This window comes from Terrapene carolina, unplaced genomic scaffold (genome assembly GCF_002925995.2).
Source record: "Terrapene carolina triunguis isolate 2854851 unplaced genomic scaffold, T_m_triunguis-2.0 Scaffold62, whole genome shotgun sequence".
NCBI classification, from domain to species: Eukaryota; Metazoa; Chordata; order Testudines; family Emydidae; genus Terrapene; species Terrapene triunguis.
Window position 1 is genome coordinate 3547587 of NW_020664413.1, and position 72089 is coordinate 3619675.

The 72089-nt window shown below is 42.2% G+C and overlaps 1 protein-coding gene across 1 annotated transcript; it reads left to right on the plus strand.

The window, feature by feature from the left end:
- The first annotated feature begins 5971 nt into the window (after positions 1–5971).
- Positions 5972–56551, plus strand: ERCC3 (ERCC excision repair 3, TFIIH core complex helicase subunit). The gene is made up of 15 exons (XM_026647380.1): positions 5972–6025; positions 9630–9835; positions 18297–18533; positions 20250–20299; positions 21932–22067; positions 22261–22419; positions 24517–24721; positions 27180–27494; positions 30000–30184; positions 35197–35399; positions 39073–39169; positions 39364–39481; positions 45244–45362; positions 54586–54738; positions 55969–56551. Exons 1-15 carry the CDS (start codon positions 6007–6009, stop codon positions 56101–56103), a joined length of 2337 nt encoding a protein of 778 aa, XP_026503165.1. The 5' UTR covers positions 5972–6006; the 3' UTR covers positions 56104–56551.
- The last annotated feature ends 15538 nt before the right edge of the window (positions 56552–72089 follow it).

Consider the following 72089-nt stretch of genomic DNA (forward strand, 5'->3'; position numbering starts at 1 on the left):
AGCAAGGATGTTAGTGTTATCCCCATTTTACAGATTGGAAAACTGAGACACAGGCTAGATAACTTGCCCAAGGTTATAGGCTTAGACATGCCACTTGCTATACGTGGTACTGTACTATAATAAATGAAGTTTGGCTAAGAAAAGTGTACAGTAGTATTGGCTCGGTCTTAACAAATTAGCAGATAGTTCAAATGCGCTACCTTTGTTTCCAATAATATTGTGTTCTCTTCTTTTAAATAATCCTAATCCTGCCATTGTCTTGAATGAAAGCTTTCCTGCTAGAAGCAGAAGGTACAGTGCAGTGTAGTAAGCCATTCCTTCAGACAACATTGAGCAATGTCAAACTGCAGCTTCAGAGACTTGAGCAAATTGGTCAGATTTACAGTTGTTTAGGACTAAATTTATTTGTTAGCTTTTTAATCCTCTAGCTCTTTAAACTTGATCATGAATATAAAAAAGCATATTTTGTGTGCTTGAATGCAAGTCCATATGGTGGTTTTTGATTAGCAAAGGTATTACTGCCCATACCATTTCTTATTGCTGGGAACTTCCTATCTTGTATTCATGACAAGTATGCAGTGTCAAATCACTTAAAAAAACCAAAGCTTTTCTATCCCCTCTACAAGAGCCAAAAGTGATGTTTTGTAGATTAGTACTGTTACTCAGCCTTCTCTTCCAGTAAGCTATTGCTAAATAGAATAGAACAGGCACTAGTAAAAGTTATGTCCAGCACTGCCCATTTTTAAGGATAGGTTTGGATTTTCATTGTTGCTGTTTTGAGATCAAAATTCATTCCAGCATTAAAATGAAAAGTTTGAACAAAACTCTACACAATCTTATTGACATCACTAACATAATGCACAAACTTGGTGATTAAATTCCTTTCCTATGACATTCTTTATAGCCAAGTTTGAGCTTGGGGGCATTTAAGGAAAGCCATGAAGAAAAGTAGATATATGATCTGAACTGCTCATAGTGCCATAGCAAACAAGAACACTTCAGAGGTGGTTGAGGGAAGCAGTCCTTTTAATTTAAGAGCCAAATCTCACCCCTAGATACACGGGACTTCCACTGCCCTTAAGGGGAGAGCCATGAATGCACACTGGAGGGAGCAGAATTTCCCCCAAGATAGGATTTCTAAGTCATTAAACTCCAGATCGGATACAAAGAGTGCTTTTGCATTTAACCTCTGTTTAGTTTGTTTTAAATTTGCTTTGACATTACTTCAGTACCTTTTTTGGATCATATTTAAGTTCTGCCATTAGCAAAACCTTGGGGAAAATCTGTAGCAAGAACACTGTAGTTCAGTTGACCTCTCATGTATTGAAAGGACTGAATTTAGTAAGCTCATTTTGACTAGCTCTTGTTTTTTTTCCATTAGTTTTTTTAAAAGGGGTGAAAAACTGGATAAAAATTAGTGAAAATTTGGACCTGATCATTCAATTGTTATGCTGGTGGAACTCCTGCTGGTAAGGATTGCAGGACCAGGCTCCTTATGGGGAGGAGAGAAGAAAGATAATATGGGTTTACACTGAACGTAAGGTGGGGAATATTTCAGAAAGTTTTGCATCTTTTCCCCCGATAATAGATCTTCTCTCTCCCCCTCCCCCAAGAATATATAAATATGGATATAAAGACAAGCATTGCATTTTTTGTCAGTTTCACAGTGTTTATCTTTCCCTAATACTGGTTTAAATCTTGATGTCATTCATTCTAAAATGTAAATGGTTTATTAAAACTTGTCTGCCATCTCAGACGTGTCACAGTTCATTTAATGGAATATCATTGTAAATAAATGTTGGAGACTTGGATAAGTTTGAAAGTAGGCTTTTTAATTTTCACAATGCTATGAATAAATGTGTAAATTTGCCCTTTTAATCTAATGTACATTTTTATGTAGCTGTTAAATTCTCTATATTTAATCTATCAGTTTCTCTCTGTAAATGTTTTTACTCTCAGTTGAATGCTGGGCACAGTTTGTAATGTATGTACACAAAGGTGTTTTTTTCTATCAATGTTGACTTTTTTGCACATTTTTGAAAATGTTTCATTTGTACACTGATTTAATACTCTGACCAATTGTTGATGGGCGTATGAGAATCACGTATGTGTGCAATGTACTACTGTTTGGATGTATGTTTTTTATTACTTTTGAGATGTTGCTATCAGTAACTGCACTGCTGTTGCTGCTTTAAATGGAATATCTTGTGTAAAAGTGTATTAGCCTATGGTTATATCTTGGTTGAGGAACTCAGGAGTTGAGCATTGCTTACTAGTTCCATAATGTGTCTAACAACTTTCCCAACTTTAAAGTATACTTGTAATTCTGTGTATGAACTGAGTGTGTGTGTGTGTGTACACGTGTGTGTACACACACACACACACAGAGCTATATATATAACCCAGTAGTCTTATTCCACAGTTTCATTTCTACATTTTTATGAACTTGTTTTTTAAGGGTACTATGTTTAGTTAGAATAATTAAATATATAAAAGCTTTGAGAGATAATTTACTAGATAAATATATTTTCAGCTGGCTGATGTTCAGAAAATATTTTTTTAATTTTGTTTTTAATCATTCAAAATGTATTTGTATTTCCAAAATTGGACATGAATTGTACTTAGAAGTATATTAAAACACTCTGGAGGGACAACAGTGTTATTTCTCTTCTAAGAATTTTGTAAAAAACCAAAATGCTAAAGTGTCAGTGATGCAGAGAAAATACACTGTTGTGAAAAGGGGAAAGCAATCTTTGAATTCTCAGAGCTACTTGAAAAAATGTTGGGGGGGAAAAAGTCAATCTTAGAAAAGTCAGATTTTTCCATCCCCTGTTCTTTGTGTTACATTTAATGTTAATGCTTCTCTTTCTTTATCCTTTCTAGTTTTCTGGTATTAGAAAAGATAAAAGCATGTTACTATATTGCTGATTGATTGGCGCATGAGATAAGAACATGCTTTAAAAATGTGGCTTACTCCTTTCAAGAATACCAGTCAAACTTTTGACTTCCAATTTGATTAACATTTTTGTAGCTTAAAAAAATAAAAATCCTGTATAATGTTTAAAGTGATACCAAGTAAAAATTCTCATGCTAGGTATACAGTGCACTGTTGAATGTCTCTAAATCCATAGTTTAGGAAAAGAGCCAGTATACTCTGTCAAACAAAGGACCTACTAATTTCCAGGTACGGTGTGGTTTCTTCCACTTTTCGCGCACATTTTGACTTTGTTACATTCTCAAAATTGTGCTTGTAAAAATGTATAAAAAACTTTTTTGATTTTTTTACTTTTTTATGTATTTACCTGTTTTATTTTCTTGCTGGTAAATGGCTTTTATTTTGTTTGGGTTGGGTTTTTTGTATCTGATGTAAAGGAAGCCATGTTTATATTTTGTGTTTGACCAATGACTTTGTTTATATGAAATTTGTATATTGTTGGTACACATCTTTGTTTAGGTTGATCATGCATGAGGACCTGCAAGAATTAGCACAATGAAAGATTGCTTTTTCTTCCAAATTTTTATTCATTTTTGAAAGGTTATGGTGCAGAGGTTTACTGGATGTAACCTTATGAACTATGGAACGACTATAGATAATGGCACTTTGAGTGTTAATAAAACAAAATATTTATTTCCAATTTGTATTTCCCTTCATTTATTTTATGTTTTCAAAACAGCAGATTTACACACTTCACATACTACATTTGCCTGCAACACTAGACAATTTCGTTCTAAGTAAAGCAAAATATAAGATGTTAGTAATGGTACAGAAGGCATCTCTCAACATCTATTAGCTAGAATGTTTAAATCTACAACAGTCCTCTTATAAATGCAAAAAATCATTGAAATAAAAAATGATCACCCTCTCATACTGTAAAACAAATGCCTCTGATTTTTGTTATACCGTAAAAATTGGCCTGCGTAGCTGAGATGGGAACCAGGAGCACAGTATTCAACTCCTGCTCATGCCTAACAAAGGTTATTTGGCACGTGTAAACTCCAGCAGATAGATGTATATGTGAAATACCATCTGCAAGGACACACTCCTGTTGTAGAATGGGGGGAAAGCCATCTTTACCATGTGTGTTTTTATTTGACTTCTGGGTATTTATTTATACAAACAAGGGAATATTCAGGCTATATTCAGAATTGGGGAGGAGAGTTACTTTGTTAGGAGAGAAATTGCAAATGTTCCGCAGCTTCTTGATGTAGTGCAACCTCGTGATTGTCCCAGAGCTTGACAATAAGTCTAAAAGTATTTTTTAAAATGTAGTGAGTTTATATGACTTTGACTTAGTTTTAACTGATATTCTCTAAGGCACGGATTCTGCAGTTTTCAATGCACAGGCAGACGACTGCACTTGTATGAAGCCCCATTGAAATCAACAGGGCTCTGTGGGGCTGCAGCAGCCTTTCTGTGCATTGTAAATTGCAGGATTGGGACCTGTCACCTACATTTAACTTTTTTTGCCTGGAACCATTATTTCTGCAAAAATGCTGAGGGATTTTTAATGACCCTGCCAGGCAAGGGGAGGTAACATCTGTTTAAAGTTGAAGGAAGTAATAAGGGAGCTGGCTCAAAGTATGCTGTCATTCAGAACTAGAACTTTAATGTGGAAAAGGGGCAACTTTCAAAAATAACAGAGCAAAACTAGAGCTCTTAAATAATCTTCACTAATATAATGCTTCACATCCTCACAGTTCAGTAGAAACACTAGCTAGCTGCTGAGTGAGGTCCCTGAATCTAGGCATCTATTTTATAAATGGGCCCTTTAATCTAGCAGACAAAAGTATACAAGATCCAATAGGGGCGGGAGAGCTCAGTGGTTTGAGCATTGGCCTGCTAAACCCAGAGTTGTGAGTTCAATCCTTGAGGGGGCCGTTTAGGGATCTGGGACAAAATCAGTACTTGGTCATGCTAGTGAAGGCTGGACTCAATGACCTTTCAAGGTCCCTTCCTGGTCTAGGAGATAGGATATTTATTTTATTTTAATGGTTTAAAGCTGAAGTTAGACAAATTCAGACCAGAAAGAAGGTGTGAACTTTTAACATTGAGGGTAATTAACCACTAGAACAATTTACCAACGGTGGGGGTGGATTCTCCATCGCAGGCCATTTTAAAATCAAGATGTTATGTTTTTCTAAAAAGCTCTGCTGTAAGTCAGACAAGAGCTGTTTCTGGGAAGTGCCCTCTGGTGCTAGGTGCTGTACAAAGATGAAAGGCCACATGGGCTGTGCCTGGAAGAGCTTTCAGTGGAATGCAATGCACGGAGCATGACTGAGATAGTTGCTGGAGCTGGGGGTGCTGCTGCACCCGCTGGCGTGAAATGGTTTCCATCGTATACAGCGTATACTGTTTGGTTCAATAGCTCTCAGCAGCCCCCCCCCCCCCCCCCCACAAATTGTTCCAGCGCCCTGGTGCCTGACAAAATGCGCTGGGGCTGAGGATAATGGAAATAATCATTAGGGCTGGGGGTGAACAATTTGCACAATGGATGGTCCCTATACATTTCAAAGGCTTTTTAAAATAGATGTCGTCTGTCCCCTGTTGAGGGGCTGCAGGGGGGGCGTGGGGGGTGCTGGGGTTTGTACGGGGGGGCCCCGGGGAGGGGGGGGTGCCGGGGTTTGCAGAGGGGGGGCCTGGGGAGTGGGGGCTGCTGGGGTTTGTACGGGGGGGGCCCGGGGAGTGGGGGGTGATGGGGTTTGCAGAGGGGGGGGCCGGGGAGTGGGGGGGTGCTGGGGTTTGCAGAGGGGGGGCGGGATCAAAGGGGGGGACATGAGGACTGAGGTGGGGGTGGGATGGGGGGAGGCCCGGGGTTGGGGGGTATTTGACGGGTCAGGCTGTGAGTGAGGGACTGGTGACGGGAGGGGTGTCCCACTGGTGGGGGGAAGGGGAGGGGCTATATGGGGCGGGGGTTGCTAGGTGACGGGGCATTGGCGCTCCCGTCCCGGAAGTGACGTGGGGGCTCGCGGGGATGGCGGCGGCCGGGCGGTGAGGGGGCTGTGACGATGGGCCGGCGGGAGCGAGGTGAGACCCCCCCCCCCCCCCCCGGGCCCCCCCCCCCCCCCCCCCCCCCCCCCCCCCCCCCCCCCCCGGGTCCGTGCGCAGCCCGCGGCTCCCGCTCGGCCTGGGGGGACCCGCCCGGCTCCGGGCCGAGCGATGGGAGCTGCCCCCGCCCGGCCTCGCCCCGGGCTCCGGCCGCCACCAGCAGGAAGGGCCGCGCCTGGAAACCGGGCCCCGGCGCTGTAACTCTTAGACTGGGCGTGGGGCAGGTGTGTGTGTGCGTGTGTGTGTGTGTGCGTGGGGCAGGTGTGTGTGTGTGTGTGTGTGTGCGGGGGGCAGGTGTGTGCATGCATGTCTCTGTGTGTCAAGCAGATGTGTGCGCGTGTGTGCATGTGGCAGGTCTATGTGTGCGTGTCTGTGGGCGTGTGGCAGGTGTGGGCGTGTCTGTGTGTGTGTGCTCATGGTGGATGAGTGTGAGCGTGTGGCAGGTGCACGTGTGTCTGTGCATGTATGCTCATGGTGGATGAGTGTGAGCGTGTGGCAGGTGCACATGTGTCTGTGTGTGTGGCAGGTAAGTGTGTGCGGGTGCATGGCATGTGTCTGTACATGCCTTGCATGTGCGCATCCACGCACCGCTTAGCACAAGGGAGCCCCATTATTGGTGTGCGAGTTTGGTCATTACTGTAGTACACTCATCAAATAACCTTGTTGTGCTTGGTGCCCTTGTAACTATCAGTGTGACTGAAATACAGGGAGCGAAGAGCAGTTGGGGAAGTTGAGGGATCTGTACTTGTGAAAGCTAAGACCTGGTGTACACCTAATACTTAGGTCCACCTAGTTATGTTGCTCAGGCATGTGAAAAGAGATGTTGTTAAACTGACCTAAGCCCCAGTGTAGACACTACTAGGTCAATAGAAAAATTCTCCCCTCAACCTAGCTAACACCTCTGGAGTGGGTGAATTTACTACAGCAATGGAAACCCCCCTTTTGTGGCTTTAGTGTTTATACTACAGTGGCATGACTGCAGCTGTGCTGCTGTAGCGCTTGTAGTGTAGGCATACCCTATGTTTACAAAATAATCCGAATAGAATTTTCCTTTCCCCCACTTCTAAATTCCTATCTCAGGTCTTCCTGCCAAAGAGGCCTACATGCAAGTCCCTCTTCATCTGCCAACCAGGAGCTAAGCTATAAGAATGGCCATATTGGGTCAGACCAGTGTTCCATCTAGACCAGTATCCTGTCTTCTGACAGTGGCCGGTGCCATATGGTTCAGAAAAAATGAACAGAACAGGGCAATTTCGAGTGATTTAACCTCTGTTGTCCAGTCTCAGCTTCTGGCAGCTGGAAGTTTAGGGACACAACCCAGTTATATGGGGTTGCCTCTCTGACCATCTTGGCTAATAACCATTGATGGACCTATTCTCTGTGAACTTATCCATTTCTTGTTTGAACACTGTTATGCTTTTGACCTTTAAAACATCCCCTGGCAACGAGTTCCACAAGTGGATTGTGCATTGTGGGAAGAAGTACTTCCTTAAGTTTGTTTTAAATTTGATGCCTATTAATTTTGGCAGGGGACCACTAATTCTTGTGTTATGTGAAGGGATGAATAACACTTCCCTATTTACTTTCTTCACACCATGGATGATTTTAAAGACTTGTATCATATCCCCCCATAGTCATCTCTTTTCTAAACTGAACAGCCCCGGTCTTTTTAGTCTCTCTTTGTTTGGAAGCTGTTCCGTACCCCCAATCAGTTTTGTTGCCCTTCTCTTTTCTCTGTACTTTTCCCAATTCAAATATATCTTCTTTTTTAAGATGGGGCAGCCAGAACTGTACGCAGTATTCAAAGTGTGGGTGTACCACGTATTTGTATAGTGGCATTATGTTTTCTGTTTTTTTAATCTATCCCTTTCCTAATGGTTCTTAACATTCGGTTAGTTTTTTTTTTGACTGCTGCTGCACATTGAGTGGATGTTTTCAGGGAACTATCCATAATGACTCCAAAATTTATTTCTTGAGTTATAATAGCTCATTTAGACTCCATCATTTTGTTTGTGTAGTTGGGTTATGTTTTCCAGTGTGCATTACTTTGTGTTCATCAACATTGAATTTCATCTGCCATCTTGTCACCCACTTATCCAGTTTAGTGAGATCCTGTTGTAACTCTTGCTGTCTTGAGTAATTTTGTATTGTCTGCAAACTTTGCCACCTTAGTGTTCACCCCTTTTTCCACACCATTTATGAACGTGTTGAATAGCACAGGTTCCAGTACAGATCCTTTGGGACCCTTTTATTTACCTCTCTATTGTGAAAACTGATGATTTATTCCTAGCCTTTGTTTCCTATCTTTTAACCAGTTACTCATCCATGAGAGGACCTTCCCTTTTATCCTATGACTTGTTACTTTGTTTGAGAGCCTTTTGTGAGGGACCTTGTCAAAGACTTTCTGAAAGTCCAAGCACACTATATCCACTGGATCATTCTTGTCCATATGTCTGTTTAACCCCCTCAAAGAACTGTAGTAGATTAGGAGGCATGATTTCCCTTTACAAAAGCTGTGTTGACTTTTCCCCAATAAATTATGTTTGTCTATGTGTCTGATAATTATGTAATTTACTATAGTTTCAACCAATTTGCCTGGTACAGAGTTAGGTTTACTGGCCTGTAATTGACAGGATTGCCTCTGGAGCCTCTTTTAAAAGTAGGTATTACATTAGCTACCCTTCAGTCATCTGATACAGAGTCTGATTTAAATGATAGGTTACATACCACAGTTAGTAATTCTGCAGTTTCATATTTGAGTTCCTTCAGAACTCTTGGGTGAATGCAATCTGGTCCTGGTGACTTTTTTCTGTTTAATTTGTCAGCTTGTTCCAAAGCCTCCTCTACTGACACCTCAGTCTGAGACTGTTCTTCAGATTTGTCATCTAAAAAGAATGGCTCAGATGTGGGAATCTCCCCCTCATCCTCTGCTATGAAGACGGATGCAAATAATTCATTTAGCTTCTCCACAACAGCCTTGTCTTCCTTGAGTGCTCCTTTAGCACCTCGATTTTCCAGTGACCCCACTGATTGTTTGCTAGGCTGCCTGCTTCGGATGTACTTAAAAAGTATTTTTGGTGTTAGTTTTTGTGTCTCCTGCTAGTTGCTCTTCAGATTCTTTCTGCGTTTTCTGCCTTTGTAGGCTCTAATCTCCCTGAACTTTTCACAATCACCATCCTGGTCACGTGGTCAGTAGTATATACCTACTGCTATAGTCTTATTATTCAAGCATGGGATTTCTATCCATAGACATTCTGTGATACAGTTTGATTCATTTAAGATTTTTACTTTATTTGACTCGGCTTTCTTTCACATGTAGTGCCACTCCCTCACCAGCACGACCTGTCGTTCCATATATTTTGTATTACTGTGTCTCCTTGATTATCCTCATTCCACCAAGTTTCCATGATGTCTATCATATCAATAAGCTCTTAACGTAGGGTTTTTTTTCAACAAATGTCTGCCTCGCTTGGCTACAGATCTGGACAGTGCCTTGTGCTGTCTGTGTGTTTCTTCTTGATGGACCTTAACTGATCAAGGTGTAGATAAATTTATATTTTAATTTTTGTGACTCTGTTTTCAGATAAGAAGAAATCTAAGAAACGTCATTACGATGATGACGATGATGATGAAGACGAAACTCCTGGTAGAGAGTCTCAGGAAGCCGTTCCATCTGCAGCAGGGAAGCAAGTGGAAGAATCTGGGATCAAAGTGGATGAGTATGGAGCAAAAGACTACAGACTCCAGATGCTTCTAAAGGGTGATCATTCCTCACGTCCACTCTGGGTGGTAAGTCCCATCAAACAGCTTTGTAAAAGACTTCTTTTGTTTGTGGCAAATAACAAAGGAGAATGAAGTATAGTAATGTGCAGTGGCTTAGGTGTGAGTTTGAATTAGATAGACTTAGAAAGGGACACTGTGAGGAGAAAAATTTTGCTTAAGACCCAGCAATACGGACAGATGCTGTGGAAAACATAGGCAGTGAGACAGTCTCTGCCCTAGATTGCTAACAGACATAGGACAAGATGCACTGGAGATCTAGAGGAGGGATTCATGTTATCTAGACAAATGCCTTTCTCTGTAATATGGTACGAATGAGGTTTGAGGTAAAAAGTTAAAACTGGAAGGCCCCTTCAATATTTTTTCCCCAGAGAAAAGCTGGGAATACAGGAGGATTCATAGCCATTTCAAAATATGCTTTGCTTCCTGCAATCTAGTAGAGAGGCATAGTGGGGGGAGAAACAAAACATATTGTGTGTCTGCGGGTAGATAGAAACCTTGGTGTGAGTTTGCCCATATAAAACCTTCTGAGCAAACTTTAAAGTTTGATACAGTCCTAGTTTAGAATGGCATGAGAGGATGTGTGTGTAGGGGGATGTCATTTCAGGGATCTGCAGAGTTAATCCTATAGAAAACTCCTGAAGTAGGTAGAATTAAGGGGTTGATAATGTCACTTTAAGAGAAGGTGTGGGTGAAGCAGGGCAGCATTCTGGAAGAATCTGTGCATTTCAGTGTAAACAACAGAAGAAACAAATCAAGTTAGGATAATAGAAGCAAATAGAATGTGATTTTTTTTTTAAGTGACACAGTAATCTGATTCCCTATATTGGAATAAAGCAGAATTAGTATAGTATAGTTGATACCCTGCCTCTGGCAGTAGCTTGTTTCCTCTGTGTAAAGGGGAACACAAAGAAATATGACCAATTTTGGTTAGTTGTGCAAGGGTATTTGGTGGGAGAACCTTTCAACCAACTCTTGCATCTGTTTATACCCTGAAACATAAAGTTTGCTTTCCTCAGTAAGAATGTAATAATGACCAGACTGGCTCAGATAAATGGTCCATCTAGCCCAGTATCCTGTCTTCCAACAGTGGCCGGTGCCAGGTGCTTCAGAGGGAATGAACAGAACAGGGCAATTTATCGAGTGAGCCATCCCCTGTCATGCAGTCCAAGCTTCTGGCAGTCAGGGGTTTCAGGACACCCAGAGCATGGGGTTGCCTCCATGACCATCTTCGCTAATAGCCATTGATGGACCTGTCCTCCATTAACTTATTTAATTCTCTTTTGAGCCCAGTTATGATTTTGGGCTTCACAGTGTCTTCTGGCACAGGTTGACTGTGTGTTGTGTGAAGAAGTACTTCCTTGCGTTTGTTTTAAACCTGCTGCCTATTAATTTCATTGTGTGACACCTGGTTCTTGTATAATGTGAAGGTGTAAATAACACTTCCTTATTTACTTTATCCACACCATTCATGATTTTGTAGACCTGTTTCATATACCCCATCAGTCGTCTCTTTTCCAAGCTGAACGATCCCTGTCTTTTAAAATCTCTCCTCATATGCAAGGTGTTCCATACCCCTAATCATTTTTTTTGGTCTTTTCCAATTCTAATATATCTTTTGTGAGATGAGGCAACCAGAACTGCACCTAGTATTCAAGGTGTGAGCGCACTATAGATTTATATAGTGGTTCCTAATATTCTGTTAGCTTCTTTGACTGCCACTGAATGTTGAGCAGATGTTTTCAGAGAAATATCCAAGATCTCTTGAGTGGTAACAACTAATTTGGACCCAGTCATTTTGTATGTATAGTTGCGATTATGTTTTTTAATGTGTTACTTTGCATTTATCAGCATTGAATTTCATCTGCCATTTTGTCGCCCAGTCATCTAGTTTAGTGAGATCCCTTTGTAACCCTTTGCAGTCTGCTTTGGATTTAACTATATTGTGTAATTTTGTATCATCTGCAAACGTTGCCACCTCACTGTTTACCCCTTTTTCTAGATTGAATAAGTTGGACAGCACTGGTCCCAATATAGATTCTTTGGGAACCGCTCGCTGTTTACTTCTCTACACTGTGAAAACTGATGATTTAGTCCTACCCTTAGTTTCCTATCTTTCAACCAGTTACTGACCCATGAGAGGGCCATCCTTATTATCCCATGAGTCAGTGTGTATTGCTGTTATGATTCAGAACTTTGATTAGCATAATGACTCCTCCCGAAGAGTTAGTATGTGGTCTTATCAGAAAATTAATATGTCAGACTGAAAAAACCTCATCAGTTCTAGTGGTGTTTACGCTTGAATGCATTAAAAAGACACTGACAAATTAATATCTGGTCACTTGCAGAAAATGAGTTAAAAGTAGCTTCTGGTACTATACCTAGCTCTGAGTCCCCCGTCAGTTTTTGTGGTTTTACAGCCCAGGGTGAATTGATGTAAGTCAACACGATTTAAATCAGCAAGCAGGAAACCTTGATTTAAATCATCGATTTTGATCATGTTTTGCATTTGTACGTTTTAGTTATTTTCCTAAAGAAAAGTTTATTTTTATTGGTTGATAACCGTATTGATTTGCAACTAATATAGCCTTTCCACTACACTTCGTGCTTCTTGTTGCTAACCAGGAAACACTGTATCTATACACATTTATTTAAGCAGTTATACAGTTTAACTTGCATGTATTCGCATTCTCAGTTTTAATTTTTGTATTATGTTAAAAAATGGTGAATGATATATTTCTTATTTAGTAGACAATTAACTTTTTACTTACGATTTGTGTCAAGCTCTATTTGGATGGAAATTTAAATTCAATTAAAAAAGGACCAAAGCAACATTTTATTTTGTTTTATTAAATTAAACTACTTTAAATGTGCTGGATACATAGGAAAAAAGTTTATCAAAACAGATTTTATTTTTAAAACTGATTTATTAAGCAAAGGAACTATGATCTGTAGTTAGTGAATTGAACTGATTGTTTCTGGTCACTATATCCTTTAAGCCTGTAGAATTAGTAGATCTCATCCCAGGTTTTATTCATAGACTGGAAGAGGATAACAAGCATTCTTGCTTTTTCAGCTCCCATTGGTTTCTTAATTTTGAAAGAACTAGTCATTGAACTGAACTAGTTGAATAAACTGAAATGAAGAAAATATTCACTCTGCTACTGCTGTCCAAAACTGGTTTAACACTTCAGCAAACTGTGGTTCCAGATGCTTAGCCAATGACTTCCACCAGTTCAGCGGTTGGATTTTCTTAAAAAGTTGGCAGCAAACATGTTGTTTATTGTATTTCGTTAAATGATTTTAACAGATTATGATAGGTTTAGGCCTTAACCTAAATTTCCAATTTTAAATTTAATTTTAAATAGGTTTATTATTTTAACAATAAACCTGTTTTTAATTTTAAAAGATCTGACTTTTTAAATCATCAATTTTATTCACCCTTTTACAGCCTCATGTTTCTATTTTTAAACAGCTTTTTTCTCTCACTTGGTGCTCTATGATGGGGAAATTGGTAATAGTGAAACTGATTAGATGAACCTCAAGGTGACCTTGAGTTTGTTTGCGTCTTGAATTTAAGATTAGTTTTCTTCCATATGTGGCTCTCACACTGAGACAGCAGCACTTTTTTGATGCCCCATGATGTACTGTCAGTTAAATAACAATGGTCTCTTTGCATAGTGTGTCCTTAATCCTAGTAGTAGAGAGGGCTTTCTACCTTTCTCAGGCCTGGTCTACACTAGGCTTTTATGTCGACTTTAGCGCCGTTATATCGAATTAACCCTGCACCCGTCCACACCAGGAAGCCATTTAGTTCGACATAAAGCTCTCTTTAAATCGATTTCTGTAATCCTCCCCAACGAGAGGATTAGCGCTAAATTCGACATGGCCATATCGAATTAGGCTAGGTGTGGATGGAAATCGACGGTAATAGCTCCGGGAGCTATCCCACAGTGCACCACTCTGTTGACGCTCTGGACAGCAGTCCGAGCTCGGATGCTCTGACCAGCCACACCCCCGGGAAAATTTGAATTCATTTTCATTTTCCTGTCTGGGCAGTTTGAATCTCAGTTCCTCTTTGGACATCGAGGGGAGCTCAGCAGCAGTGGCAACTATGCAGAGCTCTCCAGCAGAGATGGCCGTGCAATGTAATAGAAAGAGGGCCCCAGCATGGACTGATCGGGAAGTCTTGGATCTCATCGCAGTGTGGGGCGATGAGTCCGTGCTTTCAGAGCTGCGCTCCAAAAGAAGGAATGCTAAGATCTACGAGAAGATCTCCAAAGCCATGGCAGAGAGAGGCTACAGCCGGGATGCAACGCAGTGCCGCGTGAAAATCAAGGAGCTGAGACAAGGCTACCAAAAAACAAAAGAGGCTAACGGACGCTCCGGATCCCAGCCCCACACATCCCGTTTCTACGAGGCACTGCATTCCATCCTGGGAGCGGCCGCCACCACTACCCCACCCCTGACCGTGGACTCCGAGGATGGGATCATGTCCGCGGCCGGTTCCTCGTCGGACATGACAGCGGACGGGGAAGATGAAGAAGGAGATGAGGAGGACGAGGCAGTCGACAGCGCTGGCACCGCTGATTTCCCCGACAGCCAGGAGCTCTTCATCACCCTTACCGAGATCCCGTACCAACCGTCCCCATCCCTTACCCCGGACACAGAATCAGGGGAAGGATCAAGCAGTAAGTGCTGTAAACATGTAAACATTTATTTAAAACAGAACGGTAATATTTATACTATTAACAATGTACATTTATAAAAGTTCTGTAAACTAGTAAAAAAATAATCAGGTACAAAACAGGAATATTTACAAAGGTAACAAATGGGTTTTCATGATTTCTCTGTCTTGGGCTCTTCTCAATTTAGTCCCAAGTGTTTTAAAAAATTTTCACAATGTCCGTTACTCCATGATTCCCAGGCCCAAGACGCTCCACTCCATAGTCCCAGTGCACCTACGCGAAAATCCGGTCAATGTGGCCGGGGATCGACGAGAAATCCTCGTAGGAGAACTCCTCGTAGGTCTCGTGGAGGTAGAGCTCAAGCCTGTTGATCAGGTTCCGGGGTAGGGCGATCTTAGTGGGCCCTCCGTGGTAGCAGACATGCCCCCTCCACGCCACAATCAAGTACTCCGGGATCATGGCCCGACATAGCATGGCGGCATACGGCCCCGGTTTCTGCATGCTTTCCCGCAGCATGCGTTCTCTCTGGGTGTCCGGGATCCTCAGGAGGGTGATGTCGCTCATGACGCCCTGCTTTGAATTAGGGAGGGGAATGTTAGTATTGGGACTGCTTTACAGCCACGCGGTGGAGGGAGAGGGGCAGCATACAGGGATCTTTCCCTGGGACAGCCGCGAGGGGGTGGGACAGGGGCAGAGTTGATGCTGTCCTGATTGCTGGCAGCAGAGACTGGCATTGCTTTCAATGTGAAAGGAGGCCAGTGCTACTGCTGGAGTTTTAAGCAGCCACAAGTCTGCGGCTTACCATTATTGCCCGCTCCAGAAGTTCAGGTCTCCAGCCACAGTTCTCTGAACAGTCCAAGACCTCCGCAAGTCCACAGGCACTGAAGGCGACGGCCGAAAATTCGACCTTGTCCTGAGTGCGCATGTGAGAGGTGCAGTGCATGGTCTTGTTCACAGAGAAAGACTAGGTTCTTTGTATACAATTTCATTTATCTGTCTCAGGAATTCACTCCCTTTTCACAATTCACACAGACACATCTGCGACTGTCTCCCAACCCAGCCTCTCAGCACACTCCCAGAGGCTAGCGCAGATTAGGCGGAGGAAGAAGAAGACGCGTGAAGACATGTTCTCAGAACTAATGGACTGCTCCCGAGCCCAGGCAGCCCAGCAGACACAGTGGAGGGAGAACTTGTCACAAATGCACCGAGCAGTCATGGAACGGGAGGAGAGGTGGCGTCAGGAGGACCAACAGGCTACTGAAAAGCTGCTTGGACTAATGAGGGAGCAAACGGACACGCTCCGGCGCCTTGTGGATGTTCTGCAAGACCGGAGGCAGGAGGACAGAGCCCCGCTGCAGTCTATCTGTAACCGCCCTCACCCGCCACCAAGTCCCACACCACCCTCACCCAAACTCCAAAGAAGGAGGGGCGGCAAGGGCCGTTAAAACTTTCAGTCAACCCCTGCAGACTGCTCTAGCACTAGAAGGCTGACATTCCCCAAAATTTCATAAGTCCTTTCCCACCCACCTCACAGAAGCCCCCGTCCAAGTTTCACACCCCACGTTTCATGTCTGGTTCGCAATAAAATGTTTGTTTCTCTCCATTACTGTTTCAGTCAGGTTCTTTTGAGGGAGAGTCTGTCTGGAGGGGGGGAAGGGGCTTGGTAATTGGGCAGGACAGTGACCTTTAGCAGGGTACAGAGGCGGTGTCAGGTCCAGCATCAGGACACATACACAGTGCAGTCACTGGTTACCCTGGTCAGTCTGGGAGGTGTTTTTCATGTTCTCCATTGAAATAACCAGTCCACCAGTGCGGAGCCTGTCATTCCGGGAGTTTAGAAGCATCATTTGCATCAGAACACTGAACCCGCCCCCCGCCACAGTCTGCGTCCCCGGTTTAAAATATTCCCACGAAAACAGCAATACAGACAACGCTGTTTATTAACAAAATCGAAATGATTTTATTTTTTGGGAAGGGGAAGGGGGTGAAGGGGGTATGTAACTGGAGAGGATAGTCAAAATGAACTGGGCAAAGAAACGGGGGCAGGTTCAGCTTCTCTGTCCACAAACTGAAAAGTCACTGGTTGCCCTGCTCACTCAGGAACCTAGCTTTCAAAGCCTCCCGGATGCACAGGGCGTCCCGCTGGGATCTTCTAATGGCCCGGCTGTCTGGCTGGACGTAATCAGCAGCCAGGCTATTTGCCTCTAGCTCCCACCCCGCCATAAAGGTCTCCCCCTTGCTCTCACATAGATTGTGGAGCACACAGCAAGCTGCAATAACGATGGGGATATTGGTTTCACTGAGATCACAGCGAGTGAGTAAGCTTCTCCATCTCCCTTTGAGACGGCCAAAAGCACACTCCACCACCATTCTGCACTTGCTGAGACGGTAGTTGAACAGTTCTTTTTCTGTGTCCAGGGCGCCAGTATAGGGCTTCATGAGCCAGGGCATTAGCGGGTAGGCTGGGTCCCCGAGGATGACTGTAGGCATCTCCACATCCCCAAGAGTTATTTTGTGGTCTGGGAAGTAAATACCTTCCTGCAGCCGTCTAAACAGACCAGAGTTCCTGAACACACGAGCGTCATGAACCTTGCCCGGCCATCCGACGTAGATGTTTGTAAACCGTCCCCGATGGTCCACCAGTGCTTGCAGCACCATTGAAAAGTAGCCCTTTCTATTGATGTACTGGCTGGCCTGGTGGTCCGGTCCCAGGATAGGGATGTGAGTCCCATCGATAGCCCCACCGCAGTTTGGGAATCCCATCGCGGCAAAGCCATCTATGATGACCTGCGCGTTTCCCAGGGTCACTACCTTTGGGAGCAGTACCTTCACGATTGCCTTGGCTACTTGCATGACAACAACCCCCACGGTAGATTTGCCCACACCAAAGTGGTTCGCGACTGACCGGTAGCTGTCCGGCGTTGCAAGCTTCCAGAGGGCTATGGCCACTCGCTTCTGGACAGTGAGGGCTGCTCGCATGCGGGTGTCCTTGCGCTTCAGGGCAGGGGACAGCAACTCACAAAGTTCGAGGAAAGTCCCCTTCCGCATGCGAAAGTTTCGCAGCCACTGGGATTCATCCCAGACCTGAAGCACTATACGGTCCCACCAGTCCGTGCTTGTTTCCCGGGCCCAGAATCGCCGTTCAACAAAATCCACATGCCCCATTGCCACCGTGATGTCCTGGGCGCTGGGGCTCGTGGTTTCTGACAGCTCTGTGCCACTCTCCGACTTCAGGCTCTCACGGCGGTGCCGTAGCCTCCTCGCCCGATTTCTCTGCATCTGCCTCAGGGAAAGGTGTATGATAAGCTGCGAGGTGTTGAGAACGGCCACAAGTGCAGCGATGGTCGCAGCGTGATCCATGATCGCAGTGCTGTGGCGTCCGCGCTGTCACTGACCAGAAAAGTGCGCGAACTGATTTCCCGCCGGCGCTTTCATGGAGGGAGGGAGGGCGTTAGTGACGGACGGATGACGACAAATTTTTTTTACCCAGAAGGCATTGGCGGCTCGACCCAGAATTCCGATGGGCAGCGGGGACTGCGGGAACTGTGGGATAGCTGCCCACAGTGCACCGCTTCCAATATCGACGCTCGCCCCGTTAGTGTGGACTCACAAAGTCGAATTACTGTCCTTAGTGTGTCCTTAGTGTGGACACACACGTTCGACTTTGCAATATCGATTCCACATATTCGATTTAAGTAAAATAGAATTACCCTCGTAGTGTAGACATACCCTCACACACCCTCATTATTTCTTTAACATATTTTTCCTTTGCTGTCTTATAGGCTCCTGATGGCCATGTTTTCCTGGAAGCCTTTTCTCCTGTTTATAAATATGCTCAGGATTTTCTGGTTGCTATTGCTGAGCCTGTGTGCAGGCCAACCCACATACACGAATACAAACTCACTGCTTACTCGCTTTATGCTGCTGTCAGTGTTGGTTTACAAACAAGTGACATCACTGAATATTTGCAAAAGCTGAGCAAGACTGGTGTCCCAGATGGAATAATTCAGTTTATCAAGGTAAGACCATTTCAGTGGAGAGTCATTCTCCATTGTCTTTTCATGTCTCTAATCCTGTTCTCTTCTATTGCTCTGTTTCAGAATTCAAGGAAGCATGCTCTTCATCCTATCTTCTTCCTTTACCCTTAGGATAGCGTGAGAAACATAGCTTTCAGGCTGTGACAGATTGGAACTGGACAACAAAATTGCATTTTTCTGATTGGTTTCTCCATGCAACATGTATGCATGTCCTAAATACTGAAAATACCTTATAAATAGGTTTGACCCACAAACAGAAAATTTCATGTAAAGATCTGATCTTGTAACCATTGTTCATGTAAATAATTTAATTGGAGTCAGTAAGTGCTGCAGCATCTGACCCCAAATCTGGAATCACCCCTGCTATATGCATTAAAACTTCACATTGTCAAAAGGTACAAACCTGCACTATTGAACAGTGTCTGAGTTGCTTACGTTTTTTTTTGCATTTAATAGTAAGTTAATGCATAGGTGAGGTTGCTCTATTAAAATCAAAGTCAGAAATGCCATAGTCAAGGTTCCAACAGATGTATTAACACACCTGTGTTGTACATCCTGTATGTTTTTTGGAATGTGTTTTTTATATTAACAGAAATATAGTAATCTACACATTTAACCAAAAAGTAGTGTAGAAAATACACTCTTAATCAGGAATTAGGAACTAAGTCTTATTATTTTTGATAAAGTATTGCATAGCTTGTATATTCTATGGAGTGTGGCAGAGTTAACATTGCTATAAGAATCTTACTTTAACTGAGCAATCATAGCTTTGCATTAATGAAACATATTGTAGTTATTTATTGCATAATAATGGCAATTAATATACGTTGGTTGGCGGGAGGCAGTTCTCTGAAAATGATAAAAATGTAATTTCTTTTAAGCCAAGAAAAGCATATGCCTCCTTAGTGAGGACTGTGCCTTTCAACCTTAGCAAGTAGCAGGGACTGTCTTTTTGTTCTGTTTTTGGATAATCTCTAGAGCAGCAGGGTCCTTGTCCTTGAATTGTACTCCTAGGTGCTATGATAATACAAATAAACACTACTGTGGGCATTGCCAGGCACCTGCTGTAACCAGTCTTGTTATCAGCAGATAGCCATAACCTGTCTGGGTCTCCAGGTCTCTCTGGATATGGATTGTGAGAGTGTAGAAGCGTGTGAAAGATATCATGGCGTAGCCTTAAATATTTATGAACAAGCTGCTATTTGGACAGATATTACCAAAGATTCCAGACTTGACAATGGGACTGTTGTCCTGGAGTCTGACACTATATTGTGGGATAGATGAGTTCCCATCTCTTCTGTATCCAGGGGAGGAATTGCTCAGATTTTTCAAAGCATCCAGTTCTTAATGGTAACTAAGATGGGTGGGTTTGTTTGTTTGTTTTTTCGTAATCCGTAATAGGCTGTGAAATCTTTTGAAGACCTCTCATCTTTGATACCCATCAATTTTGCAGCAGCTCTCAGCAATCCTGTGCGTGTAGAGTTTGACTGATTTCAGTTCTCCCTTATACTTCCCATTTGTTCTGACTCTTATTGATCCTGTACTAGTCTTGGTGAACCATTCTGGTTACACAGCCAGGGGTGTGTGTATGTATTTCTGTATACACACAAAAACATGTGCTGTCACTAAATCAGCCACTGCTTTATTATGCTGAATCTGAATTGCTTGTTCCTAATGGATGTTCTTGTCTGTTTGTAGCTGTGTACTGTCAGCTATGGAAAGGTAAAGCTAGTGCTGAAACACAACAGGTAAGCAGCTTTTCTCTTTTATTTTGGGGGGTGGGGTGGGAGGCATATCCATTTTTTTTTTTTTATTCACCCTGCTTGCAGTGCTTTAGTATAGTAGTTATTTGCTTTAAGTTTGACTGTTCTGTGTTCACTCGAGTGGTGGTCATTGTGTTAGCATGGGTATGCTTTGTTTTTTTTAGAAAGACTCTTCAGACCCAAAGCGCTGATTTACATTAATTGATTGGTCAATCTATGGTCTCAGACTGCTGAGCTGACAATGTTTGTTTTACTGCGTTAGATTGCTTTACTGTGGGAAGTGGCGCGGGCCGCAGGGACATGCTGGCTGCCGCTTCCTGCAGCTCCCATGGGCCTGGAATGGCGAACCGCAGCCACTGGGAGCTGTGGGCAGCTGTGCAAATGTAAACAAACTGTCTGGCGGCCCACCAGCGGATTACACTGATGAGCCAGGCCGCAGGTTGCCCACCACTGGGCTAGATGATCTAAATGGTCCCTTTTAGCCTTAAAATCTGTTCTCTATTCTGCATATGAGGAAACCAAGGGTCAGAGGGGAAGTGACATGCCTGAGATGCCACAGCATGTCAGTGGCTGAGCCAGGAATAGAACCCAGGGCTCCTGACTCCCAGTGCCCTGTCCCTGTTGCCTCCCTTTTAACCTGCCTCTTTGGGTAAAACAGAGATCCACCAACCTGTGGAACTCTTTGCAAGAGGATGTTGTAAAGGCCAAGACTATAACAGGGTTCAAAAAAGAACTAGATAAATTCATGGTGGATAGGTCCATCAATGGCTATTAGCCAGGATGGGCAGGGATGATGTCCCTAGCCTCTGTGTGCCAGAAGCTGGGAATGGGCGACGGGGATGGATCACTCGATGATTGCCTGTTCTGTTCAGGCAATGGGGCACCTGGCATTGGCCGCTGTCGGAAGACAGGATACGTGGCTAGATGGACCTTTGGTCTGACCCAGTGTGGCTGTTCTTATGTTCAATACTAGCAAACTCTTTATAGCAGTTTTAGGAGGCCTCCCTGAACCACCTTCTGCTTCTCGAGTTCAAACATTTTTCAGCTTCTGTAGGCTCAAATTTTAACAAGACTCTCCAACGAGCATCTTTATTGGCAAGCTTCAAGGGGAAGAAACGCTTCTAGGGCTCGCAGCATAAGGTTTTCATAGCTTCTGCCTTAATACTAAGGGCTCAGGCAGCTCACTGCGCGTACTCAGATTCCTTTCCTGGCCCCACCCCAATTAGGCTTCAAAAGAATTGACTCCTTTTAGAGATGGACTGTAAATTGGGGAGATTTTCAGGGTTATCTAAATGGTGTTTTTGGAGTCTTTCTAGTTTTATCTAATTTTTGAAATGGATTATTCAAGCAAGGGAATCTTTAGCAGCTAAATATTTGCTGTGAGGGTGTCTGAAAAGTTCTCTGTAGTAGCAACAATTGTTTTAACCTTCACACACACAAGCGATGGCAAAGATGCTAGAACTTGAGTGACTCCATCTGGAATCACTGTCAGGTAGATTGAAACATCAATGCCAGTGTTCTGGTAGGTGCTCAGACAGATTCTCTGTTGATTGGTATAACGTGCTTTAAACTTGTTGGGAGCTGCTTGTATAGTTCTTGTTTGTTCTTTCCATCTAGGTATTTTGTAGAAAGCACCCACCCTGAAGTCATCCAGCAGCTTCTTCAGGACCACGTCATCAAAGAGTGTCGGCTGAGAAACGCTGAGGGAGAAGAAACAGAGCTCATCACGGAGACCTTCACGAGTAAATCAGCAGTACGTTGGGATCGAGGGTCACCATCTAAAATGCTGGATTCCTCGTTGTGAGGCTGTACACGCTCTTGAATATCTGCAGTGGTGGTCATTGCATGCTTCCTTCTGTTGTAAACGTTGCAAGTGCTCTGTGCTTATTAATGAACCATTGCTCAGTGAGAATCTCTAATAGCTTCTGTTAAATGCCCGTTTTCAGATTTCCAAATCCAGTGATGGAGGTCCTTCAACATCACAAGGGACAGATGCTCAGAATAAATCGGATGTCCCGGCTGACTTATTTGAGTTTTACGAGCAGATGGACAAAGATGAGGAGGAGGAGGAAGAAACGCAGACTGTATCTTTTGAAGTCAAGCAGGTAAATATCTGTTAACCCCTTCGCATCCATGTTCCTGGTGAGTCCCACTGCAAGCAATTGGATATGGGGTAGCTAAATACCATATTCTAAGGCTTTTCTATTGGGGGGGCCCTCTGAGCCACAAAGATTTCTTCCCCCACCTCCGAAAGTCCCACATCACAGATTCTTCCTCTCCAGCCTGGTGGGAGGGAAAACTAGACACTGCCCCTTCCCTGGCTGACGCGTGAGTGATGTTGACAGGCTACAGGGCAGTTGCTAGGGCATATGGGGAGTTCCCTTTCTGCAGGATTGAATGTGCTAACTCTGCGTTAGGTGGACTGTTATGCTGACCAAACCTGAGAGAGTTAATTACTTGAAAATATTAATATAGTGTGAAGGCAGGCTCTAAATCCACCTGGATGCTTTGTGTGACTTCACATCTCCTTCCAGCCCCAGCAGCTTCTGGCAACTGTGAGACTGTCCTTAAATTTACCTTGTCTGCTTGATCTTGTTGGCAGTTAATTTTTGCTGAATAGTGTAGTTAATGTGGCTTGCATACATACCCCGTATGTTTGAGGAGCTTAGGAAGATCTTGTGGACTTTTCTTTGGTGCTCATTGTTGTCATTTCTGAGCCTGTCACAAATACTAGTGAATTTGGCTGCGATTTTCAGAGGAGCCTATGGAAGTTAAAAGGGAGTTGCGTGCTTAACTCCTTGGGGACATTTGAAAATCCCAACCTCAGTCCTCAAAAAACCCAATCTTGTGTGAAGTAGAGATAGTTGTGTATTCCCTCGTGCAGATGGGGAGCTGAGGTCCCAGGAGCTTAAGTGACTTGCCCAAAGACAAGTTCCACTCTAGTGCCTTAGCTACAATAGCATTCTTACTCCTTATGCAAACCTGGCCTATGTAAAGAGATTCACTGTTCCTGTTTGCGGGTGCGGAACCTTTAATGTTACTGCTTGTTTGTCAAGTGCCTTCCCCATCCCAGGAGCGTGTAAGTAGTGAGGTGTGAGATTATGCAGGGGTTTGAATCAGATTTTGCTGGGTTTCTTGCAGTGTTTTGTCTAAATCCTTGGACAAAGATGCTTTTTATATTTCTGTCATGTACAGAATGGAGCATACCAATGCTTCACAGGTAGCAGGTGCTGTATATGAATAGACTGTATTCGATCACAAAAAAGCCTCATAAGTGAGGCTACGTCTTCACTACCCGCCGATCCGGCGGGTAGCAATCGGTTTATCGGGGATCGACTTACCGCGTCTCGTGAGGACGCGGTAAAATCGATCCCTGATCGCTCTGCCGTCGACTCCGGAAATCCACCTCGACAAGAGGCGGCAGCGGAGTCGGCGGCAGCGCGGCAGCGGTCGGCTTTCCCCCGTCCTCACCACCAGGTAAGCCGACCTAAAATACGCAACTTCAGCTACGGTATTCACGTAGCTGAAGTTGCGTATCTTAGGTCGGAACACCGCTGTAGTGTAGACCTAGCCTATGTCTGAAGTTTCTGTAGTTTTATCCTAGACGTGGCAAGTCTTTTGTTGCCTTATTGGAAACATAAAGAAAATCAGCAGGTTATTCGGGTCATTTTTTCAGTGTCTCAGATAGCAATTAAAAGCAACATGCTGTTGTGGTAGAGTAACTGTTACTGGGGAGTGAAGATTTCTCAGTTACCAGATGTGTAGCTTTTGTGGATCTTCAGTTACAAAACAGTGACCAGATATGCTGTATTTTGAATTTTTTGTGTTTGAAGAAGGGATTTGCTACTTCAAAATGTTGATTTGTCAATTGTCCTGTAAAGGACATTATCAAGGGCTTTCCCTACAGAATAACACTCTTTCAGAGATTTGAATATCTCACTTTTTTCCATTTGTCAACAATTTCCTCCCTTTGTTTCTAATATACAGTAATACTTAAATTGTTCTGTTTTCTGCTTTGATCACCAGCAAAATTCTGGGAATAGGTTTTAACTCCTGCTATTACAGAGCAAGCAAAGGGTGTAAAAGAACAATTAACTTGCCTTTATACAGCTCGTGTATATATAAACTAGCTATTTTAAAAAAATCCTCAGCAGGTTTTAGAAATTTAGAATGTGCTGTTAGAAGCTTTGTTTCCTTTCCAGGAAATGATTGAAGAGCTTCAGAAGCGTTGCATCCACTTGGAGTACCCCTTGCTGGCAGAGTATGACTTCAGAAATGATTCAGTGAATCCTGACATTAATATAGACCTGAAGCCCACAGCTGTTCTCAGACCTTACCAGGAGAAAAGTCTAAGGAAGATGTTTGGGAATGGGCGTGCTAGATCTGGTGTTATTGTCCTGCCATGTGGTAAGTAGTTGGATTTTGCCTGAGCTGAAGCAAGGCCTTACGCGCAACTAGATGGCATTTCTCTGTTTGTAACACAATCTTTGACTGCCAAAGCTGATTGATTCCAGAGAGTTTCAAGGAATGTTCTGGACATAACCCTGTTGATTTTTGTGTGTGTGTGTGGGGGGGAACGACACAGAGCCCCTGGCATCTGGTTAGCAGCTAGGTTTGCAAATGTCTGTAGATCAAAGAGCCAACCACTGGCAGCCATTAACACCTTCCAGCATAACAATACCTCCCCCAATTCAGTTCTACTGATTGTCCCCATAGGGTTTTAAAATGTTGACACCCTGAATGATTTATCTTCCAAATAGAAAGAAAAGAAATAAGGATGGCAAAGCAAGAAACGTAAGAACAGCCAGACTGGGTCAGACCAATGGTCCTTCTAGCTCAGTATCCTGTCTTCTGACCGTGGCCAATGCCAGGTGCTTCCCAGGGAAGGAAGAGAACAGAGAACAATCATTAAGTGATTCATTCCCTGTGTCCACTCCCATCTTCTGGCAGTCAGAGGCTAGGAACACCCAGAGCATGGAGTTGTATCCCTGACCATCTTAACTAATAGCCATTGATAGACCTGTCCTCCATGAACTTATCTCATTGATTTTTGAACACTGCTATAGTTTTGACCTTCACAATTTCCCTTGGCAATGAATTCCACAGGTTGACTGTGTAGTATGAAGAACTATTTCATTTTGTTTGTTTTAAGCCTGCTGTCTATTAATTTCATCACATGGCTCTTGTGTTCTTTGTTCTTGTGTTATGTGAAAGTGTTATTTTTTCCTTCTTATTCATTTTTTCCACACCAGTCAAGATTTTATAGACTTCAATTAGATCCCCTCTTAGTTGTCTCTTTTCCAAGCTGAAAAGTCCCTGTCTTTTTCATCTCTCCTTGTATGGAAGCTGTTTCATCCCCTTAATCATTTCCATTGCCCATCTCTGTACCTTTTCCATTTCTAATATTTTTTTTTGAGATGGGGTGACCAGAACTGCACACATTATTCCAGGTGTGTGCGTACCATGGATTTATATAGCAGCATTATGATATTTTCTGTCTTCTTATCGATCCCTTTCCTAATGGTTCCTAACATTCTGTTAGCTTTTTTTGGCTACCGCTGCTGCACATTGAGCAGATATTTTCAGAGAACTATCCACAATGACTCTATGATCTTTCTTGAGTAGTAACAGCTAAGTTAGACCCCATCATTTTGTATTTATAGTTGGGCATATGTTTTCCAATGTGCATATTTTTTGCATTTATCAACATTGAATTTCATCTGCCATTTTGTTGCCCAGTCACCCAGTTTAATGAGATACTTTTGTAACCCTTTGCTTTGGACTTAACTATCTTGAGTAATTTTGTATCCTCTGCAAATTTTGCCACCTCACTTTTTCCAGATCATTTATGAATATGTTGAATAGGAGTGGGCCCAGTAGAAACCCCAGGGGGACACCACTATTTATCTCTCTCAAGTCTGAAAACCAACCATTTATTCCTTGTTTTCCTGTCTTTTAACCAGTTAGTGATCCATGAGAGTCTGGGAGTACACAGAGCCCTGGCATGACAGTGGGGGTGGGTGGGAAACTGCCAGAGACTCTCTGAAATAGAAGGGGATGGGAATGGGCAACAGGGGATGGATCACTTGATGATTACCTGTTCCATTCATTCCCTCTGGGGCACCTGGCATTGGCCACTGTTGGAAGACAGGATACTGGGCTAGATGGACCTTTGGTCTGACCCAGTCTGGCCGTTCTTATGCTCTTATGAGGGTGGCACAAAGGGTGCTTGTAGGGGTGGGGAATAAAGGAACACAAGGAGCCCCTGGAGTGTGCAATGGCTCAGCCTGTAGAAGCAACAAAGACCCTGTACTGTACAGTTGTAGTGCTTCAGTGAAGATGGTTCTACACCGACGGGAGAGCTTCTCCCGTCGGTGTAGTTAATCCATCTCCATGAGAGGCAGTAGTTCTGTCGACAGGAGACGCTGTCTCATCAACATAGCACTGTCTACCCAGGGGTTAGGTCGCTGTAACTAGGGGAGTGGATTTTTCACACCCCTGGTCTACCAATGGAAGCTTGTAGTGTAGACCTGGCCTAAGCTTTGGAACAAAGAAACTATTCGAAGCAGTTCATTTTGCTGCAAAGAGAACATTAACTGCAGTGATTTTGCTGAGATTCTTCATAAGCATATGACAAGCAGCAAACACAGATGTGTGGTTTCATATGCTAATATGTAAAGGCTGCTGTTTCTGTTATAGTCTTAAAGCTGTGGCTACTGAGAAATTTCCCCTCCTCTAGGATTCCTGGCCAACCATTCCACAGTGGTTTTCCTCCCCTCCCCCTTTTTATCCAAGGAATGATGGGGTCTGTCTGTCGGGTTGATTACTGATGACAGTTGCTCTTGTTTTTCCTCCCCTCATGCAGGTGCCGGCAAGTCTTTAGTTGGAGTTACAGCTGCGTGTACAGTCCGTAAGCGCTGCCTGGTACTTGGCAACTCTTCTGTCTCTGTGGAGCAGTGGAAAGCCCAGTTCAAAATGTGGTCCACCATAGATGACAGCCAAATCTGTCGATTCACGTCCGACGCCAAGGACAAGCCTATCGGCTGCTCTGTTGCCATTAGCACCTACTCTATGTTGGGACACACAACTAAGAGGTCTTGGGAGGCAGAGAGAGTAATGGAATGGCTTAAAAGTCAAGAGTGGGGACTTATGATACTTGATGAGGTGCACACCATACCTGGTAAGGAGTGTACAAATTCTTAAATAGTCCCTTGCCCCCAGACCCATTGTTAATGCTGCGCTACTGTTGCCATGCAGTTTCTTTCTGGCTTTCTCATCATGTTGTTCTGAAGTTCTAGAATAAATTCATAGCTTAGTATTTGAGGCTTAATACATGTAGACGATCATAGGCTCTGATACAAGTTTTTTCAGTACTGCAGTATTTATATGAAGACTGCTTTCCAGAGACCTCTCAACTCATTAGGGTACATGTGTTACCATTCTTAATACCAGTGGGAAAGCATTATAGTAATGTTAGTACTTTTTTTTCCTAATTACAGTAGTAAGAAGTGTCATCTCTAGCGCTTTGGTCCAGAGAATGGATGGTCACATGATGCAGGCTTTCTTCTGAAGCTGCTTAAACTTCACCAAAAGATTCCTGAAGTACACTTAATAGCCATTTACTTTTCATGTAACAGTTGCTAAAGTTGCCATGTGGCTGTTACATCACCACAAGTGGGAGAGGAGTTGGTCTGCATTCTCTTAAGTGGGAAGGGAGGTGTCCTGATACAATCTCTTGAAGTGTGTGGTCCCTATGAATAAGTTAGGGATCCCTTTGTCTATGTATGTATTTTACTGGGAGGAAATATATCCATGCTAATTTGTTTCTGAAATAATTGTTGATAGTTGAGATAGGTGTGTTGACTTCCAGATAGGGATATATGGTGTTGGAAGGAAAGAATGGGAGCATTTCAGTTTACAGAAAATAATGCTGGTTAGAAATGCCCCACCAATCCAGTCCAAGTCTCCGCATGTAATTTTTGAGTATTAACAGAAGTGGGAGAAATGGTAAAATATGGAAATAGCCATTGCTCATTGGCAGCCACTTTAACGAAGATCTATGCTGTTGCCTCAGTTTTCTTACCATCATCGCTTCTTAGACTTGGTCATAAAAAATAAGGCAGAAGGCCTACTTTATGCTACTAGAAAGATGATGGGAGTGCCAGTAATGCCTGAGAGAGATGATGCCATCGTGCTCCAATGGACTGAACCTAGGAATGGTAGAACCCCTGTATTCTAAACCTGGCTCTGAAATGCTATGTGGCCTAGGTCAAGTCACTTAACACCTCTATATCTCTTTTTTTCCATCGGGTAAACGGGGATTGTGATGCTGGCAGTCCAGGTGCCCGCTCATGGCAAGATCCTCACTGATCACTGACAAGTGCATAGCTGGAAACCAGTCTGGCTCACCTGTGTGTTAGTATTGTTAAAATAGGTATTAGATTTATAGAGTTGTGTTTAGTGTTTGGACATTATAAAATGCTTGTGAGTTGCTGCCTGCATTAATATCACTTCTTATCTCCATATCCCATGTTATAAGGTAATATTGGAGTGTTTGCTTTGTAACTATAAAAGTGTTTCTTATGAAACTGGAAACCCCCACAACCAGGAGAGAAACATGACCAAGCGTAAAATACTAGTTTTGCCACAAGAGGTGTTAGGCTCCAGACGAACTACTGTGGAACATCAATGAACAAAAGACTTTGCTGATTGCTCCTCCCACACCCATGAAGAGGGGATATGCACAAATCTGCATCCCATCGCCGTTTGAACTCTGGGGGAAAGGAATAAAAATCCCTGACCAGGAGGATCTATATCACTCTGCTGCTTGGAATTTGGCCAGGGCAGTATTTCAAAGCATAAGCAAGGGGATCCCCAAGATGCTTAGTTTGGGTTAGAGCCTGCATATTACAGTATTACTTTTTGAAACCTAAGACTGTAACGCATATAGATATATTGATATAGATATATATAGATATATATGTGTGTGTGTGTTTACCTGCTTTAATATTACAAATAACTCTAATTGTTTTCCTAGTTAACAAACCTTTAGTTAGCTTAATATAGGATTGGCTATTAGCATTGTCTTTGGTGAGAGATCTAAGGTATAATTGACCTGTGGTTTGGGACTGGAAGTAACCTGTACATTGTTGTGATTTTTTTGGTGTACCGGTCCTTCTGTCACAAAGGCGGGCTTGCCTGGGTGGGGAAATAGACCGGGGTGCCCAAGGGGACTCTCTGTGACTCCATGTTAAGGCTGTTATATTGCTTGAGGAGTTCACATTTGATACTGGGTTGGTGAAATCTGATTATAGAACACAGCCAGTTTGGTGTTAGCACCCTGGTTTGTAACAGTCTACCCTGAGGTTGGCACCCGCGTTTGTGAGCCACTCCGGACAGTTGACATGGATAATACTGCGGTCTGAGGACTACTTAAAGTTTGTACAGTGCTTTGAAGATGTACAGTGCAGTAAAAGTGCTTAAGTATAAGTCAGAAGCTGCAACAAATCTAGTGCTTGGTTTTAATGTAGGAGTAATATTAGATTAGAATCCTGTATTTGCTTAACCATTTATACTGTGCTCGTCTCTGGCGTACAGCTAATGCAACAAAATTTACCCACTTGCAATGTGTGTCTTTTTAACCCATTTATGAAATCAAAAGGAAATCTCACCTTGTGTTTCTTAGCCAAAATGTTCAGACGTGTGCTCACCATTGTGCAAGCTCACTGCAAACTGGGACTGACTGCTACTCTCGTCAGAGAAGACGACAAAATTGTCGACTTGAATTTCCTGATTGGACCAAAACTCTATGAAGCCAACTGGATGGAGCTGCAGAACAATGGCTACATTGCTAAAGTCCAGTGTGCTGAGGTGATGCTCTGCTTTTTACTACCACAAGTGCTAGAGTCTATATTTTCTTGCAGCCAGAACTATCTAATCCCATGTATGTTTAATTAGGGCAAACAATCTTCTTTATAGATCTGCAACAATATTGAGATACTGTGCGTTTCAGGCAAGACTGTCGGTAATCAACATAAATCCATGGTAAATCCCATATTGGGACTCAGTCATTGCATGCTCATATAATGGTATCTGGACATGCATCTGTTGAGACACTAATGCTGACTGCTGATACTGTGGTACTTGGTTAGCTGTCTGTAGACCCATCCTCAGACATGCACACACTGGCTTCAATACTAGTGTAGTGCTTTGATCATAGATTTTAAGGTCAGAAGGGACTATTATGACCATCTCCTTTGTTCTCTTGCATAACAAACCATGGAATGCCACCTAGTATCCAGCCCAGTAACTTGTGGTGGAATGACCGCCTTTATTTTAGAAAGGCACCCACTCTTGATTTAAAGACTTTAGGTGATGGAGAACCTCCAACAGCCCTTGGGAAAGCTCTTCCAATGGTTAATTATTCTGACTGCTACGAATGTGTGCTTTATTTCACGTTCAGATTTCTTTGGCTGTAAATTCCAGCCACTGGTTCTTGTGATACCTTTGAAATGTGCCCATGTGTGATCTGCTCCTCTAGTCAGTCAATTGGAGGGAAAGGATTAGTGTAAACTATGGTGCCTGAGAAGGGAAAATCTGTCTCTCACATTTTAAGCCCTCAGGCTTTTGAGGATATAATTGAAATAAAGTAAAGCAATTCCCCAGACAGGAATAGAGTTCAGTGTAAGTGATGTCTGTGAGATGGAAGTCTTCTAGGGTTCTCCTTCTGCCCATAAGTGTCGACTCCGTGGGTGCTCCAGCCCCTGAGCATCCACATGAAAAAAAAACAAACGGGTGCTCAGCACCCAGCCACCCACCGATCAGCTGTTTGGTGCTGGTTGGGAAGTGCTGGGGGGCGGGGGGGGGGGCGGGGTTGGGAAGGGGGGGGGCGGGGGGGTGGGGGGGGGGGGGGAGGGGGGGGGGCCTTGGGGTGGAGGGGGGTGGAGAGAGGGTGGCACCTTGGGAAAAGGGGCGGAGTGAGGGGGGTCTTGGGGCGGAGCACCCACCTGGAAAAATGAGTCGGTGCCTGTGCTTCTGCCGTTCCATTCAGGGTGTCCATACAGGGAGTGGCTGGCAGGTGAGGGGTTGTCTCAGAATGAATGACAGCCAAAGGTGCAAACTTAGAGGCTTTTCTCCTGCTTTAGTGTTGCTTTGTGTTATCAACCATGGTGTTGTCTTAAATAAAAACGTGTAAGGTGGGAGGACTAATGATCATAGCTTTTCAGTTGATAGCAGCCACTCCACTGCCTTAGAGAGTGAGCTCAGTCTCCTTAGGGACAAATTGGTTTTCCTTAAAACAAAACAAAATAAATAAATCCCCAAACAGATTGAACTTCCAACCTCTCAGCTATAATAGTGCGCCTGCCCTTGGTCCTATGGAGCTTCCACTAATCTTGTCCCTCCAATGGAGCTATTGGGAGAACTGCTGTCATGGTAAATGTGTGTGTATGTACACTAGCACTGAAACTGCAGTATTATAGGGACAACAATTTGAAAATTTCATCTTATCTTTGTACCCATTTAATTACAAGTAACACCCAAGCTTACCAAAACCTTGTTTTGTTTTAGTTTTACTTACATTTGTCAGCATTTTCCAGCCGCCTTTCCCCGAAGAATGAGTAATATTTTGACTTGCTAAAAAGAACCTTATAAATCTCAAGTCTCATCCAAATTACGTTTTTTGTTTGTTTTTGTTTTGAGGCCGTACTGTGTGGATGGTGCTCTGTCAGGAGTTGGAATGTCTGGAAATTGATCAAGCTAAAACACAAAACCAGAAAATCCATGCTGACGAAACCATGATTAGCCACTTTAGGCAATTCCATTTCAGGAGTATGGTTTCCCTATTGCACACACTGTTGATAGCTCATAGACCGGGGTGGGCAAACTATGGCCTGCAGGCCACATCTGGCCTGCCAGCTGATTTTTATCTGGCCCTCGAGATCCCACTGGGGAGCGGGATCTGGCGCTTGCCCCACTCCTACGCTCCAGCCACGGATCGGGCTTGGGGAGCGCTCCGTGTGGCTCCCAGAAGCAGTGGCATGTCCCCTCTCCGGCTCCTACGCATAGGGGAAGCCAGGGGGCTCCGCACGCTGCCCCCGCAGCTCCCATTGGCTGGGAACTGCAGGGGCGGCGCCTGCAGACGGGGCAGCACACAGAGCCGCCTGGTCGTGCCTCCGCGTAGGAGCTAGAGGGGGAACATGCTGCTGCTTCCACGAGCCTCTTGAGGTAAGCGCTGCCTGGAGCCTGCACCCCGACCCCCTCCCGGCCTCCAACCTCAGCCCCAGCCCTGATCTCTCCCCCCCTCCCACCCTCTGAACCCCTCGATCCCAGCCTGGAGCACCCTCCTGCACCCCAAACCCCTCATCCCCAGCTCCACCCCAGAGCCTGCACCTCCAGCCGGAGCCCTCACCCCCCCGCACCCCTGCCCCAGCCCGGAGCCCCCTCCTGCATCCTGAACTTCTTATTTCTGGCCCCACCCCGGAGCCCACACTCCCAGCCAGAGCCCTCACCCCCTCCTGCACCCCAACCCCAATTCCGTGAACATACATGGCCCACCATACAATTTCCAGACCCAGATGTGGCCCTCGGACCAAAAAGTTTGCTCACCCCTGTCATAGACTCAGAGACTTTAAGGTCAGAAGGGACCATCATGATCATCTAAGCTGACCTCCTGTGCATTAAATATGGCATACAACTCACAAAGAATGTTCCCTGTTGTGAACTTTTCTTAGGCCTTGGCTACACTTGGGGATTCACAGCGCTGCCGCAGCAGCGCTGTGAAGCGCGAGTGTAGTCGCACCGCCAGCGCTGCGAGAGAGAGCTCTCGCAGCGCGGTAAGTACTCCACCTCTCCGAGGGGAGTAGCTTGCAGCGCTGTGAGGGAGCATGCAGCGCTGCAGGCACTGATTACACTGGCACCTTACAGCGCTGCACTCACTGCGCTCGGGGGGGGGGGCGTTTTCACACCCCTGAGCGCAGCAAGTTGCAGCGCTGTACACCGCCAGTGTAGCCAAGGCCTTAGGTACTTGCAGCTTTGTGCGAGTTCATGTTCTTCAAGAGAGTGTTAGATTTTTTTGACATTTAATTTAGAATCTACGTTATTTCAACAACCAACCAACCAAGTATTGGTGGTTTCTGGGAAGTAACGAACGTCTGTGATCGGTATGAACTTTATTCACATTCATGTAGTGTGTCATTTCGTAGCTTGCCTTATCTATTCTGGCCTGAGAAAGCAACCTGGTTGCTTCTGAATCCAGCTCTTCCAAGTGGCAGTAGAGGGCAGTGCTACCCAGTGATACAGCAGATCGTATTCACTGCATATATCACTTGCTCATTCACTGCTTCAGTATGTGAGTTACAGAATGTAAAATTATATTGGTAGTAGCTGCAGCATGTTAAAGGTAAATGCTGCTCCTATCTAATATTATTTTTAATATTTCCACTAGCTGTGTTTCCAGAGGTTTCTGATTTGCAGTAAACTTGTCCCCAGATTCTGTACCAGGTTTATACCTTGGAGTGCATGCCATGCAAAATTTTAAAATTAAAAGATCAGTGGGGATGGAAGTGCATTTTTACTAGTTTTACCCTTGAACGAGTGCATGAGTCACTTAGTGGGAAAGATCCTGTGTACTCTGTGGCAGTAATTCCTAAATCCTGTGGTTTAAATTATTCTGTTGTCAAGAATTAGCCTTTATTTCTATCTTCCCCTTTCTCCCCTAGCAAACTCACACATCTGCTGGTCCTAGCTGAAAATACTCATTGATGTAAAATTTCTTACCCCTTTCAAGTAGGGGATGTGCAGGAGCTATGAAGCCTAATCCAGAGTAGTTCCATTGTTAGACTCTAACCTGGTGGGAAAGGAAACCTCCTCTAAAGCCATTGTATAGTCCACTTGTTTAATCTGTGCACTGAAGATGGGATTTGAGTAAAAGAAAATAATAATGACCACTAAGGAAGCACGTAATTATTCAGCAGTGTCTCCTATATTGTTTCCATGCCATAATGCAAATGTTCATTTAAAGTAATGGCAGATTTATGTTTTTAAATTTGATTTATTAAACTATGCTTTCATTTACAATGTAGTTGTTATCTGTTCTTAGCTTTATTTGCAAGTGTTCTGTTCTTGGGTGCTTGGATTCTATGGTAATGAGCATGGTATGTAGACTAGAAAAAAAAAAAAAGATGAACTTCTACTCTAAACTGTGGTGTACAGATAATACCACTGCATTTGTGGCAAGTTCCTCAAATTCGGTTAATTATATGCAATAATATGACAGTAAATAAAGGTCTCTCACTAAATATCAAATCATGTAATGCTAAAAAAATGTATTGTAAAGAAAGACCATAAATGGGGAACGCCTCTAGAACCCTACTAATTTGAGCTAGCAGTATTAGTTGAAGCTAGCACTTCAGGAGCTGCAGAATCTACATGTGCACCAGTGAAGTGATGGATTCTTTTGAAAAAAATCTCTGGAAAATAGTAATTAAAATTAAATGGAACTTGGCATGGACATGTTAAAAACAGATTGGTGAGTTGCTACACTTATACGCTAATGAAGACTAAATGTCTCTTTCAGCTGACAGTGATTTAAGAGATGATTTCAACTAGTGGTGGGAAGTCCAAAAGAAGACTGTCTTTATACCAAGATTGGATGTCTAAAATATATCCTCTAGTTCAACCTGTAGTTACGAGCTTGTTGCAGGAATTATTGGGTAAAATTCTCTGGCCCGGGTTATGCTGGAAATCAGACTAGATGATTATAATGGTACCTTCTGGCCTTAAAAATCTATGAATATCTGTTTTCTACTACAAATGGAATCTCATAAAATAATAATGACTCATTATTACTGTGTGTAATTTTTTTTTTTTTCCAAAAATTCTAGGTTTGGTGCCCAATGTCTCCAGAGTTTTACAGAGAATATGTGGCTATCAAAACAAAGAAGCGGATATTGCTCTACACTATGAACCCAAATAAATTCAGAGCATGCCAGTTCCTGATCAAATTTCATGAGCGAAGGAATGACAAGATCATTGTATTTGCTGACAATGTGTTTGCGTTGAAGGAGTATGCAATCAGACTGGGGAAGTAAGTATTTGTGAATGAGGAGGGCACCGTCTCCTTCTCCTTACTGGAAAATGAATGTGTTTCACAAATTTCAGTCACTTCAGGCATTTTTATAATAAACATTAAACTTAATAAAGATAGGAAACATTGAAGAGCATTTCAAGTAAATTTCAATGTGTATTGCAATATATTTTTCCAAGTGTAACATTCTAAGATAAGATAAGATGTGCATTTTCTGTAGTGGCTACAGAGGAATTTTAAACCAGTACTTATGTAGAGAGCTGATAGTCACAATAAAATAAGCTGAGGATAAAAGCACTGTAGGCAAGTGACTAAATAAGGGGCTATTTGGATGGTCAATTATCTGTGCAGGTAGCAGACTAGTGTCCCTGCCCCCATGTGAAATGAGAAGGAAATTTTGTACCAGGGAGCCCCTGGATCCTTCAGGGCCCACAGAAAGCCACGGCCTTCCCTGCTTTCTGCCCCCTTCCAGGGCTGTGGCAGTCTTGTCTTAAAACTAAGATTTTAAGCTCTTTGGGGCAATGGCTTTTACAACATATCTATACAGTGCCTAGTACATTGTGCTTCTACACTCTACTGTAATACAGTTAATAAACAGCAGCACAGCTTCTGTAGGAGCTCCTCTGGACTCCTCCGCTGCCTTGGAATTGCTCTTTGGGGCGGGGTTCAATTGCAAAAGCAGAGGTAAAAGTTAAAATTTACTTGCCAAGGGATTAGCATCAAAGTGCTTGCAGGATTAATGAGGAAATAGTAAAGGAGATTGGTTCTTCCCTGCCTGATACTCATGGAAGGGTTTCCTCCATGGAGCATGTGGAGAAGCCAGCCTTACCCTTTCAATCATGAGTCGAAATCATGGCTTTTCTATTCCCCTCTCTTGGCAGAAATGGTGAGGAGCATTTAGCCCTCTAAACCTTTTCAGCTCTCCAGGAGTTTCCAACAGTATTTCTTACAAAAAAACAAATTCCCTTATCTCTTTTTCCCAAATTTGTGATGAGTTTTGAATGGCGGCGCAATAGCCGTTCTATACCAGCTCACTGTGACTTCAAACAATAAGCTGGGCTAACAGTGCTGGATGACTTCCAGATTCAGAACTCATGTTCTCTTTCATCATTATTCTTAAACCTGTCTGGACAGAGGTTAGCTAGAATGATGCTTCTGGAATGTTGTTAACTGTGTTCGGTGTTCCATATAAGATAATGAATATAATGAGTCTTTGAGTAAAGAATAAATGAGAGATGGGCGGGAGGGGGCAGTCCTGTAACTTAGTGACTGGTAAAGATGTTTGAGAAGCATTGTAAGTAAAACTACTAAAGGTTTTTGGCAGAGTTATTAAGTTGTGGGAGGATGTGGGGGGGGCGGGCAATTGCTTTTTTTAAAATCCATCTTCCAAATTGCTCTCTTTGGCTCTGGAGTGGAGCCCAAGGTTACACAACTGTCAGTACCACAGGGAAGGCAGGATTGCAATGCTTGGCAGTCATGGGGGATTGGCATGAGGCAGAAAAGGCGGAGTTTCTTAAAGCTCATGTTAAGTGTTGAGATTAGAAGTCTCTTGAGCTGATCCTGGCATCTTGACCATCATTCTGTGCGTCATCCAGAGCAAGAGCTAGTATAGCTTGTATGAAAGCCATTCTTTGCTTACAGCCATGGTGCTTATCAATACATCTAAATCATTGCTTTATAGAAGACACGCCCAGCCTTCCTGGGTTTGACAGATTATGACGACACAGGTATTGATCCTTGAGGCTCATTATCTTCCCATTGGTTGGAGGAAGGATTGGTTTTCAAGTTATTAGATCTTTTTTGTTTATTCTGGGTAGGGAAGTGTTCTAACTTGTTCATCACGATAAACCCAACTGATGGGAGTCAAGGGGAGATTAAACACCCAACAGTTTTAGGTCATCCCATTTTTTTGGTTTAGCTACAACAATATAGGCAAATGCTTGACAAGCTCTGTTTACAGTCTTGGAAGCAGCTCCTGATGGACATGTGAAGTTCTCACAAGTTTTTTAATTTTAGTTCAATCAACAGCAGATGTTTTGTGTGTTAATTTTGTTCGGGATGAATATCACCTTCACATCCTAAAATGAAATGATAAATGAAGGCTAAAAATAGAAGTACTGGGAAACTGATAACTACAGCAGCATTACAAGGTCTCACTAGCTGTACAACAACAGTATTGTTTAAAACAATTTGTGTCTCATTCCTATGAGCCACTTCAGCTTTGGCTAGGAAAAGACTGTTACTAAAATGTACCAAGTAGAAGAATTGGATTAGAGGAGATTTGGCAGCACAAAAACTAGAATGACGTTTTCAGTAAGAGAAGGCATTAACCGCCAATACCCAGGGGATGTAGAAGGTCTTGGCATGCTATGAGTTGGGTTCTTGTGCTCAGATACCATGGTGATGTGTGCAGTATGTAAACTTAAGCTAAACTTTTGGTCCTATTTTAAAAAAAAAATAGGGAAAAAACTTCTTAACGTGAATTATGAAACTTGCTTCTCTTGGTTTTCGAAGGTGCTTGTTAACAAGCTTCTCCAAAGAATGGGGAAGAGATGGAAAAGCAGCAGCTGCACATTATTGCAGGTTTCTCTTGCATTTATAGTCAGCCCTGGAGTTTGCAGCAAATGCTGCAGATTCACAGCAAACTTTAAAGTGGGAAGGGGTCGATGAAGGGGTCAAGTTGTATGCGGTGTTATGGAAAACTGCTGCTAATGTAAGGTAGTTGGGAGACTATGTGGAACGAAGGAGATCCAGGGGAAATCCAGCTCTACAGGTACAAAGTCAGGGTATGTACAATATTCCCACAAAATCTTCCTGTATTATCACTTTCCCTTCGGACTCTGTAAGGAGATAACCTGTACAGTCTGAACTTCACTGCTGTCCTCTTGAGATTGCAGACAGAAGTAAGAATTTACCACATCTATCTTAACCTTTGAGTGTCGGCTTGCAAGGTACACTAAAGAGTCTCATAGCTTCCTCCACCATTGTAAATCCCGGGTTGTGCTGTTCTTTTCCATAGAACCCAGTGGACGTATTCTGGTCACAAACCGTATGTCCAGGGGTTACTGGAGAGGAGGAGAAAGGTGTTAACTTCAAAACATAGACATCGTTTCCAGATAAAATACTTAACAGCTAGCTTGAGACACTGAGAATTTAATTAAAAGGGAAACTTGGATTCTTAAGGACTCAGGTGGGAAGAAGTGAGAAGGGCACAGCTGTCCATATACTGGCTCATTGGATTTGATCAAAAAAAAACCCAACCAACCACCTTTTTATTTTAACAGCTGCATTCAGCCTTTCATCTAGGATTAGCAAATGTTTTCAGTCCACTGATCCGCAGTTCAGTCAGAGCACATGAAATGAAAAGCATTTACCGCTGTCAGGATTTATTTCTGCAGAAAGTGGAAAGATGTCTGCCTCTGGCAGCTTGGGTTTGCCCCAGGTGGTGATTCAGTATACATTTGGGCAGGGTTACAGTAAAGAGCCAAAGGATTAAAGATGAGCAGCACAACTTTTTTTGTTTTTTAAACAAAATCAAAACACTCCTATTTATAGACTGATCTGAAATTTTAAATGGTTATACTGCACTCCCCTCTGTGGTATCCTAACCTAAGGATAAATAGTTCTGAGAAGTCTTGAGAACTGATTACTTTCAATGTTTGTTCTATCTTAGACCTTACATATATGGTCCTACTGCACAAGGAGAGAGAATGCAGATTCTACAGAACTTCAAGCACAATCCAAAAATCAACACTATCTTTATTTCCAAGGTAAGTGAAGGCATTCACTGTGATACTGCATCAGGTTGAAGGGTGCAAATTTAATTTAAAAATGCAGTAAGTTACATGTGCCAACTTATTTTTGACATACTTCTTATTGCATCACCAAAGTTGTATTTTTCATTGTCTTCATTTCTTAATGTGGAGAAACAGCTTATTGCTCAGAGGCTGCATTTGTATTGTAGGTAGGTGACACATCGTTTGATCTACCAGAAGCCAATGTTCTGATTCAGATTTCGTCCCATGGTGGGTCTCGAAGACAGGAGGCTCAAAGACTGGGACGAGTGCTGAGAGCCAAAAAAGGTAAATGAGGTTGTTTTTGGGCTCTGTGTCTTGGGTCCTGGTACGAGATTAGGAATTCTTAATAATTTAGGTTGAACACTCAAATTTTGGTGTAACACAAAGCATCCATTTAACTAAGCAGGCAGATTGCCATAGTCGGCAGTGGCCACTGTTGACCCAAGATTACATGTAAGATTAAAAATTGAAGAGTAGCTATTAAACTGTGCTACACTAAGGAACCATCTCTTTTCTGCTTCTTTCATGTTCTCTACTTCTTATCCTGACTTTTTTTCTTTCCATTAGCCATGTATTTATCTTTCTCTGTTTCATTTTTTTTGGTCTTATCTCTTATCCTTTCCTATCTGCCTGTTGGAACACTTGATCACCCCTTGTTCCTGCTTGGCTCTCTCTTCTTCTTTCTTTGTTTTGCCTTTCCTTTCCTTTAAGAACTTAAGGTCCATTTTCTTCAGGAAACCCCACGTGCATATTCTGAGCAGCAGCAAAGTGCTGTCTTGAAACACATTTAATCAGTATTCTGGAGATTGGGTCTCATTGCAGTTCCTAACGAACAAGTGTCAGCATTACCAACACCACTGTCAAAATGAGCACAAATTGATAATATTGTTGAAAGTATCTGCAGAGGTCAAGTATTTGTCTGCGTGTAGAGACCGAATTATCTTATCACTTGTCTAGATAGTCTCTCTAGAGCAGGGGTCTCAAACTCGCGGCCCGCGGAGCTCTTCCCTGCGGCCCGCCAAGCTCCCCGCGCACCCCCCCAGTTACTTCCTGTTGTCGCCAAACTCCCCTTACCCCCGCTTCCCCCTCCCCCCAGTTATTTTATGTGGCAGCTAAGCTCCCTGCTCGCTGCTCCCCAATGTTTGGGGCCGGGTCTCTCCCCCGGCCCCGCCTGCCACCCCCACGCACCTCCCCCGAGTGTCCCCCGGCCTCACTTGCTGCCCCCTCACCACCCCGGAGCCTGCAGCTCATGCTGACTTCCAGCATCACCTACTGCCGCAGGGTCCTAGTGCCCCCCTCCACTAGGGCCAGGGCAGGCTGCCCTTCCCCTGCCCTAGTCCTGAGCCTCTCCAATGCCCCAAGCCTCTCCAATGCCCCAAACCCCTCATCCCCAGCCCCACAGTCCTCACCCTTGCACCCCCTCCTATCCCCAAACTCCATCCCAGAGCGTGCACCCCCACCCCCTGCCCCAGCCTGGAGCCTGCACCCAACACCCAAACTCCCTCCCAGAGCCTGCTCCCCAGACCCCCACCCACCCAACCAAACTCCCTTCCAGAGCCTTAGGCAGGTGGGGGTGGAGTTTGGGGGGGGCAGGTTCTGGGCACCACCAACATTTCTACAAACCTGCCACCCCTGGAAGAGGCAGAGCAGGGGTGGAGTGGTGGTGCAGCCCAGTGCAGTGGGGGGGCTATAACAGAAGTAAATCTAACTAAGTGCGTGTTTTGTCTTTTGAGTGAGGTGCATTACTGTTGGTGGCGCTTAGCACTTTCCAGGAGGGAGGGGGGAGGAGCAGGGAGCCGCACGTTCAGGGGAGGAGGTGGAGAAGAGACTGGGCATGGGCAGGGCCTCGTGGAATGGGTGGAGTGGGGGCAGGGCCAGGGGCAGTGGTGTGGGGGGGAGGTGTCAGTGATGCGGCCCTCGGGCCAATGCACTAGTCCTCATGTGGCCCTCGTGGTCATTTGAGTTTGAGACTCCTGCTCTAGAGCAGCGGTCAGACGCTGGCAAGGTGGTGTGGGAAAGCTTGCACTGGCGCTGCTTGGTGCGTGTTCTGTAGAGGACAGGTGTGGATGGGCATGGAACCACCAAAACTTCAGAAAACGGCTAACAAACAAATCCTGTTTTTTTCCCCTTGATACACTCCTATGCCTCCCTTCCAGGCTTCTGGGTGGCATGATGTGTAGCATACTGTTCTCCCTCCCCACCATCTCCTGAGTAGGACCCTCTATTCATTCTTCCTCCCTCTTCGGTAAGGGCTTTTTTCAAGCTATGTGGTTCTGGGTGGGGTAGGATGCAGGAGTCTCAATTGGTTCTCTTCCCTCCTACTTAAAGAATTTTAGGATTGACTTTTTCTTGACGCATCTTGGGCTTCTCACCATTTTATACTTGGTGGGAGAATGCTTTGGTGGCTTGAATCTACTGCAGCACTGGGTACTGATTAGCTCCCAGTAAAGCTGAAGGCCACTATGGCACGAGGACCTGCAGGCTCAGCCACTGCTCCCATACCATGGCACATTCATGGAACATAACTTTCGAGGCTCCCTCCAAACTCATGAACCAGACCTTAGCGCTTTAGATACCCTCCCTTCTTCAACCACGAGATGGACGACTGACTGGTACCTTCCACCAGCATAATTTTCACATTTAAAAACCAGATAAACATGTTTGCAAGACAATGAGAGTATATTTTCAAATATTTTTTTGTAGTTGCATAATCTTAGTACTTGAAATTGCCATTTTCTGAGCTGTGGATTTTGATTTGAGAAATTTCTGAGTGGCAGATCTCAAAGCAGCTCAGTGCTTAACACTTATCACTCTGCACCTCAAACCTAGTCTCTTGAAAATCAGAATGAACATTTATTTCAGTCCTGAAAGGCTTTCCTTTTCAAATAAATGTAAATTAAAAAACTTGTTAAGTTTTGGCTGCAGTTCTGGAATGATGGCTTCCATAATTAAGGAAGAAGAATCTAACTACTGCTTGGCCTAGATGGTCACAGTGTACCATTGTTGGTTCTGTGGTCCCTAAATATCCACTCCACCAACTCTGTCCTCACAGCTCACTGTGGTTCTGATGACCCATAACAAATGAAAGAAGAGGAGAGACAACTAGAGCATTGAGGGTGGAAGTCTCATGTGAATCTGACCAATTATGATGTGCAGACTTTAAGACTGTATGTTGTGGCTTTGCAGGAAGTAAAGACAGGTTTTTCTCCCTCCATCACAACAGAACTGTTTGAAGTGATCAACAGCCTGATAAAGCCTGTAACCACCCAGGTTGAGCTTGACTTATGTGAAAAATTTAATGTTGTTTTGCAGACAAACTTGCTCTGATTCAGAATGAGTTGTCTGCTGACACAGAAATAGAACCACATCCAGCAGGGGAAAATGCTGTCATCTTTGCTTGAATTACAGCTGGTGCCATTCAGGTTACAGAGGTGCTGGAGTGCTTTTGTGCTACAATTTTCGAGTGAAGGCCAGCTGGAGAGTACTGTGTCGGTTTTCGCTTGTGTTTGTTGATGTTTCCCTATGTGGTGGGAAAGATGCCAGTGGTCTTAAGCTATTGAGGCCAGAGTTCAAGAAACCAATTCTTGATACTGACATTCTGGCTAACTGTGACTGGGTATCCATCGTCCATCTGGGGAACGTCATTGAGAAGGTGGTAGTGGGGCAGTGCTCGGTTTCTTGATTGATCAGATTTCCTTGGCCTCAAGTCAGTTGGGTTACAAGTCTAGTGCCAAAACTGCACTGATTGCATCAGTTAAACGAATTGCCTAGAATATATGGAGATATACCTATCTCATAGAGCTGTAAGGAACCCTGAAAGGTCAACGAGACCAGCTCCCTTGCCTTCACTAGCAGGACCAAATACTGATTTTGCCCCAGATCCCTAAGTGGCCCCCTCAAGGATTGAACTCACAACCCTGGGTTTAGCAGGCCAATGCTCAAACCACTGAGCTATCCTATCAGTGGATGAAGACATTATGCTTATTCTCTTAAGCTCCCTTGGATGGTTTGGAGCGTAAGACTTAGATTCACTTGTGGACCCTTGCAGTAGTGGTTGAGCTGCTCTTGAATGGCTCTGGTATTGTTCTGGGAGAACCTAAAAGGTAGCTGGAGGCAATTCTTCCTTTACTTCAGGGGTTCTTTCCTGCAAGGTACCACTGTGCCAAGAAGAGCTTGGGGCCAACTGTAACATAATCCGAGAGAGAGAGAATGTTAATTGGCTGGGGGAGGCAGCCAGGAGAATTTTAGTAGAACTTGTTGGCTGCCATCATTGAGAAAGTGCAACCATTTGTAACACCATGGTTGTCATGTCCGGGACTGCTTTTGGATGCCTGGATAGTGACTGTGGTGTGCACAGTGCTTCTTTTCCCATCCTTGCCATGTAAGAAGTATGACCTTATCTTCAGTGCAGACCTCGCCACAATTATCTATGCCTTTATCACCTGGAAACTAGATTGCTGTAATGCACTCGGTGTGGGTCTACATCTTGGGACTAGTTAGAGGCTGAAGCTAGTGCAAAATGCTGAGTCCTTTCCGGTGAATGGAATTGCACATGGGGAACATGTCAGATCAGTGCCCTGGGATCTGCAGGGCTTGCAGTAAGCTTTCAGGTGGAATTCAAGGAGCTGGTTGTACCTTGTAAGGCCCTAAATAATTTGAGACCTCCTTACTTGAGATCCCTGTCTTCCCTTGCCCGGCCACCACAGTTAAGTCACTAGTGGTGGTTGAACAGTAGGTGCTGTCAGGGTATTCTCTGTGAAGGTCCGTGACTTGGAATCTCATCCCCGGACACCGGACTGCAGAGTGTGGTTTCTTATCCTTTCTGGCATGCTGTAAAGCTCCCCTCCCCTCCAGCTACTGAGGAGAAATGGGCAAGTTGCATATTTATGGGTATTCCTTTTATATCAGGTGCCCTTCAGTTCATGGTCTAGGCACCCAAAGCATAGGATAGGTGCATATATTTTTATAAATTAGAAGAAATATACTGCATGTATTTGTGCTACTTTTCATTTGGGTAATCCCTATTAGAATCAGTATCTAATTTCCAAGTGGACTCCAAGTAATACACATTTTTATCTACAGGTAAAGGTCCCTCTAATTTATTTTCATTCCTCAATGCTCTCCTGACCGATAATCCTAGTAAAAATATACCACAAATAAATTATTGTAGCATTGCTCTAAATGCACATATCTAATTTTTTAAACCATCTAAGTCCCATTGACTAAGTGCCTAGGTTGCTTTTGAAAACAGAACTTGTGTTCCTCAGTGCTTAAGTGCTTTTGAAAAAATACCTAAAGTGCCTTGTATTTAGACAGTAGTTACCTGGAGCACTGTTTCTGTTTGAAATTAGAAAGTGCAGCCCTTAGTGCATACTCAGGATTTGATTCCGTGTTGCTTAGATTGCACGATGGAACAGTATGGATTTGAAAATGTCTGAAATAGATGTAACATTTGCACTATTGTACTAGCTGGTGGCGAGGAGAGGGGCTGGATTATCGAATAGTTGCTTTGTGCTGTTTGAGCCATAAAATCTATTACCCATATACAACTATATAGCCTAGGTTATTCAGAATTTTGAATAGCCTTACTAATTCCTAGCTAAATATCTTATTGTCTCATCTGGTTTTGTGCCATGTCAGTGTAAATCTCTACATTTACATTTATAAAACTTTTCCTCTGGTATCTTGCTGCTGTACTATTTCCTGACTTGTATCGCAAGCACAATTTAAGTTGTTCTTAAGATTATCCTGCATAGCACCCTTGGGAATTTTTTGTTCTTACCTTGTTTGGAATACACAATTCAACAAGCACTATTTTCCTCCAAGAGTTAGGTCTCCAGTATCTCCCGTTGCCTCTTCCCATATTCTTTTCAAGCTATCAATAGTTCTCAGCAAGAATTTCCATGCTATGTAGATGATCACTTACTTAAAGTATGTTCAGAAAAGCAATTTTTAAAAAATAACTTTACATTCCTGCTCTGGATGTTTTCTTTTTATCCTTCAATTTACTCATATAGGCTAATTGTCTAATACCTCTTGTCTCCTAGGGACGGTTGCAGAGGAATACAATGCCTTCTTTTATTCCCTTGTATCTCAAGATACTCAGGAAATGGCATATTCAACCAAACGACAAAGATTTCTGGTAGATCAAGGTTACAGCTTCAAGGTAATTTTGTCCCTTTAATGTGGAACACTGATGACTTGTGCGTCTAATGTCAAATTTGCACATCTTGGAGTCTTAATGTACCTCATATACTTCCTGAAGATAATGAGAGGTGCAATTGGTTAATCAGTTGGTGCTTACAGGCAACTATTGTTGCTGTAACATTACTATATTGTGGTGCCTGTACTGCTGTAGAGGACAGGTTAAGGTAGCATTAATTACAGCATCTGACAAGGCAAAGCATTCTGACTTTATAGCAGGCAACAACTGGGGAGTGGGGCCAGAGAAACAACACTTATGGGAAAAATTGGCTGATTCCACAAAAATGGGATGGCCTTAACATGTAAGTTTTGGAAGCCCTCCCATTTGAGAGCGTGGAGAATAGAGACTCAAGTAAACTAGCTTTGTGTCCCCAGTTGGTCAAAGTCCTCATTGCTGTAGGTGATATTGTATATAGTGTACATCAGAGTCCAGTGAATATCTTGGTATATTTTACTTCCTCTGGTTATATCTTAAGAACACTACTTTTTTTTTTCCTCTTCATTTGTGACCTTTTCCTTCCCTCCACTTCATCAGTTCTGCTTGATGCTGTCATGAAAGGCTTCATAATTGAATTGCAGTTTGAACAGCCTTTATTCCTGAAACCATATTGCCAAAATTAATGGTTCAGTGGTTGGTATCTTTTCTCTCAGGATTTGTTTTCAGCATCCACACTTAGTAAGGACTCAGAGATATTATTCTATCAAAGATAGCTCTCAAAAATTTGTAAATGAAGCAGTTCTGATTCCTTATCATTGGACCAGTGGCACCAGTAGGACTGGCATAGCTATCAGTAACTCTCCCAACCAAAACAGGTTGGTGTCAACATCGCCTCAAAGATTAGCACCATCATTGGAAGACGTCTACTCCATCTTTCAGAAGAGAACCTTCTCCCCACCATTCAACAGACAGATCTTGAACCACCTGACCAACATCCTTCATCCTGTCCCCAAGACTCATCATCATCTTCCAACAAGGCAGTTGTCTTGGCACTTATACTGTCTCCTGATGACTTTAGACCCTTCCAGAAGTTTTTTGCCTGGATTGTTGATGAACCAGAAATAGAGACCTCATTGACTAAGGAAATTTATTTGACATAATATATTCTTTCGGTTCTGCTATAATAGCATTGCCCATTAACAAGGGCATTTTAGAACAGCAAAAATTCTATGGCGAATGCAAGCAACGTTACCGCCGACAGCTAAAAGAGCAGGAAAAAAAGCTATCAAGTAGCCAAAAGGGTTTTGAGCGATTATGCACTCTCCCAACATTGGATTCTTTAGTGGACTCTGCAGATCATGAAAAAATGAAACGGTCTAAGAGTACCTGAAAGGAGAAAAAAACCTAAAGAAAATAGATCTCTTTGGGAGGAAGGCTTATTCATCAGCATCACTTCAGCTACAAATAGTGAACTAAAGCTTTGTTTGCGAAATTGAATGATGTAACCTGGGACATCTTTCTTTCTGTCCAAACTCTATAGAGTGGAGTTAAAAACTATTATGACTAAAAAAAAAAACCTAATGGCAAAGAAGTTACAGGCAGCCATGGATGCATCAGACACGATGGCTAGACATAGGGCCACTGCAGTTACTATGTAAAAGAGCATCATGCCTCTGGTATTCCTAGGGAGACTCAGAATACAGTAGACTTCTCAGTTTTGGGTACAGATTTATTAATATGATGTACTGATGATGATGCTTTACATGCCCTTAAAAGACTCCAGAGTCACACTATGGTCAGTGGGCATTCAGCCCCAAACTGCAAGCTATTCAGATACAAAAGGCAAACTAGACAGAAGACACCCAGCTACTCTCAACAACGGCCTTCTGAGTACCCACCTAGGAAGAAGATGAGACTCTCAAAAGAAGTAAATCTCTTTCGCAATCACTATTCAGACTACACCAGCTGCCAGATATCAGATTTAACGCAGGAGTTGAGAACCACACTGAAACTGGATGAGAGTCCTCCCCAAACTCCACCTTCAGGTGCCATCTTTCTCTTTTCTACCAAGCCCAACTGGAATAACAATTGACAAATGGGTGCTGGAAGTTGTCTCCACTGAATACTAGAACCTATTTAAATCCTCCCTCTCTCCCCCAAATCTCTTCCCATCCCTCTCCAGGGATCCTTCTCAGGAAAACCAACTAAAAGAAGTAGTTTCCCTGCTTCATCTAGGGGTCCTTGAGAAACTACCTGCGGAGTTTAGGCCAAGAGGCTTCAGATCCCAAAATATCCTTATTCTGAAGACAAAAGGGCGTCTTTGTCCTATCCTAGACCTGAGCAGACTGAACAAATATCTATGCTATTTCAGGTTCAAGCTGAAAATGATTGTGGCCATCATCCCTTCCCTTTAGCTCAAGATTGGTTTGTGGCTGTCGATCTCCAAGACATGACTTCAGTATTGTGATCCAATACAAGAGACTGCTGTTCAGTCTCTCTCCACAGCACCAGTAGTCTTCACAAAATGCCTACTTGTTGCGGCAGCATAACTAAAGAGACAAACCTTTCCCATCTATCCATATTTAGACAATTGGCTGGTCTCATCAAGAAGTCACCACAGCCTAGAACTGTGTCCTTCACCTAAGTAGACAGCAGGGCTTCATGGGGAAAGACTCCCAACCCATCACAGAGTTCATAGGAGCCCTAATTGATTCCAAGTTACCCAAAGCGTACTTTCCCAAGGACACATTTCACTCTCTGTAGACAGTTATCACCAACATCAAAGGGAACTCATCAGCCATAATCAGAACTTGCCTCAGATTTAGCGGCCACATGTCAGCATGCACCCACCTGACACCACTAGTCAATTTCACCTATGTCCGTTGCAATGCTGGCTAAAGTCAGTTTATCACCCCACAAGACATCAGATGACCACACACATTGTGGTTCTAGCTTACATCCTGTTATCTGACCACCAGTTCAGTTACATCAAGAGAGTTCAGAAGAGGGGTATCCTTCTCCATCCCCTCCTACAAAAATTGATAAGACATCAGTCAGGAACAGGCTGGGTGCAAACCTGGACCACCTTGAGATACAGGGACTTTCCCACTCTGGGGATGGGATAAGAGAACAAACACATGAGATATGTGTATTCATGTTGGTTAATCTGCTATTGGAAGGTGCTCAGATGCTGTGGGGATGAATGTGGTATACAAATCTACATAGAATAGAATAGGGGTATGGTCCCAAAAGGACATGAATCCTTACATAGCTCTAGAATTACAAGTCATCTCACTAGCTTCCATAGCATTCCAACCTGTTTAAAAATTCCATAGTATGGATTCTCTCAGGCAACACACCTGCAATGTATTATGTAAGCAAGCAAGGGCGGTATCTGCTCATCACCCCTGTGGTAGAAGGCAATCAAGTTATGGACATAATGTCAACTCCATGGAATAACCCCAGTAGCTTTTCATTTCCTAGGAGCCAGCAGTGATGGCTTCCTAAGAGGACAATCCATTACCAACCACAAACGGTCGCTGAAGAGTTCCCTTCTCAGACAGATATTTCACCAGCGGGGAAATCCCATTATAGGTTTGCTTCCCATCAGAAAGAAAACATACTGTCCAGTCTTTTGCTCTAGAGAAGATGTGACCCTGGGATCCTTACAAGACATCGTTTTATACTGTGGGATCAATGTCTCACAGGCATTTCAATGGATCTTACTAATACTCAGGATGATATGGAAAAATACGTGGGGTACAGCCTCATTGATTCTCATAGCTCTATGTTTGCCCAGACAGCTCTGGTTAACAGAGCTCGGAATGTCTACTCAGTCTCTGATAGCACTTCCAGACTGTCTAGACACAACACCGAACCAAGGGCAAATATTACACCCAGGCCCACCAAAAACCACTGCACCTTACAGCCTGAATGTTGGCTGATTTGAATGCCACTAGCAGAAATTTCTCACTGCAAATACGAGAAATTCTACTGCAGAGCAGAAAGCTCTGACAAGGCATACTTATTCCACAAAGTGGAAAAAAAATTGTTTGGGCAGCCCAGCACAACCGTGACCTTTTGGAGGCCCCATACCTAAAATCCTTGATTATATGCTACATTTGAAATAGTTTGAACTTTCATTCAGTTCCTTTATGGTCCACCGTGGAGTGCTTTTGGCATGACAACACCCTCTTCCAGTCACGGTCAGTTTTCTTACCCCACTGTATCTATATTTTGAAAGGGGTTACTCCATATTTCCCCACCAATTAAGGAATCCCTGCAATGTGGGATCTTAATATTGTCCTTTCAAGCCTCATGGAGGCTTTTCCCCATCACCCTTTTGACATCAGCCAGAAGGATCAGCAAACTCCAAACTCTAATGGGCGACCCTCCTTAAACAACATTCCATTGAGAGCTCATCCCACATTTATCCCCAGAGTTGTCAGACTTTGATTTAAAACAATATTTATCTCCCCATTTTCTTTCCAAAACCCCATTTCTCTCCAGGGGTAAAGAAACTTAACACCTTAAATGTTTCTAGGGTCTTACTGTAGTTTCTTAATAGGACAAAGCCCTTCAGACAGACTCCCAAACTGTTGCCATAAATAGTGCTTCTAAGAGGCAAACGGCTTCTTTCCAGAGAACATCTGTGTGTATGTCTACACTGCAATTGGGAGGTGCAATTGCAGCGGTTGTAGACATACCTGAGCTAACTTTGATGTAGTTAGATCATAGCTAGTTCAAGTAACAATAGTGAAGTCCTGCCCACCCAGGACTCGAGGTACCTACTCAAGCGGCCACCATCCATGGTGCTGCATCTTCTCTAATACTGCTATTCTAGTTATCTTTGATCTAGCTCGGGTATGTTTACATGTTGCAATCACACTTCTGAATTGCAACATAGACATATACTGAGTTATCTATTTTGGGTATTTCAGCCTGCTATCACATGGCTGGTATACTTCCTCCAGACGTCAAAGCTCATTCCACTAGAGCGCAAGCTTGTTTTACAAACCTCTCCATATGAGATATGCCTGGCAGGCACTTGTAGAACCCCTTTACTGTTGGTTAAATATTATGCCCTCAACTTGTTGGAAAGATCAGGTGCCAAATATGGTAGGAGGGGAATGTTATCCTGATTTAGTGGCAGCTCGGACTCCTCGGTCCCACCTTCCAGATGGTGACTGATAAGCAGAGCTCTAAAATGGGATCAAATACTCGGAGAAAAAATGATTATTTGTGTTACATGCATCTGAAGAAGTGGGTTTTTTACCCACAAAAGCTTATGCCCAAATAAATCTGTTAGTCTTTAAGGTGCCACTGGACTCCTTGTTGTTTTTGTGGATACAGACTAACACGGCTACCCCCTGATATTTGTCTTACAATAACTCTGGTTCGTCAGTGTTTTGCCCATGATCCGCCCTCCATCCCTGCTTTTTCAGAGTCTTTAATTGATATTAAGAATGGAGGGAACTGTGGGATGGTTGTGGCTGCTCTGCCCTTTGTCCTCGGGTGAGGGAAGTAGGTGTAGCCCAATGGACGCTACTATTGAAAGATTCTGACCTTGCACACACGAGGTATATGCACAATCTGGAGTGGGATCTACATGGATAAAACATCTAGAAGAATCATTTTTTTCATAGTCTACGGCCAGTTAAGAGGACTGCTTCAGAACAGGTCTCACCACTGAAATAATTTCACTGCAGTCTTTATATATGAAAGCCTTTTTTGTGGCATATCAAGTTTGCCCAAATAGTTGCAGATTAGTGTTGATCTAATAGCGAACAGGCCTACGTGGTTATAGCCAAAAAGACTCAAAGAAATTGCTTTACTTGTATTTGAATGCTTTGGATTATGGAACTAATTAAAAAAGGCCAAAACAGAGAGATTTCCTTTTGCAAGTAATCCTTAGTTTTAGGAGCCTTAAATTGGCATTATAACTAGGACAGTATGAGTGCCAAATGGTTGGTGCCAAACTTAAGGCTGGTACCGTGGGAAATAAAAAAAAAAAAATTAGTTTTCTGGAAACACTTGCTATGTATGGATAGTTTTATGTGCCATTTATTAAATAGTTCCATGTGTTATATCTGTCTGTATGGATAAAAAATGTGGTTTTTTTCATCTTTTTGCTATTTTGTGTAGTGCAGTTGCTTTTTAATAGAGCCCTCTTGTCATGATTCCTTGCTCAGAACCCAGTGAGTTAACTGTAATTGTCTCATGTTTTATCTTATTAAAGTATATTCCCTTTGAAAAATATTGCTGTACAAATCTAAGACTTTTATATTAAATCTTGGACCAATAGCAGAAAAACCTGCTAGACCAAAGAATCGGTGATAATTTCTAAATTTGACACTTCTTGAAACAAGTATTGTATTCTGTTGAAAAGCAGAGAGTCTCTCTTTAGTTGTACACATCGTTTTGTTTTTAAACCATCGCAAGGGACAGTTTAATACACCTTTAAAATCATTTTTCTTCTTTCTACACTTTTTCCTGTTAGAAGCTGGACACAATCTTAGCATATACTATTTTTCATAGATTCACAGATTGTAAGACCAGAAAGGACAATTGTGATCTAGGTAGGCCTGTGTAACAGAGGCCATAGGGACTTCCTTGAATTAATTTCTGTTTAGGTGTTTTTCTAAAAGATACACTCCAGTATTCAATCTTGATTTAAAAAACCTCCTGTAAGGGAGAATCAACTGCAACTGTTGGTAAGTTGTGCAGTGGTTAATTACCCTCACTGTTAAAAATGTGCACCTTATTTCTAGTGTGAATTTGTCTAGTTTCTAGCCATTGGCCCTTGTTATACCCTTGTCTGCTAGATTGAAGAACCCATTATCAAAGTTTTGTTCCCTGTGTAAGTATTTGTCGACTGTGCCAAGAACCAATCCCTGTGGAACCTCAGTAGAAACATACACTCCCTTGATAATGATTCCCCATTTCTGTTTACATTTTGAGACATGTCTGTTAGCCAGTCTTTAATCCATTTTTGTTCCATGTTGATATTCTATCATTCCAGTTTCTTATTCAAAATGCTTTATAGAAGTCTAAATATATTACATGAACACTATACCTTTGTAATTTCATAAATATGTATATATAATATTGTTTGACAAGATCTATTTTCCATAAACTATGGTGACTGGCATTAATTATATATTCTAAACAGCTATATAAACCAAAGCTTTATAAAATATGATCACAGTTTGGTGTCCTAGCTTCTCAATGGTATCAAGCATTAACCTCTTAACTGTTGACGTTCAAGAGAACTCAGGTGTTCAGAGGATATCTAGATTGAAATGGGAGAGGAAAAAGCCAGATGATAAATCCGTATGACCCAGTTTGAATGTCTGTCTTGAAACCTGCCATGGCTGGAAACACTGGGAAGTCATAAGTGCACCCAGGACTAGCATAATTTTTTAAAGCAGTAAACTTGGATCAGTAATCAAAATGGGAGGGGGGGGGAAATGTCGATTCCTTTCTACTCTGGATTTAAACAGAGATTGTTTTTGAGTCTGATAGCCCTACTGAGGGGAGAGATGTTTCAGTGATTGTGAAAGAAACGGAATTTACAGTGAATGGTCGTATATTGTAAACATTCTTTTTTCACTAAGACTAAGGGTACGTCCACACTATCCACCGGATTGGCGGGTAGCGATCGATCTATCGGGGATCGATTTATCGCGTCTCGTCTAGATGTGATAAATCAATCCCGAACGTGCTCCCTGTCGACTCCGAAACTCCACCAGAGCGAGAGGCGGAAGCGGAGTCGACGAGGGAGCTGTGGCTGTCGATCCCGTGCCGTGAGGACAGGAGGTAAGTCGATCTAAGATACGTCTACTTCAGCTACGCTATTCTCATAGCTGAAGTTGCGTATCTTAGATCGATTTCCCCCCCCCTAGTGTAGACCAGCCCTAAGAAGCAGAAGCTGGGAGACTTTGGAGTTCTCTAGGAAAGGAGGACTTTGAAGTAGAGTGGTGATATATTACCAGCAGATAGCACATTTACTATACTTGCCCAGATATCTGACTAAATAGGAGACTAAAATATGTGCTAAACTGTACTCGTATCCTTGGTGGTAAAGGCAAATAAGGGTGGGATGCACGTGTCAGAATTCTCATAGTGAGAGCTGGTGGATTGTGCCTCATGAAAATGTAGAATAGTGAAGAAAGCTAGAGGAATAAACAAAAGTGGGTCAGTCCATAAGAAGAAACTGTAATCTAAAAAAGCAGTTTTCTACCCTCTTTATTATTAACTCAAATATAATTACTAAGCTAAATGTGCTTTGCTCAATTTCCTTGTCAATGTGGTACGTTAAGCGTTTGGCTGAACATTCTGAAATAAGCCTGCCTTCATCCTTAGCTATGTGCTTTTGTTCTAGCCTCTTATCTAAATGACATTTTACATTCGGTTCCTTTAGCACAGAATGTAACAAAGCAGGTGTGTGGTATCATTCACCTTGTATTGTGTATTTAGACTTGGCAGAATTAGATTTTTTAAAAAATAATTTTGATGGATGTTATCGGTTTATTTCTAAGCTTTTTTTTTTTCTATTTTTATCAATTTAAATTTTCTCAGTTGTATAAAATTGGGGGGAGGGGTCAGACAATAATTTAATGACAGTAGATGTTGAGAGTCAAAAATTAGAAGCTTTATAACTGTTAAAACACAAACTGTCAACATCACGTGTCAAAATATACAAAGTAAAATTCTTAAATCAAGTTCTACATTCTGAAACGTCATTTTTTTTCCTTGCCCATCTGTAAATTTCGATTATCATTGATGGAAATATTTGTCAGTTTTTTTTTTTCCCCTGTGGCACCTTTAAGACTAATAGATGTATTGGAGCTTCATGAGGTTGATAGATTACCATTCCATACGGCTAAATGCAGTGCCTTGCATGGTGTCTAGTATCAGAGGGGTAGCCGTGTTAGTCTGGATCTGTTATAAGCTTTCGTGGGTGAATGCCCACTTCGTCAGACGCATGTCAGTTTGTGTGTGCGGTGAATCGAAGTTTACCGACATTCACTAATTTAAATATGTAATCTTTCCAAGCCTACGTATATTTGTGGTAGCTGTGAAGCAAAGGTGATGGACTGCTAATACGCTATAAATGCAGCAAGGTCCACTGGGGGGGGGGGGGGGGGTCATCGTTGATTTTCTTGGGAAATGGGGAGATGCTAATTTAAAAAAAACTAAACTGAACACTGAGAAAATGCATCCTCCACCACATTCTGCTTCCTAGGTGATCACAAAGCTTGCAGGAATGGAAGAAGAACAACTTTCATTTTCATCCAAAGAAGAGCAGCAGCAGCTTCTTCAGAAGGTCCTGCAAGCATCTGACCTGGATGCTGAGGAAGAGGTGGTAGCAGGAGAGTATGGCTCAAAGTCAACTCAGGTAAATGAAGAACGCTTAGCTTCTGGTAATTGTGGACTACAAATGCTACAGAACTGGACCCTTACTTCTTAGTCTTGCTTCTGCATAACAGTGCCAATACACAGAACGTTGAAAAATAGAATTCTTTACTTTCAGCTCCTATAACACCTAGTTAATGAGAGTAACTGCTAGCTTAGGTACTAGAGAGAAATGAGACACTTGAACAGGTGTGACCGCTACAGTATCCTTTTATGTTTTAGGACATTGGTAGCAGATGGCGAATTTCTTTTATAGAGATCAGTTTTATGAAATACACATTAAAAATATCCTAGTGCAGTTAATTTATTTGTAGTGTCACACTGATTGAAAGGTTTCATGCTCCAGGACTTCATCCCCAGAGTATAGTACTTCAAATAGGGCTGACTGTTAAGGATATTCAATCTTTGTGTATGCTATTTTATTTTTACTCATAGAAAATAAAACACGGGTTTCCCTAAAAATAAACACTAGAAACTAAAGGCTTTTCTACATAGGGAGATCTAGGAAAATTAATATGAATTAACCAAACGTGTGAATTTTAGTGGATTAGTTAAACCACATTAAATCCCTGTGTGAACACCCTCACTCAGAATTCAAGTTGCCTTTATTTGGTTATTCACTTGTGAAGTTAATTAAGCTAAACTGAATTAAGGCCACTTTAGTCTGAATGAGGGTGTTCCCACAGGCATTTAATACGGTTTTACTAATCCACTTTCAAAATTAATATGGATTAATTTTCCTTAGCGTCCCTGCATTGACAATCCTAAGGCTTGCTAATCCATTGAGTTAAGGGGACATCATAGGACTGTAGCTCAGACTTCAGGCTTGACCATTAACTGTGGTGGCATTGGGCTGGAACGCCCTTTGAATTCTGAATCTGTTGAGGTATCTCTTCTATAGATCCTTTGCTTTTGTTATACCAACTTTAACTAGAGATGCACATTACTCTTGTAGTGTGTTGTGAGGTGCTTTGGTTGAGGAGCATCCCTGGTGCAGGAGTAGGGCTATACTTACCTATGCACTTAGGTATACAGAATTCTTGATCATCCACTAAGTGTCCAGTATTTTAGTATTTAATTTAAAATATATATAACCTAATAATATCTATATTAATTTGATCATTCAGCATTGTATCTAGCTACTCTGGCATCAGTGGGTTAATGAGATTATGTATATAGTTAAACTGAACAATTGTGATTTCTCTTAATCTAGGTGTCCCGTCGTTTTGGCACAATGAGCTCTATGTCTGGAGCAGATGATGCAGTTTATATGGAATATCACACTTCACGGAGCAAGGCATCTTCAAATAAACATGTCCATCCACTTTTCAAACGTTTCAGGAAATGATGTAATATATGGAAGCATTTTGTCAAATTGTGGACTTATTTATCCTTCCTTACAGCGGAATATGGAGCCTAAATATCTTATAGACCCTTAAAGGACTCTTTAATGTGTGGCTATATAGATATATAAATAGTTAGAAATATATCTATGCTAATGGGTGAGGCTGAAAAAGTGAAGGAACTATCTCTGACCACAGTGAAACATGTTATAGAAGGACTGAACCCTGGTTATGCCTGTGTGGTGTTCCCAAGGTAATAAAACCTTTATTTTTATCAAGTGAATTTAAAGACCACTTTTTAAGCAAATGCTGCAAACGTGATCTTTTTTTGTATATCAAGTGTGTACCAATGTTTAAAATTTTATTTATATCATAAATATTCTAGTTGAAAAAAAATAGCGAAGTCTAAAATGCTTGAAGGAAAAGCTTAAATAAAACTTGAATAAAAATCATTTATTGTGCACATTTTATGATGTTTATTTTTTACATATGGAGAATTGAGGAATTTGTACTCCTAATTTAACCTAGTTTAAATTTATAACAAACTAGCTCAACATGTCATGAAGCTTCAAGAGAAAAAACCTGAAGTGGGACTTTGTCACTGGAGTAAACCTGGGAAAAACATTTAGAAGTTAATGAGCAATCCATTTAACTGTATTTTTGGGGTTCTTACTACAGTTTATCTTCTGTTGTATACATCATACACTGCACCCATAAATAATCCTCTGTTTAACATCGGCATATTACCATGGAAATTAGTTTTGCATAAAAAGGTAGCATTTTGACTTGCTACAGGGAGAGGTGGAAGCTGGGTTGCGATGGAGAAAGCCTTTTTAAAACACAAGTATTTTTGATTCTTGGCAATACTGGCAAAGAAATCTTGTTAATTTGATTCAGCGATGGATTTGCTTTTACCACTGCGAAAATGCCTGTCAAAATAAATGTAATCATGAAACTCCTGAGATTTGTTTTAAATACAAACCCACCAAACAGCCCATTAATGATATAAGACCAAAACTTTTGATATTGCATTTATTAGCTCCTTTCTGTGAGTAGGAGTAGGATTTTTGTAAACAACCTATAATGTAATGCTGCCCTTGATCCACCAGTTCACAGATCTAGGGGGGAGGGATAGCTCAGTGGTTTGAGCATTGGCCTGCTAAACCCAGTGTTGTGAGTTCAATCCTTGAGGGGGCCACTTAGGAATCTGAGGCAAGAAATCAGTACTTGGTCCTGCTAGTGAAGGCAGGGGGCTGGTCTCAATGACCCTTCAGGGGTCCCTTCCAGTTCTATGAGATAGGTATATCTCCATAAATTAAGGCTAGGATTAGCCTTACTATGCTGGATGGGATGTATATTAGGGGCTAAGTCTTCAGGTAGCTACAGGGCAGGGGGCTCTTTTGAGGAAATAAAACAAAGAGATGGACTTATTTCCTTACGGGAAATAAACACCAAAGCCCGGTGAATGCTGGTGTTTCCGTTTTTGGTTAATGTGCTTGGAATGCAAACTGTTCACATTCACACAAATGCTTCTAATGTTTCACAAATATTCCCAGGATCTGTATAACTGTACCAGATTTAGACAGATCTGAGAATTGAACCCAACAGGTTCAATTCAAATTGTTTCATTGTTAGTCCTCTCAACTTCATCTCACAATGCTCAATTCTCCCTCCCCTTTGTTGTGTCTTCCTTCCACGTGGCAAGCCTGGAACCAGTCAAGGTGGTGCTTGGGTAGCTTGAGTTAAGATATCTATATAGGAATAATGTGTGTACTATCTTAATGCTCATTCCTTTCCCCTTTGAATTCCTTAGACAATAAGCAAGGGCACAGCACTGGAACATTTGCCCATTCCTCATATCTGCTCTCTTTGTCTTGGGCCTTACACAAAGCAGTCTGTTGAATTATCTGTTTAGCAGAACAGAATGACGAAGTGGGATGATGTGATCATTAAACAGACAATTTTGTCAATGTTCCTAGTGGGACACTTATCTCTGCCACGTTTTAATGCTCACTTCAGAACCACTTTCTGCTGTTACAAACTTTGAAAAAGCTGTAATATGCCAGATGTGAAGATGGCTATAATTTACTAGTTAAATTAATCCTCATGACGCATTTATAGCACTGGCTAGAGCAAAAGATGTGCTCTGCAGCTTTGATAATGTATGTTGGTCCTGACATCTAGCCCTCCTGCTACGACACTATGCATGGAGATCTCTGCTGTTCAGACTGTTCTCGGCACAGAAATAGTACTCTCAACTGCATGTGTGGTAAGAATTAAGCAAACCGCTGCCACTCATTTCAAGAGTAGAATCTAGGTCTTCGGAGGTGAACAGCTAGTGTGTATTCTACTATGCTTAGAGAGAACATTGCTACGTTTTAAAATAAACAATAGGTTCCCTTGTTTAAAGTTATGCATAACTGTATCTGGATCATAGCCTGCTAATGTTCCATAAATCTGATTACTCAAATCTTTCAAGTTTTCAAAATTCTTGTTACTAACAGTCTGAAGAATGCCTATTCATAGGTCACTTACTGATATACAGAAAAACCTTCACTAAAAGATCACCTTCAAGTGACTCTTCCACATTTTTAAAGTGAACACTTCAAAGTATCCCCATGCAGTTTCTAGTGTAATTTCCTTCATCCTTTAAGACAGCTTTTATTGTGTAACCTACTTTTTCTGGTCCATAGGGTAGTTACCAAAGGCTGGTTGGACTGTACTGTACCTGGTTTATTGATGCAGATGTTCAGCTGACTTGGATGATGAACAGCTCACTGGAAGAAGTGAATAATGATCTCTGCTATAGTTGGAGATAATCTTAATTTTTTCCTGTTTTCTCTGCCATGCACCCAAACGCTCAGTTCATTTGAGAAGATTGGAAAGGAACAGTGGAATTGCTTCAGCTCTGCGCCCATCCTGTAAGGTGCAGAATACCCTTAACTCACACGTCAGTGGCGTACTCAACTCAGATACTAAGGTGATGGATGTCAATATAAGAATATGGGTGGATAGATGTGTAGGGGCAATGTGGTGGGAAGGTTGCTTTGATGCCCAAGACTCTTTTCAGGGATTTGGTTGCAGTGTTTTACTAATTCTCCCAAGGCTCTTAATTGAATAATTTTCTGTGAGCAATTTTTGGAATTTAGCAGGGCCCCAAGTTTCCAATGGTGAGCGATGGTATGATAGCTTCCTGTTATGTGCTGGGGGAAATACTGATCTCTGCCTGAAGAAGGAAGGATAGTTCTTGCATTGCTAATATCTATATCCAGTCCTGGGTTTGTCCCCCTGTGTCAGTGGGTGTGTCCATTGCCTGTGTGAAACCAAAAGTGAAGAGGGCAGGAGGTTTTATATTGTGATCTGTGTTAACGTTGGAGTCTCCCAAACTGATGATGTCTTGTGAACTCTAAACTCTTCTGAACTCCATTACCTCAATCAGATAGTGCTCAATCCTAATTAGAGACTCTCTCTTACAGGAAGCCTTTGGTGTCCAAAGGTCTGTAAAGTAGAAGGATGTCCGTTTTCTTCCTCCGTGGTTGCTTCAGTCCTATTAATGGGAGATAGCAGCCATTTTGAATCTTTGTGGAATTCTCTATAGAAAAATAATTCTTCAGCCTCTGTTGAAGAAACATTCAGCTCTTTGAGTGCTTGTCCATATATATATATATATATATATATATATATATACTATATATATCGTGTGTGTGTGTGTGTATATATATATCTATATCTATATATATATAGTCCTTCCAATCTCGGCACACATGCACCCTATGAGCTTGAGATTGCATCTTTTGGTCAGCAGTGTCCATTGGGTCTGTGCAGACATGCCCTGAGTGCCCTCATGCTCCATCCCAAGGGCATAAAAGGTGGTGCGGGACCAACCGCCACACAGTTCTTTCTCCCCACCTTCGGGTTTGAGACAGAGCTCCAAGTGTCCATGCTACACTCTCACTGGATACACTAATTTCTAGTTTAGTTATTTAGATTTAGTAGTTGCCCATTGGCACTCCCCTTTTTGATGAGCTTTAGTTAGATTTTGGAAAGTTTTAAATTCTTTCCTTCCCTTGTATATATTTTTGACCAGAACCTTCCCGCTACCAGGACATGTCACACTGATGGGCACACAAGGTATCTTTTTGTTGTTGTTTTGTTTGGGGGAGTCCCATATCCTCAGTAAATGCATTGTCCGCAAGCCCTTTTTCTAAAAGGACTTTAAAAGCCAGAGGAGCAAGGCTTACAATGTTTCTTCTAAACTTCTCCATGTGGCCTGACTCAGACCTGGGTCAGCCTTTGTACCTGGTACATCAGTTTGTGGTAAAGAGATGTGCCCCTGGGAGCTCAATATCCGTTAGCTGCAGGGCTCCTTTGACTTCCATGGATTTGGGTAGGACTATCCCTGTTGAGTACTGAGATGGAAAGGAGTAGAGGCAGTTCTTCTCAAGAGAGCTCTGTAAAGAAGAGATCAAAATAATCCCTTCATTCTCAATCCAAGGAGATTTCACAGCCTGAGTTGAGTACCAGAGGGTCTTCAAGGGAGTGTACTACTGACCAATACCATTAATTGAAGGTATGTCTGAATAAATACAGAGACTACTGAGGTGTGTGCAGTACCACCTATGTCAGCACTGGCTGCTGGCTCCTCGTAGGTAGAGATAAAGCTATTGGATCTGAGCATTTCAACTCTGGCTACTGTATGGCCATATTGGAACCACTGGGGTCCTTATTATGGGCATACCTCACATGTACTGTCTCAGAGCTACTCAGAGGCAAGAAACAGTACAACCTCAAGCATCCCCTCATGATACTCAGCATCTCGAGGAAGAACAACAACCTAGAAATTAGGATATTCAGGCACCAGGAACCACTCTTCTTTGTCTCTGGATGAGACAGTGATCCCTTTAGCGCAGTCTCATCTGGATGACTATAAAAGCTTCCAGAAACAGATGATGAGAGTAGTCCAATCACTTCAGATTCTGCTTGAGAAGGTGCAGAGCGCTCCTCGTAAGTTACTGGATGTTTTGCATGCATCTATGCTGGGAAAAGTTCCAGGATACCAAGAGAAGTGCAATCAACAGTGGAGAATTTTCTGTTTGAGGGTTCAGATTTGTTCAGAACGAAAACAGATGATGCTTTTCACACTTAGGGATTCCTGTATCATTCTACACCTGCCTCCTCTCCACTTTCCCCATCCCTATTCAGAGACCTCTTTCATGAGAGATTGTTACTCCAGAAAGTAGATTCATTCCTGTCTCTCGGAGCAATAGAAGAGATTCCTATACAACCGAGGGAAAGGTGTCTAATCAAACTATATCCTCATACCCAGAAGAAAGGGAGATAAGGGCCAATTCTGGATTTGAGAGCACTTAAAACCTTTATCCACTGAATAAAGTTCAGAATGGACACCTTTGCCTGCATAATACCATCTCCAGATGAAGGAAATTGGTTTGCGGCTCTCAACCTGCAGGACATCTATTTTCATATCGCCATACATCGGGTCACAAGAAATTCCTGAGATATGTTACATCAAAACCACTACCAATATAGAGTTCTCTTTGGCCTTTCTATAGCACCAAGGGTATGTACAAAAGTCTTAGCAGCAGTAGCAGTACACCTAAGGAGACAGAGAATAAGTGTCTCTCTATACCTTGATGACCGGCTCATCAGAGGTATAGAGCTCCATCCAAAGCATATTTTAGCTATTCATATCCCTTGGACTTCTCTGTTGACTTTTAGGCCATTATTACACCAATGCAAGAATTTATAGGGACCATTATAGACCCAAGACAGCCAGAGCTTAACCTACAGCAGGTTCCAGACTATGGCCATGCTTGTCTCCCAGCTTCAGACAAATCCTCAAACCATACTAAGAACGTGTCTAAATCTGCTGGGTCACATGGCCTCCTGCATTTTGTCATGCTGCATGCTAGACTGCACGTTTGTTGCATGCAGGACTGGCTGAAATCAGTGCACGTTCTGAGCTAGCACAACTTAGACATACCTCTGATAGTGCCACAAGACATTCTGTACTCTCTTTGTTGTAGAAGAACCATAACAAGGTATGAATGGGAGTCCCTTTCTCCCACCTATCCCAACCAAGACCATAGTGACTGATGCTTCGTTACTGGGTAGAGGAACCCCACTTGGATCACAAATCAGGTACAAGGCAAATGGAGACTCAATATTCAAGAACTCCGTAGTGTGCAAAGCTTTCATGGAGCCCTTACCTCCAATACATGGACTGTCTAGTCAGTTAATGACAGAACACAACTGCCATGTTTTGTACAAACCCTTAAGGAGGGACTCTATCTCCTCTGTGCCAAGAAACAGTTCAATTATGGAATTAGTGCATTCAGCATCAGATCTCTCTCTCAGCAATTCACCATATGGGGCTGCAGAACACTGGTGGATGATTTGAGCAGATACTTTTCATCAGAGCATGAATGGACAATTCACTAGTCAGTTATTCAGTTGATTTTCAAGAAATGGGATCATCCAATCAGTAGTCTTATTTGTGACTGATAGGAAGAAGTAATGTCAAGTACTTTCTGCTCCAGAGGGGGACAGAGTCCAGGATCCCTATCATATGTGTTCCTTGGTCTGGTGCACTGATGCACACTTAGCCACTGATTGTGTTACTCCCAAGGGTACTCAGAAAGATCAGACAAAATGCAGCCAGGGTCATCCTGATAGCTCCTGCCTGGCCAAGGCAGTTCTGGTACCTGAAACTGTTACAATTGTCAAACCATCCTCCAAAACTGCTTCCACTATTCCCAGACCTGTTTAAGAATGAAGGAGCCATCCTTCATCCCAGCACATCCACACTACAGCTAACAGCCTGGTTTCTGAATGACTGTGTTGCTGAGTAAGTACACCCTGTCACGGGGTATCGGATAGACGTCAAGGTGGCTTTCCTCCTGTGCAGGGCAGCGTGGCCTAGTGGCCAAAGTCAACATGGCTTCTCTTCGGTGCGGGGCCATGTGGCCTAGTGGCCAGAGTCAATAGGGCTGCCCTTTGGTGCAAGGCAGCGTGGCCTAGTGGCCACAGTTGATAGGACTATCCTTTGATGCAGGGTGGTGTGTCCTAGCGGCCAGAGTTGATAGGACTGGGCAGGCAGCCCTCACTGTATAGGGTCCCACAGCTTTCTTGCTGGGGCAAATCAGCAACAAGTTTGGACCTTGAAGCCAAAGAAATAGAAATGTCAGAAATAAGTGAAGTTCTGTTCAGTTGGTGCACAGAACATTTTAACTAATAGCCAAAAGACTCTACCAGGAAGACTTACGCAGCTAAGTGGAGATTTTCAGCTTGGTGTGAACACCATCACTTTCAGCCTCTTGAGACACAAATCCCTGCCATTTTAGACTTCGTACTCTCTCTAAAGAACTCAGGACTTTCAGTTAGTTTTGTCAAGGTGCACCTTGCAGCTGTTTGCACATTCCATCCACCTACAGAGGGGTACACAATTTTTTCCCCATTCCACTATTTTCAGATTTCTTAGGGGTTTCTTGAGAGATTTTCCACCTATAAGAAGAACCAACTCCCACTTGGGACCTTAATGGTGTACTTGTGGGCCTCATGGGTCCTCCATTTGAGCTCATGGCATCGTGTTCTCTTACACGTATCTGTAAAGACCTCCTTCCTTGTAGCCGTCACATCAGCTAGGAGAACTGGGGAGACAAGGTCACTCATGGTGGATTCCCCTTATACTATTTTTCACTTTGAAAAGGTGTCCGAGACCACACCCTAAGTTCTACTGAAAAGTTTAAATCAGGTTATAAATCACCTATATTTTTCCAAACCTCATTCTAATCATGCGAAATGACTGCCTAGGAAGGAGTACTGCGGAAAGGGATCTGGGGGTCATAGTGGATCACAAGCTAAATATGAGTCAATAGTGTAACGCTGTTGCAAAAAAAGCAAACCTCATTCTGGGATGTATTAGCAGGAGTATTGTAAGCAAAACACGATAAGTAATTCTTCCGTTCTACTCCGCGCTGATTAGGCCTCAACTGGAGTATTGTGTCCAGTTCTGGGTGCCATATTTCAGGAAAGATGTGGACAAATGGGAGAAAGTCCAGAGAAGAGCAACAAAAATGATTAAAGGTCTAGAAAACATGACCTATGAGGGAAGATTGAAAAAAAATGGATTTAGTCTGGAGAAGAGAAGACTGAGAGGGGACATAACAGTTTTCAAGTACATAAAAGGTTATTACAAGGAGGAGGGAGAAAAATTGTTGTTCTTAACCTCTGAGGATAGGACAAGAAGCAATGGGCTTAAATTGTAGCAAGGGCAGTTTAGGTTGGACATTAGGAAAATCTTCCTCACTATCAGAGTGGTTAAGCACTGGAATAAATTGCCTAGGGGGGTTGTGGAATCTCCATCATTGGGGATTTTTAAGAGCAGTTGGACAAACACCTGTCAGGGACGGTCTAGATAATACTTAGTCCTGCCTTGAGTGCAGGGGACTGGACTAGATGAACTCCTGAGGTCCCTTCCAGTTCTATGATTCTATAGTTAAGTTAAATTACATACCTTTTGATGTGCCTCGGGCCTTAGCCTTTTTACTACAGCAAATGATACCTTTCACTTCATTTCTTAGACAGTTCTTATCCGTTGCTGAGAAGATAAAAGTCAATCCTATTTCCACCCAAAGATTATTTAAATGAGTTTGAGGGTGGATTACACTCTGCTATGAACTAGCTAAATTAGATCCACCAGATATTAGAGTCCATTCCACTAGTTCACAGGCAGCTTTGTCTGCTTCCTTGAGAAGCGTTCTGTAAAGCAGCCCCATTGGGTTCTATATGTACGTTTAATCAGATGTACCTTAGTGACAGCTTCCGGAGCAGATGCTTCCTTTGGCAGAGCTGTTTCTTACAGTCTATCTTTAAGTGAAACTCAGAGCACCCATCACTTTAGTTAGATGGCTGCTGGGGAGTATGTATATATATATGTATATATATATATATATATATATAGACGAGCACTCAAAGAAGAGAGAGAAGTTACTTACCTGTACAATAAGTGGAGTTCTTTGAGATGTTGTTCATATATATTATATATAAAATTTCATGACCCACCTTTATTCCCCTTTGCTTCAGCGTCCCACTTCAGAGTGGTGGGGGAGGGATAGCTCAGTGGTTTGAGCATTGGCCTCCTAAACCCAGGGTTTGAGTTCAATCCTTGAGGGGGCAAAAATCTGTCTGGGGATTGGTCCTGCTTTGAGCAGGGGGTTGGACTAGATGATCTTCTGAGGTCCCTTCCAACCCTGACATTCTATGATTTAGAGTTCTATGAAGGAACTGAGTGGCACTTGGACCCACACTACCCTTTATTCCTTTGGTATGGGAATGCAAGGACAATCAGGGTGCATGTGCAGACCCAACAACTACTGCTGGCCCAAATGCTCCAAGCTTGAAGGCATGTGTACCAGGAAGGGAATGTATATATATGGACAACATCTCAAAGAATTCCAGTTGCTGTACAAGTAAGTAACTTTTCTTATTCAGAGTAACAGAAAAAAATTACTATTAATTGTAAAACTTCTTCACATATAGCCTACGCACAAGATTAGTGAGTTTAAGTTATATGAAAAGTTTGAGGCAAGTCTGGTGTTCTGATGAGATCATTTGGGATACAAGCAGGATCCAAATTTCTTAAAGGACCTATTTTTAAATTAATTTTAATTCTAAACTAATTAGATTTACTTATCAATTTTCAGAAAATTCATTCTATATTCAGTAAATGTTCATTTGGTTATACATAAAGATGTTAAATCTCTGCTTTAATTGTAAAACTCAACTCATCCTTAATTGTGGAGCTGAAGTTGATACCTCCATAATGAACCAAACAGATCTGTATTTAGGAAAATAAGAAATAATGCTAGTTTGGTGCTCTGGAAATAGAAAATTATGCTATATACTATTTTAGACTATTGGACTTTAAGATAGTGTTAATGTGTGACATGGGCTTGTTCTGTAATGAAGGCCCATTCTGTTTTCTTCAGTAATAACAAAGTAATAACAAAGTAATAGTTGATTAATGTTGCACTTTTTGTCCTTACAAAAGCCGTCTTGCAAGGGTAATATCCTGGCAGGCAATTCAAGTTTATCTGTGTGGCATAAATATAGCTAGGTGAATACCTGTCTAAATTCAGGACAGGAGTGTTTTACTAGTGATGCTGTAGGAATATTTAATTGTATTAATTTAGTAAATTAATAGTACCATTTTTCAAGGATTTGTCATAATGAGCTGTGAACAAGAACAAATAAAACACTCTTGTTAATTGACCATTCCTTGGTGCTAACATTTAATCTGATCATTTTAATAATAATCTGATCAATTTAATCTGATCATTAAAATATTTGTCATGTGGCATGTTGGTGAGAGCAATGCTATATTGTATCTCACATTTGTGAAGAGGCCTATATTTTGAATTTCTGTATGAAGGAAATGAGTAATAGAAAGTGAAGCCACACCTGGAATAATAATCTCAGTTCTGGGCACTACACGACCAGGAAATTTTGGAGAATAGAAATTTTAAAAATGTAGGTGGCTGGAGAGGTTGCTATATGAGAGAGAGTTATAAATGTTAGATAAGCATAGTGACAACTAGAAGAGTAAAGAGGACATGACTGTCTGATAGGTACGTACAAGAGAGATGCAGCTGTCAGAGCCCAAGGTGATGGACTTTCTTACAACCGAAGATCAGAATGGGTTGGAGCCTTACAACCCCTTAAGAATGCAAAATAAACAAGAGAAGGGTGGAGAACAAAAATCCTTTTGGATTGAAGCATTGCTGTCTTATATTTTGGTACCTAGATGAGACAATGATGAGAGCATTATAAATACATAGATTGGATAGAACAGATTTCCAATTAACTGCTCTAATTGCTAGGCCATTCCCATTCTATACTTATCAAATAAATACTTTTCACTGCACAATTTTTGTGTGTGTACTAGTTTCCTAGTGTTTCTAATTATCCTGGCTCTTTTCTGTAAACTGATGTCCTAACAGTCAAAATTATATGTTTGTTTGTTGTGAAATTCATGCTGTTTGTTGGTTTGATTGTAAAAGGGATCATTCTGCTAATCAGGCTTGGATTAAATAGGATATTTTATTATCATTTATGTAAAAGATAAGTTTTTAAATAAATGGTTTAGGAAGAGGTTCTATAAATGCAGAGAGGGCTGAGTGGATAACCCAAGAAGTCATTTCTGACCATGAAAAGGCTGATACAAGACACCATCGGTAAAGAATTAAAAGATGGAATCTTAGTTAATGCCAATCAACATGGTTTTATGGAAAATAGGTTTTGTCAAGCAAACTCGTTGTTTTTTGCTTGGTTTGGTTAATAAAGGTAAGTGTGTTGATGTAATGTACTTAGACTTCCTTAAGGCATTTGACTTTGTCCCACCTGATAGTCTGATTAAAAACAGCATTATACAAACTCAATATAGTCCATATTAAGTAGATTAAAAACTGGTTAACTGGCAGATTGCAAAAAGTAATTTTAAATGGGCAATTGTCATTCACTGAGAGGCATTTCTAGTGGGATTGTTTCAGGGATCATTCTTGGCCAATGATATTGAGTATCTTCATCAATAATTTGCAAGAAAATAAAATCATTGCTGATAAAATTTGCAGATGACACAAACATTGGTGAAGAGGTAAATAACCATGGGGACAGACAGTTTTACAGACTGATCGAGATCATTTGGAAAGGTGGGATCATTTGAATAAGGTGTTTAAACACAACCAAATGCAAGGTGATACATCTAGGGACAAAGAATATGGGTCACATTTATAAGATGGGTGACTGTATTTTAGAAAGCAATGGCTCTGAAAAGGACCTAAGGGCTGTGCTAGATAACCAATTGAACAAGAGCCTGCTGTGCAATACTGTAGCTACAAGAGTGGGAGTCCTTCTTGGATGTATAAATGGGGAGATATCAAATAGGAGTAAGGAGGTGGTATTACCTCTGTTTACAGAATTAGCGAGAGCATTACTTGGTACTGAGTCCAGTTCTTTTGTCCCCACTTCAAAAAAAACATTGAAAAATTGGAAAGAGTTCAGAAAAAAACTACAAGAATTATTCAAGTTCTGGAAAACATGCCTTATAGTGACAGACTAAAGAAGGATAAACTAAATAGCTTGAACAAGCGAAAATTAAAAGGAAACTTGATCATGGTCTACAAGTATTGTAATGGTGAAGAGATTTCTTATAATAGATTTCTCTTAAGTCTAGCAGAAAAAGCCATTCAATCAAAATCTAAAGATTCAATGGTTGGAAGCCTAACCTAGACAAAATGACACTAGAAATATAATATGTAAATATTTAACATCAAAGGTAACTAACGACTGGAACAACTTACCCAAGTCTCTAGTGCAACTTTCCATTTTTTCCAGTGTCTTTCCTATAATGTTATGACGAAACGCTCTCATTCTATCTGAATATGGACTGTCTTATCTTTCACAGTTCCAGGTTTACATCTGTGAATTTTTATTCACGTTGACTGCCATCCATCAGATGTTTTCATGATCTCACATTAGCATTGTTCAGCTTTTTCCATTTAATTAAAATGAAAGCCACAGGACCATATGCAATCTTGACATGAAGCTGTAGAACTATTCAGTACATTCACTCTAGGTGGTAGAATATAAATCTGTGGAAGGGAGATCAAATTAAAATGAAAACTCCAGGACTGTCAGACACAGACATGAAAAGTGAATGTGACTAAGAGACAGACTACAACTTTAAGTAAAACAAATTAATAGGTATTTCTCCTCTTTTTAACACTGGTTTAACCACATTGAGAGTCTTGAGAGACAATTAGCCAGAGAAGAATAAAAGCTGAACAGCTTGTTGATGAAATCCAGACTTTTTATTTTACTTTTTCTCTTTTGATCTTAACCAGCCACCTGAAATTAGGGAAACATCCACAAAGGGCTCTATCCAGCGGACATTACTCAAGCATAATTCCCATTGATTTCAAAAACTTTTGCCTGAGCAAAAACTGTAAGAGTGGGACCTAAGGTAAGAGATACTATCGCTGTTGTGAAAAAACATGTTTTCTTCCTCACACACCTATAAAGGGAGTTCTCTAAGTTAAATCAAGTTCTTCCACATTAAACTATTTGTTGACGTTTGTTGACTTTTTATAACTTAAATTCTCTCCTCTCTCTTTCTATTTCAGCCTTTGAAGGAAAAGCACCATCCTGTTTCTATAGAAGGCTAGAAGAAAGGTAATCACAAAGGATAACATTTTCAAAAGCACGTCATTTTCATAGTGCTTAATGTTCTTAGTGTTTAATGCCAGAAGGGATCATTAGATTATCTAGTTTGACTTCCTGTATATCACAGGCCCTTATATTATCCCTGTATTAAGCTCAGTGACTTGAGGACTGAAATTCTTTAGTTTAACTCTGGAGAACAGGAGAAACTAAGTTGCCACCAATCATAGGCGCAGACTCCGTGAGTGCTCCGGGGCTGGAGCACCCATAGGGAAAATCCTCCTCCCACCTTGAACAAGCCGCGTCCCTGCTCCTCCGCCTACCTCCCAGGGCTTCCCACCCCGCCGCTGCCAAACAGCTGTTTGGCGGCATTAGCAAGCTCCGGGGGGGAGGGGAGGAGCAGGAACATGGTGCGCTCAGGGGAGGAGGCAGGGAAGAGGCGGGGCCGGGATTTGGGGAAGGGGTTGGAATAGGAGCAGGGAGGGGGCAGAGTTGGGGCAGGGACTTTGGAGAAGGGGTTGAAATGGGGGCAGGGAAGGGGTGGGGTGGGGGCAGGGCCGGGGGGGGTCGAGCACCCAGGGGAAAGAGAGGAAGTCGGCGCCTATGTTACCAATGACCAAGACCTCTGCAATGTCAGGGGACTGCCTAGATGAGATATGTCCAGATGCTCCTACAGGCGATCCATGCTGCAGAGGAAAGCAAAAAACCCACAAGGGTCCCTGCCAATCTGACCAGAGGGAAAATTCCTTTCCAACCTCAAACTGGAATAGGAAAATGAGATTGTAAAGCCACAAAAATCTGCTGTGGGTCTTAGAAACAGTTGTAGTAATGGAAATTACTTTTAATTCACTACTTTAAAATGACTATATTTTAAGCTAATAGTCTCCCTTTAAATAAAAACTCTCTCCATAGTGGAGCAGCAGATATTGCTAATTACGACTGAGTTTGAAAATAGTTGTCATGCACAAATCTTACAATTTTATAGATATATTTACTAAAAGTAATAAAAAAACAAACTATAGAGAACATTTTTAGAAGTTTGGGCTTGTCACAAAATAAAAAGCTAAAAATATTTAAAAGGGACACTAAAATAAAAATCATTCTGTAAATAAATGCCTTTTTACTTATGTTACTAATAACAAATACAGTCAAGAATTTTGTTTTCACTTTTTATGCTGTTTGTTTACTTTTTGCATTATTCTCAGTGTGTACAATGAAAATCAGTTAAATCTGTTTTACTTTTGTTCATAACCAGGTTTCATAGCTCTGAGCATATGCTGCAATGTTTGGGTTGCAAACATTACAGATGTTCACTTTTTTTAAAATAACTTCTTCCTTTGGAAGCTTTATGCACAAATTAACGGAAATATTTGTATTGGTCTTAAGGTATGCAGTGGTGGCAACCGGGGGCCCCTGGGCCCTTTTAAATCACCTGGGCCCCATGGCAATTATCCCCTTCCCCCCCATCCCCCACCCTAAGTACATCTATATCACTAATTTGAACTCTATTCTGTTTGCACATAACAAATGTGATCAAGTGATGATCGAGGGTGCTGGGGGCACACAAGTGTGATGCATGGTGGAAGGGGTGCATGCAAGTTTGGCACATGCAAACCAGATTGATATGGCCAAGTGCACATAAATCTTCTCTGGCAGGAGCAATGCTTTTCTTTCAGACTTTATCCTACAGCAGAGGAGGGTTCATGTGTGGCTGTTGACACATCAGGGTTCATTCACTACTGTTGATAAAATATTCTTTACCAACAAATGCACTTCTACCTTCTATCAATATCCCTCCTTTCTCACACACTTTGTAAACCCTCATCCCCGATTAAGCATTAACAATACCTAGGAAATTAATGCACAAAATAACCCTCCCTCAACTTAACTGTGAAGCAGTTAAAGTTATTACACATACACCAAATCTGACATAAACCCACAAAAGTCCATCTAAGGAGGCTAGCTGTGCATCACACCCTCTTGCACATAACCTCTCACCAAACTACCCTCACAACACAACACAACCAGTACACCAAACATTTGCAACTACTAATATTGAGGGGGAAATAATCTGATAAATGAGCATGTGCTGAAGGGCATAAGCAAGGGGATCAGAGTTAATACTGAATTAAGCTGTGGTTGTAGTAATGGTAATGTGTATTAGCATCTTTCTGATTTCTTCTGAACACTTGTCTACCAGGAAGTTGTACTGTATATTCTCTGGAAATATTTTATTTGGGTAGCATTGAGCACATTCCTATTTAAATTCTTGTCATCTCTTCACCTGGTCACAAGCATTCACAGAGAAGGGAATGGCTGTTTTCCTTATGTAGTAACTTTTCTGTATCTGTTTATGAAGTTTCAACCTTGTCTTGCCAGCTTCTCTGTTGCTTGATTTAAATGTGCCAATCACAATTACTTATCTTTTTTCCAGACATCATGCTTATTTAGTAATAAGGCAGGGGATACCAGAATAGGTTCTCAGGGTGTATTTCTGTATGCAGGTATAGGTAAATAAGAATTCTGATGATCCTCTATTGTTTTCTTGAGTATATTTTGATAGCTTTAATTGTTAATTCTATTAAGTCTATTTGACCTTGGATAATTCAGAGCTGACGTTACATGTTCAGACTTCAAATTTTATACAAGTGGACTGTTATCTGAAAATATTTTATCAGAAATTCCACATCCTGTGAAGTTACTACATATTACTGTTTCTTCTAAACAGTATCATCTAACAGATTTGCCTCATGGT

What these genes read in the sequence shown, in the direction of transcription:
- ERCC3 (XM_026647380.1), top strand. An exon ending in TATCTTTTGAAGTCAAGCAG is followed by an intron (nt 22,420 to 24,516) that starts GTAAATATCTGT and finishes TTTCCTTTCCAG; the next exon opens with GAAATGATTGAAGAGCTTCA. An exon ending in CTAAAGTCCAGTGTGCTGAG is followed by an intron (nt 30,185 to 35,196) that starts GTGATGCTCTGC and finishes CAAAAATTCTAG; the next exon opens with GTTTGGTGCCCAATGTCTCC.